At 38.6% G+C, this 72089-nt stretch overlaps 3 protein-coding genes across 6 annotated transcripts; 2 read left to right on the top strand and 1 right to left on the bottom strand.

The window, feature by feature from the left end:
• The first annotated feature begins 2889 nt into the window (after positions 1-2889).
• tgm8 (transglutaminase 8) lies at positions 2890-20275 on the top strand. Its single transcript, XM_042407532.1, has 15 exons — positions 2890-2966; positions 8638-8808; positions 9531-9785; positions 9864-9982; positions 10697-10825; positions 11444-11621; positions 12036-12171; positions 14037-14146; positions 15051-15166; positions 15283-15409; positions 15486-15757; positions 17432-17606; positions 17803-17966; positions 18398-18531; positions 19395-20275. The coding sequence occupies exons 1-15, from the start codon at positions 2942-2944 to the stop codon at positions 19540-19542; spliced, it is 2259 nt and encodes a 752-aa protein (XP_042263466.1). The 5' UTR covers positions 2890-2941; the 3' UTR covers positions 19543-20275.
• Positions 20276-23524: 3249 nt separating this feature from the next.
• tomm34 (translocase of outer mitochondrial membrane 34) lies at positions 23525-32841 on the top strand. 4 transcript variants are annotated; one of them, XM_042407381.1, is made up of 9 exons: positions 23525-23789; positions 25557-25706; positions 25969-26068; positions 26213-26365; positions 26667-26848; positions 27162-27309; positions 28535-28661; positions 30345-30475; positions 30965-32841. In XM_042407381.1, exons 2-8 carry the CDS (start codon positions 25577-25579, stop codon positions 30444-30446), a joined length of 942 nt encoding a protein of 313 aa, XP_042263315.1. In that variant the 5' UTR covers positions 23525-23789; positions 25557-25576; the 3' UTR covers positions 30447-30475; positions 30965-32841. The 4 variants fall into 4 exon arrangements, with proteins under 4 accessions (XP_042263315.1, XP_042263316.1, XP_042263314.1 ...); XM_042407382.1 differs by having other exon boundaries at positions 32646-32841; XM_042407380.1 differs by having other exon boundaries at positions 30345-32841.
• A 5216-nt stretch (positions 32842-38057) lies between these two features.
• On the bottom strand, positions 38058-56151 carry ywhaba (tyrosine 3-monooxygenase/tryptophan 5-monooxygenase activation protein, beta polypeptide a). Its single transcript, XM_042406151.1, has 7 exons — positions 56044-56151; positions 48915-49074; positions 47139-47279; positions 42151-42274; positions 41007-41170; positions 40465-40560; positions 38058-38817 (listed from the first exon to the last, which is right to left on the bottom strand). The coding sequence occupies exons 2-7, from the start codon at positions 49065-49067 to the stop codon at positions 38761-38763; spliced, it is 735 nt and encodes a 244-aa protein (XP_042262085.1). The 5' UTR covers positions 49068-49074; positions 56044-56151; the 3' UTR covers positions 38058-38760.
• Between the last annotated feature and the right edge of the window lie 15938 nt (positions 56152-72089).

The following is a 72089-nucleotide window of genomic DNA, read 5'->3' on the forward strand; positions in this document are numbered from 1 at the left end:
CAGACAAAACATACTTGCTGTTGTGAATAAGTTGTATATAGATGTAATTTCTAGGAGTCAGGGTTGCTCACACACCTTAACATGGACCTCGAGCAACTATGTGAACACTTTTAATGTGATCTTAACATCTTCTAAATTATCCTGATGTCTTACGTGTTCATTTGCGGCAAAATGAGACGATCCTGATGAAAACGACCCGTTCATCTCAGTTACTGCAGGTCGGACCTCTGTGATGGGAGGCAGCATCGTACATTACTGTCTGCCACTGTGAACTTTTTTTTTAAACTACCGCTAGGAAGCACCACAGTTGGAAATGTATAAATCATACACATAGTGGCTTAATATTGATATTAACATTAACAGTGTTGGGGAAGCTACTCTGAAAGCATCGCTTCAGATGAACTACAGCAAAGTTACACACAAGAGAAACATAACTAAAGTTACTTGGAAAAAAGTAGTTCAAACTTCTTCATAAAAAATGTAAAAACACCTGCAATGTAATACAACATTATAACATACAGGCCAACACAAAACGAAGAGAAATGATTGCAAAAAATACCACTCAACTAACAGTACATCTGAATCACATACCTCTACTTTTTACTGCAGCCGCAATTACGAGGTATGTGCTGTTGCATGCAGTATGTATTCAACAGTACATACTTTGTATGCATACAATTGGGACATACTATTTCATCTGTCATCACATACTAAATCATTCTCTGGCATACTATAATTACTATAAGAACGCACCATACATTCAGAGTGTAAGCTACTTCTCACTTACACAATAACAGAGAAAACTGCAAAAATGTAAACTTGTAAAACTGCATTGTTATGCAGATGTTAATTTAAAACTTGTTTATCTTGAACTAGCTCCTTATAGACCATTTCCTAACTTTACCATGACAACGGTCACCTGTCAGCTCAGTCATCAGCGCAGAGAGAGGAGGGTTGGTCAAAGGGGTTTCACTCAAGAGAGGAGAGAATAAATAATGTAATTCCTTTCTTTTCTCTTAGTCTGCAGCCAAAATTGTAGTTCCAGTGATTAACTCCACTTCAAAATGTCAAAAAAAGTAATTAACTGCTAAAATCACTCTGCCAATTAGAATTTAGTTGAACTACAAGCTACTGCAAAATGTAGTTAAACTACTAGTTTAGTTACATGTAGTGAAATGACTCCCTGTCACTGAAAATTAGTATAATTCTGTGAAACATCAGTCTTCCTGATTCCTTCCTGATTTGCTGATTTGTTGATATAATTGTATATTTACTGTAATTTTGGATTGTAAATCACTTTGGCCATCAAGCCTGCTAAAATGATTTATGTTACGTTTGTCTATTGTTTCTAGAGTACAAACGAAAAATGAGCGACAAAAAAAGGTTCTGTAATGCATAAAAATGAGCAAAGCTTCTTTTACAGTTTGTAACATTTATTGTAATATGACGATACCACAAAATCACCTTTCTGTAGAGAGAAAGGGAGGAACTTGAACTGTAAACCAGATATGTTGAACATGAAGGGATGTGATCATAGTTTCATCTCTTTTTTTTTTCCACAGCACATAAAGAAAGTGGGAGGTGACACAGCTTTTGATTGAAAGCAATTACACAGAATTTACGTAACCGAGTCCTGATATTTCCTCACTTTTAAAAGGAATTTTTGACTCACACTTTGTTTTGTCATTTTTGAAAATCCCTCCCCTGCAACTGTCACTCTCTCTCTCTCTCTCTCTCTCTCTCTGTCACACACACACACACACACACACACACACACCTGTACATTTACCAGTAACTGTCAGTTTTAAAGTCATTAAGCATGACTAAATGAATGAATGATATTACATCACATCATGACATTACCCAATATCATTACATAATGACAGATATTACACTATTCAGTACTGACTGTACCAAGCATAGGCTTGGCAGAATAAGTTTCTTGTTAAACATTATTATTATTTCATCTCATTACATATCTTATGAAGTCATAATCACCAACTAGAAAAGACATGTTGCCCATGCTGATGACTTTCGACACGAGTAAGCAGTTTCGAGGGTGTTCAAGGTTTTCTTTGTTTATTTATTTAGTTCCTCATCACCTGGACTCTTCCTGGTGTCCACATTAATGAACCTAAACATCTATACTCATCATAAAACTCAACACCAAGACAGACAAAAACATAATTCGGAGGCTTGTCTTGTACAATAGACAGCTCTATATAATATTATCACCTCTTATAATAATATATAATAATAACAGCTATAGCTGTTTCTATCAATATCGCCTTTTAAGGTGACTGATTGGTGTCGATTTGTTGATATGATTGTATATTTACTGTTCTAAAAAACAGCGTACACAAATATATTTACCTTGTTGAAACTGACAAGAAGTGCAGATGATACAAATATATATCCCAACAGTTTGAGGAAAAGTCTTTCAAGAACATTCAATGTTTCGCACAAAGCATGAACTCTTTCATAAAGAAAACTCTGCACATATTGTTGCTGAAACAGGAAACTGGGAAAAGCTTTTTAGTAGTTTTTGGTCTGTAGTTAATCTACACACGTTAGAAAAGCTGACGTTCATAACTTAAAGTGCCTTCCAGTTCACCAGAAACTGATTTACATTGCATCGTAAATCACTTTGGATGTCAAGACTGCTAAAAAATGATTTATGTTCTGAGAAATCTTCTCGCTTAACACCCCAGACACAGTGGCGGCCTGAGCTACAGGCTGCTTCTAAACGACCAGGAAACAGATAAAAAAAAATCCAGGTTGAAAGACGTGTTTCATGTGTGTCATTTGAAGTGGGAGGAGCTCGACAGGTGCTTTAAATTCCATCAGCGCAAACTCACCTGTCAGTGTGCTGCTGACTGGCTGCCAGAGCGCAGTTTACAATCTTCACATCTACTACTGTAAGAGAGAAAGTTCTGGCAAGATGACAGCGGAATTCAGAAGATCGAGTAAGTACTTAAAGTTTTTTATAAAGTTAATCCATTTTTACCTGCGTCATCATACTTTATCCTGTGTAAGTCTCAGTGAGACAGCCCACGCTGAATGGTGCATGAATGAAGGGTTTAATGTGATGTTTTCTTGCACATGTTTTGACAAGCAAACACTGTTGCATAGCTGATATTTCAAATGTGGGGGATGATGCATTCAATCCAGTATGAACTTCATATTGTGCAATAAATAGAAAAATAATAATACTGTTAGATCACAGCGTCAGTGTCGATCTGTTTTCCAGAAAATAATCATAGCAGTTAATAATTAAACAAAGATACAAGATGCTCTGCAGGAAAAACAGAAAAACAAAACTCAGACAGTGCTGATGTTCATTACAGAAAATCTGGTAATTTTCACCTTCTGAACTCTTCCATAATTGCTGGAATGTTTGCTGGAATCTGGGCCAAACATCACTGTGTTGCACTCTGTGAAATTACATCTGCTTAAGAGAAACATTGAGATGCTGAGACAAGACTAAGAAGAGCATCCCTGCATTTTTACCAAACAGTCGTTCATAAACACGTCTCCGCTTTAGATCACTAAAGTGTTTTGTGATATCAGACTTCTCTAGAGCTGCTGGAAATATGATGTTGTTTATGTTTGGCCAGTTGTTGAGCAGATGTGCAGGAAATACAAGAACAGAAGAAGAGTGAAAAATTTGTTCTTTTCTGCTTATGATGTGACAGATATGATGTTGTCTGACTAATGTTGTGCAGACCTATTTTTTTTAACTCAGTGTAGCAATTCATGAAATGTTAAATGTCAATTATTGCTTTCACACACACACACACACACACACACACACTTTATTTATAGCGCACATCATAAAAGAAAATGTAATGCATTGTACTTCACAAAATATGAAAAAAATACACCTGAAAAGATAGATGTAAAAAAGTAGGAGCACGAAAGGTTTTAAAGAGAATTAATAATGTAAGTCAGGTAAAATTTATTAAAAGTTTCTAGGTAAAAGTCATGAAGTGATTTGAAAACAAAAAGCACTTTAAAAACAATTCAATAAGACTATATCCATCACCAAGTGCTGAAATTGACATGTGACAGCAGCACAAGAGATAAAGTAATAGATAATAAATAGATAAGGAACTATTTTAATTAAATAAATGAAATAAGATATTAAAGAAATTAGCAATTTAAATTCTACATGTAAAAATTTACACTTGATGGATATTTTATAGGCAGATTCTAGTATTTTTAGACTCAGTATATCTTAATTTGAATATTTTTAGGTCAACAATAAATACATTGATTCAGCATTTCCCCAACAGCATTTTATTCCAGGCAGTGTGGAGAAGGTTTTGAAACTAAATCTAGGTTTTATTTAGATTTTGTTGTTACTAGTCGCAAAATATACAACATGCACTGTGCCGACCCAATCGCCAGAACAAAACGTTGGCATTATATGTTTCTGCAAACCACGGATACGTTTCAATGTTAGCCGTTATCAGTGGAATAATGATGTTTTATGATGTGACAACTCTGTAGTTAAGGTCTGGTTAGGTTCAGGCACAAAAACCACTTGGTTAGGATGCTCTCTGCTGATTTCCAACTTTCTTCCAACTTTCTTCCAACAAACTTCCTTCCTAACCATCCACCGACCCCTCCTCCTCCTCCTCCTCCTCCTAATGAGAAAGTCAGCTCATACAGATCTCATGTGAACTACGTCACTTTAGAAATGTTGACAGGATACATATTGTTGAAAGGTTAATATGCTCTTTATTACACGTGTTGAAACGTAGATATTCAACATATCTGTGGTTTGCAGAAATGTACAATGTCATCGTTTTACACATCTGGCGACCAGGCTGACTGTGCATTTCAAATATTTTACATACTTCATTGTCAGGTGTCGTTTGTCAAACGCACATAGAAACCTTAAAACAAGAAGTAATGGAAGGAAAAGAATATTTAGTTTAAATACTTTACAAAATAATATATAAAATATATTTAAAAAACATACTTTGGCTGCTAAATGTAACCTGAAAGACTCTGTGTGTTTGTTCATGTCAGACACACCCTGCAATTAAAGATGAGCTCCAAATGACATTATCTGATGTGATCTGTGTTCTGTGTGTCGTAACAGAAGGTCGCAGAGTTGTTTCTCACCTCAGGGTGATGAAACGCCTGCTTTCTGCTGCATACAGGAATATCAACATATTTTATGCACAAGACAGTTAGTCTAATTCTTCATCTATCATATTACGTTCGACAAAGTTCTTGCACACAATAAAACTTTGCTGACAGGATGAAAAACTCTCGACTGTGAAGAAACCAAAGTATCTGCACACTGTTGACCACTTGTACTCACGTCTCAGTCTTCAGACCTTCATCGTGCAGGATATGAATCTGGGATTGTGGGATTCTTTGGTTTCTTCACATGATCTACTGTAACATTTAAAGCTTGATTTTATTTTTCAAGTTTGTCCTCATGAGAAAAATGACAGCATTGGTTATTTGTTGAAACCCACAAAACAACCTTTACCTGACAAGAACCTCTAAGTGGCCGTATGGATCATGACTCTGTCTGTTCTGAGCAAAGGTGGAGGTAGCATGATGTTGTTGTTATGCTGCAAAACTTCCTTGACAGTCAACATTGGTTTCTTTTAACCTGATCAATCTTTACATTATCTTAACCAAGTAGTTTTTTACTTAAACCCAACCATGGAGATGGTTGAGTGGTTCTGGAGCTTTAGATCCTACTGTATCACATGATCAGGAGATGGAGTTTGCTCAGATATTGTTGAAACATAGTGCAGATGTTCAAATTCCTCATTTTTTCTGAGCACTTTGAGGATGACTTGTCCATGATTAAAAGCTTAAAAGTTGAGTCTCAAAAATATGAAAAATAAACATGTCCAAGAAGTCCTTAAAGTGCTCTACAGTTGCCTCATAACTAAGCAAACTGCATCTGCTGATGATGGTCATGTAATTTGATAGAAAGCTTTGAGGTGAGATTGTTTTGTTGATATATTTTGTTGTTTGCTTTGGAAGATTTGTTGCATTGCAAAGTCTGATTTTGAGTGAAGAAACAGTATTGTCAACATTCATGGCACCAGTTTATTATTTGAGTGCCTTCACTTTTTTCTAATCTTTGTTAATGTTCATAAAGTTTACATCAAGTTAGTTAAAGGAAGGAACAACAGAAAATGAATTAAGTTGTGACAATATTGATACAAGTCAGGAATCAACTGCTGGTCCTTTGAGGTAAAGCTAAACTAATCTCCTCGCTATTTCAGACTTCCTGTGTCAAGTTGTCCTCTCATGTTGTCAACTTGTTTCTGCCACTTATAACGCACAGACTTCTCTTTGTATTTCCTGAATAAATAAAGCTTAATAATAATAATAATAAAATCTTTAAGCCTTTGAGGGCAGGTTTCCATCATGCAGTTTAAACAGCTTTTATAAACTCCAGGATTGTGTTGGTGTCGGACCGTGACGTTCTAGCAAGCCGTCGAGAGTTGACACACGTCTTTCTTACATCGTCCTGTCATGTCTTGCCCCATTCATGCACATGTTTCCTCACTGGAATTCCACATCAGTGACATTTTACGCTCTGCAAAACAAATTCAAACAAAGTGACTTACTATAACATGCTGAGCTTGTTTGCTCCAGGTGTCTCCGCACTCTCAGCTGAACTCACCTTTCATGAATCACACCTGTCTCAGCATGTCAGTATGTCTTCCCTGGAGCTGATCGTTTTTCCGTTTTATGATTAAACAGGCATTACGTGATCTGTGACGTTGTAGAACATATTGCATAATAACATAATGCATAATGTACCCAATAAGCTTTTTTTTTTGCCATTTTACAGGTCAAAAAACATCGAGGCAGCCAGGTAGAAAGAGGTCTAAATTGGTTTAAAACTTAACTTTTTTTAAAATTGTCTACACAGCATTTCAATTACTGTATTCCAGTGTGTATTTAACTTGATTCACATTGAAATATTGTCATTTAAATGCTGAAACAATGGTTATACAGTGTGTATGTAACCTGGATGACTAGACGTCCTTTGACCTACAAAGCACCATATCAGTGCTTACAGCTTCAGAGAGAGCTCAATAGACTGCAGCTTAAGAAACACAAGCAATACAATGGTTCAAATAAATCACAAGCAACTTCACCTTTTCATCTACACGTCACTGATGTTGGGAAATGAGCTAACAATGTTTATTTTAGTTTTAACAGTGTCGGCTCCTAGGCCATGACAAATGGCCACAACGGTTGGCAGTACATTAAAGATATTGAGTATAGTTAAGTAGGTGTCAGTCAGTAACATCAGTAATGTAGGTGTGAATGTGTGAACAGTGAGGTGTAAGGTGTTGTGGAATGTATACAAAAGTAATGTTAAATGCAAAACAAAAGGCTGCAGTTTCTGGCTGAGATGAGTCAAGGTGAGAGATACTGGGAGTTGGTCTTTTATCCTTTGGGAGCATTAGGCTCTGAATCTGGCTGTCTGCCTCACCCACATTCTCCTGGATCACACCAGTATCATTATATTTAAGGTAGGTTAGGCAGGGCCAGTCACACCTTTCTGATTGTGTGGTTCTAATGTTACTGCAGGCATTTGTACAGGTATTTTACTAATTATCTGTTGGGTTGATCCATTTTTAATGTCCGCTGGCTGCAAATTTGTTGCGATCATTTATGACTTGCAGCGTTTCTTTATTTGCTCATGTTTTCTGTATTTGCGGTGCGTTCATGTCATGTATGTGTATATATGTGTTGTCAGATTGGTGAATGTGTTTCTTAAAGAGTAACTTAACGCCAGGCTGAAAAGTGAAGTTTAAATGCTTTGTGGGGTTGGAAAGTTTCAAATCTCTAACCGCACCCTGTCACACCTGTATCTACACCCAACAGTGATGTCACTGTGTACTGATGCACCCTGAAGGAAACCTTTGTATCAGTGCAGCAGCATCAAGGTGTGATGTTAAACCATAAAGTCAGCAACAAGATGAAATAAATACAAGATTTGGACACTTTAACTTGCCTGTGTTTTATTCATTTATTCATTTGTAAGCAGCGTTTTGTTTTTGTTTCTTTATTGCGTTGTGTTTTGTCTATTTGCTCGTGTTTTTTTTTAAATTACCATGCACTGAGCTCTGTCAGCCACTGTATTACTGTGTAATAACTGTAATTTTTTTTTTTAAAAAGTCATAAAAAATCATCATGTGTTAACCTGTCTCAATGCAAAATAAGAGGTGTGAGAATGTAATATATAATAACCTATAAAACTGTGTAATAACAAGCAAAACTGTAATTTAAGGACATTTTAAGTTTGTTATGATCTCAATGTGCAACCAGAAAAACTACACTGATCTGATCTGAAACTTGTAGACAAGTTTTGGACATGAAATAAATGATTAATGTTGATTATAATTATAAGATAAGATAATTATGATTATATGATACATATATTGCTTTTTCTACTTGGAGATTTGCTCTTCTTAAATAGTGGATAGTAATGAAATTAAATATTAGCAGCATCAAATAAATCACATAACTCATCTGTTAGAGTTGATTAACTTTCCAAAGCTTAATGTCTCTTTTAATAAGTAAGTAAACACAGATTTTATCAACTTGTTCATATTTGTATGTTTTTGTTTCTTTCAGTCTTTAACGGAGTCGACCTCCACAGTAAGACCAACAACACTGAACACCACACCAGTGAGATCTCAGTGGATCAGCTGATCGTGAGGCGAGGCCAACCCTTCACCTTGACCCTTAAACTGACGCAATCTTTCAACCCTGACCTTCACCCGCTCGTCATCACTGCAGTGACCGGTTAGTCCCTCGTTAAATTATTTGTTTTTAAGAGTAGTTTTTGGACAGTAACGGGCGTCTGTAGCAAACACTGTCACTCCTGTTAGGAACTAGGAGGCTCATTGGCTCATTAACTTAAGTTAATTCACTATTTTGTAATTGGTTAATTCATCCATCAATTTTTTGCCACTTATCTGGGTCCAAGTTATGTTAATTGATTAATTATAATGCTAGGAATTATTGTTATGTACAGCTGTACTGACAAAATTGTGATATAAATGCCAATAAATGTATGTCCTCACTAAATAATTATAGGCCTTATTCCCCCGTCTGGTTTTCCATCATTCAACCAGTTTTATTGAGTATAAAAAAAGGTGTATAATAGATATTAAATTACATTGTATGTGGCATTGAAAAGGTCTTAAAAACATATATTTTAATTTGGTGAACACTGAAGAAACCCTGATTAATAGTACACAGACATATCTAACAAAACAGAAATGTCTGACCTGATGTAAATGTCCAATTTACCATTTTTCTTCAATTTCACTGCTTTTATAGGCTAGTTACTGCTTTATTCCACAGTAGAGGGAAATAACCCGTATCAGGCTTTGGCTACACTGACAATACTTTTAGAGTGATATTATTGTTTTGACTGGAAGGTTCAGTCAGTGAAAACCAATGGATGGATGAATATAGAGTACTGTTACAGCAGTAAATATCTGAATGGCTCCCCTCTACAGGAAAACACCCTTCAGAGGACCAGGGTACTCTGTCATACTTGAGTATCCCAGACGGTGTGCAGCGTTCACCATCAGCAAAGGCGGTGTGGAAGATAGAGCTTCACAAGAGCTCCTCACCGCTAACAGGCAACTTAACCCTGACCATCACCCCCCCTGCTGACGCCCCAGTAGGGGAGTACCAGCTGTCTGTGAAGCACAGGGATGAGGAGACACTGCTGGCAACACCTGCAGTGCTCTTCAACCCCTGGTGTCCTGGTAGGTTGGAATACTGTCTGTCTATATATGTATTCGTCTGTCTGTCTGTCTGTCTACATTAATTCACTCTCTCTGTAGATGACTGGGTGTTTCTGCCTGATGAGGTGGAGAGACAGGAGTATGTGATGAATGAACAAGGAATCATCTACAAAGGAAGTGGAAACTACATCATATCTATGAACTGGGACTTTGCACAGGTACACACACAGTGAGATTATAAAAGAAACCTACTCCTATACCCTTTAAATGCAGGGATTTCCCTGACATGACAAACTGACAGTTTTAATGTCCAACTGACATTAAATTGCATGACATGTTGGAAATCTGATGGTCACCATTTGTTCTTTTATTTGGCAAATTGGCATCAGAATTACTGTTTATGCAACAATAACTACAGACAAACTGGAAATGAAACAGTTGCCTGTATATCTAAACTGGCAGTATACTTACAGTATATTGTAATGATCCCCTTTATCCTCCACAAATAAATTAGGATTTAACAAAAAAAGTGACCCCTTACATTAATCCCATTACATAGAAAATACATACAAAATTTTATATAAATTAATCAAACCAATGTTCAAATCAATGAACTATGTTATTCATTACATAAGATGAAAATTCACATGTGCAAAATGAAGACTTCAATAACTATTTTTTTTTCAGTTTTTAATTACAATATAATTGGAATCATTAATTTTGACAACTGAATTATGTAAAAGAACATCACCATCACCACAAACTGCTTCCACTGAAAGTAAAATGTTATATAATTATAATGGTTGGATAATTGTCCATCTCGACAGGTGGAATCTTTATTATTTTAATTGTGTGTAATTTGTGTAATTGTGCTGGTAAACCACCAGTAAACTGTAATAAACTTCTCCTTTCCCGTCTGCCTTCCTGCCCAGTTTGAGGAGGACATGGTGAAGATTTGTGTGAAGATATTGGACAAGAACCGCAAACACCTGAGTGACCCGGGTGACGACGTCTCCGCTCGCTGTAACCCCATCTACGTCGGCCGCGTGGTCAGCGCCATGGTAGGACGTGCTCTGTGTGGTTTTTTTTTACATTTATGAGCTTAATTTGATGATTGTTGAAATGCCCTTTTTAGTTTGAGGAGAGAATTTGCAACATATTAAAACTTTCAACTGATAAATGACAGTGAAAGGAGGATTTTCAGCCTGGGTGTCGTGACTGTTTGAGCTACTGTATGTGCTCTTGCTATAGATGAAGATGCTATAGATTTCAAAACTATTTAAATGCCCCTTGTCATTGTTTTCTTTAAAGGACAAGTTCGCAATTTTTCAAGTCTGTCTTAAAACAACAGTCAGAAGCCCAGATGATCACTGAAACATGTTTTTCTCACTGTAATTATTGCCCCTGTACATACTGACCATTAAAGATCCCATCCTAATGCACTTGCACAGTGTAAGTGATGGACAATTGGTGGTGGTAATGTTCTATAAATGTTTGCAATGTGGCACTAAAGCAGAGAAGAAGAAGATAGCTGATGTCAATGATGCAGTTTTCAAAATATAAATGGGACTGTGTAAGGGAGGGAAAAATCTGGAAGGGAGTCCAAATCTGAGAGAATAAAGTTGTGAATTTTTGTAAAAAAAAAAAATTTTCCATCTCTGTTTGTTCTTCTCTTTTAGATTAATAGTCAAGATGACGGTGGCGTCCTGGTTGGACGCTGGGGAAATTCGTTTTGGGGCGGGTTCGCTCCCTCTCACTGGAGCAACAGCCACACCATCCTTCAGAAGTGGTTCAACAGCGGCTGCCAGTCGGTCAAGTACGGACAGTGCTGGGTGTTCGCCGGCGTCATGTGCTCAGGTAACATCTGACTCTGCTGCGTCTCACACCTGGAACAACATCTGTAAAGAAACATAGCACTGAAGCACTGTTGCTACAAAAAAGGAGTCTTATTGTTTCTATTCTCATTTCCTGCTATATGTATAATACTGTGCAAAGGTTTTAGGCACTAGAAGGGAAGTGAGGAAGCTTTCAAAAATAATCTAGAGTCTAGATGTCTATGATACCTGATGCCTCCCTGATGGTACTGCGTGATGGATAAGAATCTAAACATCTAAAGTGCCTAAAACTTTTGCATAGTACTGTATAAAATAAGTAAATATTAAGCAGCTGTTCTGGGCATTAATTGTTGCCTAACGGAGCTGCAACAGGTGAGGAAGCAGTGCACTGATATGGATTTATTTGAATGATTCACATCTTTGTGTTTGGTTGCAGTGATGCGTCTGCTGGGCATCCCCTGCCGCGTCGTCACCAACTACCAGTCAGCCCACGACAACAACAAGAACCTGACTATCGACGTTTACCACGCCGACTACGGGGTCAGAGTGGCACCAGCGAAGGACAGCATCTGGTGAGTTTCAGAGGGTGAACAGGACACCGTGCGCACCTGATATTACTGATTTTAACATTTTCATACTTGATTGTTTTATGGTCTCTTCTAAGTGTTCCACCTTTAAACACACCTGAATCAAAGAAAACTGAAACAAAACACAGATAATATAATAACAATAATAAATATATGTCTTAAATTCTCCAGCGTATAATTAGGTAATGTATTCTAGTTGGCAAGAAGATGTTATTTGATAGAAAATGATGGCCTTACTATATTTATCTTTCAATCTTCAGACACAGTTTGAAGTCATACCTGCTTTGGTGTTTACTGAGTCTATGTCTTTATCTTTAATCAGAGATCAATTAATCCAATGCAGACAGTTTCCACTGATCAACAGAGCAGAACTAAATGAACCAGAGTTTGGCTACAAGGCTGATTTTCCACTGTTATTCCTGGCCAAACAACAAATCCTCTAAACAACACAATAGGTTGTATTAGTTGCTTCCAAAAATGACTCAAATTAGCATTTTCTGATCCGCCGCTCCTGTGATTAAAGTCTAAAACTGCTTAGTTAACAACTGGCAACTGGCTTCTGCAGTCGATATGTAAGGATTTTTGTCTTCAAACTAGCAATAAGTATTTTTTCTGCCACCTTGAGGAAGTGGAAATAAGCTGTGAACACAACACTGACATTTTATTTTCTATTACGGTGATATGACATGTGTTAGCTAAGTGATGCATGTTTACACATCCAACAGACACAGAGCAACATTAAGTTCAATATTCACTCTCCTTTTAACTCTGTTTTGCTTTCCACCAACTTATTTGGCTCTTTTGCTGCTAAATGCTCCACTTTCTTCACCATGTGGTCGCTTACTTTGTGTGGCTGCCTGTCGATGCTGAGCAGGTAGAGCACACTGGGTTTATCAGAGCTTTAACAGCTGCCTGCTGCTGCTGGAAATGACGCTTAGCAAAAAGTAGAGTTGAAAAATCAAAACAATGACCCTGAAAGACACTAAAACGCTCTGTAGAGCTGAGGGGAAACGCACAGTTGAGTTATAATTCTGGGGGTTTTCTCCAGGAGCTACATCTTTCACATGACAGTGATCCATTCTTAATATAACAATATTGATTAGAGCCCTAAAGTTGTGCAAAGAACTAATAGATTTTGTGAACTCTCTATGTCAAGGAGTAATCAGGTCGGTGGTGTCAAGGCTCCAGCTGGTTTACAGTTTAATTCCTCTGTTTGACACGCAGCGTTATAAATGATCTTGGGTGTGTAGAGTACCGTTCCAGACAGCGCCACTCCTTTTTTTTTTTAGAGGTAATTAAATAAATGTAATTTGCCTGTTAAAAATAATTAAATAAACTTGACAGCTTTTATAGGTCAGAACAGAGTAAACAATACAAGACCATGAAACATGTCGACATGTCAGTACTTGTTTACTTTTACAACTGCATGAACAAGCTTCTGATCCGCCAATAAATAATGTCATTATTGTCTATTCCAGTGTTGAGTTTAAGTGTCCTGTAATTCTTTAAAGGTCGTTTCTGAGCCTTTTCCAGCACATCAAGTGTGCAGAGCAGTGTGATATTTCAAAGTATTCATTACATCAGGGTTCTAAATGATTCTAACTTGTACTGTTGGGCCTGTTGGGCTGCAGTTTCTGTGGATTATGTTGTGCTTTATACCAGTTTTGAATTATAGAATCTTATTTTCACTCATATTTGTTTGTGACTTAACATTTTTCACAAAATCAACATTGTAAGATTTTGTGTTTGTCCTCTTTATTTCAAAACCAACTTTGTTTGGATGGATTTCACTGTGCTCGAATGTTCTGGTCCTTTTGTTTCAGTCTACTGAATGCTGTGCTGTGTTTTAGGAACTATCACGTGTGGGTGGAGGCGTGGATGAGGCGGCCAGACCTGGCAAACGACGGCAAATATGACGGCTGGCAAGTTCTGGATCCAACACCGCAGGAGAAGAGCGATGGTACAGACTTTCCTGTTTTTTTTTCTGTTTTTTTTTCTCTGCTCTGATGACTTTGTTTCTTGTCCAAATTGAACATGCTGACTGCTTTCTACACTGAGATTTTACTGCCAGTGTTACTCAAATAATTCTAAAGCCATCTAAAACAGGGATTTAGGAAAATATACTTTTGCACTAAACATAACTCATCAGAATCATCCTCTTTGAAGTCTTTTGTAGATTATTTGAAATATAATATTGAAATGTGTTTCCATATGTTGTCCATATCATGTCCAAATGTTACCAATTAACCACCTCCTGAATATGAACGTATAGATAACAATTTATAGATAGTAAATTCTGAGTTTTGAATAATAACTTAAAATATAAAAAGACTGAAATACTTGATTTTGTTATTCTTAGAGCCAAATCAGTAGTGAGGCATAAATAAATGTTATAAAATGTTAATGTGTTGTTAAGTTTGTCCTGAGGTTACGGGGTCAAAGAGTTTGTCCCGGGGGGTTCATCCTCTGGCGAGCGTAAATGTGCTCAGGTGTTTTCATCACAATCTACTTGACAGATTTTCATATTTCTTGTGTTCAAGAGGAAGTTTTGACCTGATGGTGTTGCTAGCAAGGTCAGAGATAATCACAAAGACAGAGATTCATCCTCTGGGGAGGAAGGTGGAGCTGAATGCTGAGTTGCTTATTCTAGAAGGCTTCTCCTTGAGCTACTGTGGTGTGAATTTTACCTCATTAGTACGTCGCTTCTGAATAATGTACAGTGAGAGATTTTGGAATCCGCCGCATAATGGCTTTAAGTCACATTTCACAGTGAATTAGAATGAAAACTATACTGTGGAAAACACTCTGTTGTCATCTCGTATTTCATGTCTGTGTGTTGATTTTAATGGTTTCTCCTCTTGTAGGTGTGTACTGTTGCGGTCCATCTCCGGTCAAAGCCATCCTGAACGGAGAAACTGACCTGAAGTACGACATCCCGTTTGTCTTCGCCGAGGTCAACGCCGACTGCATCGACTGGCTGGTCAGTCTTATAACCTCATCAACGACACGTTTAGTGAAAAAAATAAATACAAATGAGTTTTCAAGAAATTTGTTTATGTGATGTTTCTGTTGTCTGTGTTTGTTGTTTCCTGTCAGGTCAAAGCCGACGGTTCCAAAGTGAAAATCTTCTCTGACACAAAGAGAGTCGGTCAGAACATCTCCACCAAGTCTGTCACCTCCAACAGGAGGATGAACATCACTGACTCCTACAAACACAGAGAGGGTGGGTTTACCACACAAACAAATCACAAATCAAACAATCAGTGGCAAATTACTGACTTGAATTACTACCCTTACAGGAACGAAGAAGGAGAGGGCTGTATTTAAATACGCCATCACCAGAGACTATTCCCGAGATGAGACTGAAGAGACGGAGGAGGCAGAGGAGCCAGAGGAGGATGGAGGGACGGAGGAGCCAGAGGAGAACGGAGGGACGGAGGAGGAAGAGCAGAGTGGAGGGACGGAGGAGGAAGAGCAGAGTGGAGGGACGGCACAGAACGGGGTGGTGAACGGGAATGAAACCCCGACTAGCATCCTTCCACTGCCAGAAGTGTCCATGCGATTTGAAGAGGTACGTCAGAGAAACTTCAGTCCCTGACGTTATTGAAAAGGATGGATCTTGTTTTTAGTCTCATTAGTGTGAGGTTTTTCTATCTGGCTATTATAAAGTTGTTCAGTAGTAGTTAGTTAGTAGTTTTAAAAAGAAGCTCTTGGGCATCCTGGTGGACTGTGGAGCTTTGACGCATTTAATTTCCAATCTCTTAAAGATATAATATAGATATGATATTAAAATACCTAAATACAATTTAATGGCTAAAGTACAAATATGATTGAAGATTCATTATAGATCTGTGTTCTTATTCCATAAATAAGTCCTAACCTGACTTTCATATTTAACAACTGGATGTCCACAACATGGCACCAGTGTAAAAAAAAGGAACATTTGGCTTCATTATTTACTCGGGGGACTTTAAATGAACACACACTGGCCCTGGTATTATGGTTATGTTAAGAATGGACCATTGTTCTCTGTGAACACAAGTATTGAGAAGCACACCCAGTGGTAATGTTGTTCAGTACATATCCTCATTTCCAGCCACGTCTGTACTGTCTCCTATCTAAGAAAAGCAAAAACCAAAATGAAACATGGAAAAATTTACTTTTTAAGCATGAAACCTGCCACATTTTAAAAAATTGACTGTCAAAGACACATTTAAACAGAGCAATTGAAAGTCTTAAAATATACAGTCATGTTTTTTGTCTTGTGTGCATAAGATTAAACAGTGATCTGTCAGGACTTCAGGATCTCTGTGCATTTGTAACAGTTTTAAGAAAAATCTTGCCTGTAATTATGGATACTGTGGTGGTGCTTGTTTGTGAGTGCAAAACACACCCTAACAAGGAATGCTACTTTGGCTGTGAATGCAGCACTCTGGTGGCCGCAGGCTTAAGCAGTTACACTATCTGACAGTGCAGCGTAACCTTGAGTATATGACTGCTTCAATATAACATTTCATTCTGCATTTTGCACCAATCACATCATAGATAGCAACTTTGAACTTGTTTCGATAAGTGCATCCTCTCCTGCATCAAGACATCAACAAAAACAAAGGTTCTGGTTAATCAAACTACTCCTGTAGTCGACCCAAATGGCACTCTGCTTCACCCCCTCCCCTTTAAGACAGTTGGTGCACACATCACTGGTTAGTTGTTTAAAAGTAAACAAAATAGACAGATTTTACCCACTTTGGTAGCACTTTACTTTAAGTCCTTATAAGCAGTATACATACATTTTATAGATGGTTTATAACACATTATAATGTAGTTATAAGCAGATATATGGAATTTTTTAAGTGTGTATTGGCTTCCAAACTAGTTGTGATGTCACGGATTATGCTAGCTTTTAAGTAGGCCCACTTAAAATCTGATTTTCATTGAGCTCAGAGAAACTTTCCACTTTCAGCAGATAAATGAAAACAGCCTTGTTGTTTCAAACTCTGCACATACGTCATTCTGCACAGTGAAGCTCATTCAACTGTAGGAACAAGAAGAAAAACTTGAATGGAGGGAGACTTTAAGTGTTACCCCTACTGTGCGTCAGTCCTGTATTTCTCTACTAAAGAAATGTCACAAGATGTGGTTTAAAGTAAATATTGTTATCATGCTGGATGACACTATATGTTGGATACGTCCATATATGACTTATATATATATATCTCATTCTTCCCATTGTGTGGTTCTGTAGGTGTCCAAGCCGGTGAACGGTGAGGATGTGCGTCTGAATCTGGTGCTGCACAGTGAGAGCAGTGTTGCCAGGCCGCTGTCCATCATCATCAGCGTCTGGGGCATGAGGTACAACGGCTCACCTGTTGCGAGCATCCAGACTGACGTGAAGCAGGAGACACTGCTGCCTGGGAAAGGTAACTCTTGTTTTTTAGATTCCATTCAGCTTTATTGTCTTTGGCTGGAGGCATAAATCTCAGAGACAGATATCTCTACACCTGGACAAATAAACCCCAAATATCCCCGAGGTTTATGTGAGAAAATACTATATGTTTTCCAGGAATTTTGGTGCACCAACTTTAAATCTGTCTCCCCATCTGCTGTGTCTTGCAGATCTGTCCATCCCTATCCTGGTCCCGTTCTCGGCCTACCATAAACACATGCAGGAATGTGACAGTATGAGGGTTTCTGCCATTGTGACAGACAAAAAGAAGTCAGACGAGACATACCTGGCTGAAAATGACATCGTGCTGCTGGACCCTCCCGTCTCCATCAATGTAAGTAGATAGTTCACTTCAACCTCTGTCCATCTGTTTCTAAAATCAACTGTCATCCAGCTTTATTCACCATCACAAAGAATATTTGTCACTTTAGCTGACAGCTAACTCAAAATTAACAAAATACAGCCATGCAAGCTGCTCTGTGAGACTGTGCTTATGCACAGCAGTGCTTTGAGCTAAACTTCAAGCTTTATCTGCAAAAACAGGAAGCAGAGTATTGTGAAGGTGATGTATGCAGTTTGGTTTGTTGTTTTCTGGAAGATATAACCTTTAATACCAACATTATATTTCTCCTTGGCGTAATAACACAACTTTTCCACTCTGTTTTTTCTCTCTCGTCTTGTCGTCTGATGGGTAACTGCAAGCGATTGTTGTTTTGCTGCCTCACTGAGCAATATTCAATTAAAGCGTTAAAATGTTTGTTCCAGGTTGTCGGTCAGACCAGACTGAACCATGAGGCGAGTGCGGAGGTGATCTTTACGAATACGGTCAAGGAGACGCTGAAGGAGTGCACTCTGACTGTTTCTGGAAGTGGCTTATTGAGAAGGGAATTTGAATGCAGGTCAGTGTGTGTGTGTGTGTGTGTGTGTGTGTGTGTGTGTGTGTGTGTGTATGACCTCATGGGGATGTTGGATGCTGTTCAAGGTTGGTTACAGTAAACATGCAAAAACAACTAATTTTTTTTTTTTTTTTTTTTTTTTTTTTTACAATTGATTAATCTGTAGGTTAATTCTAGAGGGTCATCATTTAATGTTATAGTCTATAAAATGTCATAATTGTCTTTTACAGCTTATTAGAGCACAAATTGATGTTTCATCTTAGTCTGTTCAAAATTTCTTGAGTATTCTTAATTATATGAAAATAAATAAAAGCTGTTATCAGTAAATGTTTTCAGTTATTTTTAATTTGTAAATGACTAAAACTACTGAAATAAAAATATATTAATTTAATTTTCTGTCAGTTAGGGTTTCAGGCTATCATTTCAAATGTGTCAATACTGTGATAATCTGATATATGACTTTTGGTACAGATGCTCCAAAAATCCTTTTTTTGATACCTTACTGTGAGAAATGTAAACACATTTTTCTACAAACCACTTTTTTTCCCTTTCAACAAAAACTAGAAGATGTTCTCAGATTTTCTAAACAAAAACTTTACCTGCATAAAATAGTCTAAAATTAGCAATTTTCTATTTAAATCAGGAACTTTTTGGTCAAAGAATAAGCAAACAACAGACATTTAATGCTAGCCTTTGATACTTATCCAGTTCTGGTTGAAAAATTGGGAAGTTTTGCACAGCATAAATTAAAAGTAAACTGTCCAAAATCTGGGCAACATCAGGCAATGTAAATGTACAAATTTTACCAACAAACTGAGCCATTCTGAGTTTTGTTCTTCCTAACAGTTTCTTTGTGTCATCCACAGACTTCCAGATCTGCGTCCAAATACCAGAATACGTATCAAGTTCTTCTTTGTTCCCTACAAGATCGGACAGAAGACTCTTGTGGCCGACTTCGACTGCTCCACCTTCAGAAATGCTAAGGGCAGCTCCACTGTCTACGTCCGACCGTAAATCTGAGTATTTCAGAATAAGAGTCGAATACTTTTACTCAGGAACAAAATGTCAGAAATGTCAACTCTTTGTGACAAAACTTCATGGCTGTTTATATAATCTTTACAGGATATCATATATATATATATATGTATCATAGTCTTTATTGTGCAATACACTCAGTATATTCCAGGAATTATTCACTTACTGTTTCTAATACTACAAATACATATTTAATTCATTGTTTTAGGGAAACTCGTCTTGTTTACATTCAGTCATTTGAAAAATAAAGAGCATACCTACAACAAACAGCTGTGAAAATCAGTAAAAACAACACATTTTGTTGCATTATGGTCTGTTTTCTGAAATTGATCTGCACTTCTTCTTCTGTGCTTCTTTTAGGATTTTTCTTTGTATAGTGTTAAATATTTGGGCAAATCGGAGCTCTAGAGAGAAGACATAGGCACAGACACAGGTTGAACTATTGAATAAAATATTATCCATAATACCTGGCAGCGATGAAAAACAAATGGCCAAACTTAAAGGATGCCTTGCAGAGCAGGACAAACAGAGACGTCTCACTCCTACTGTCTCTTGGGTTTGTTTGGCTCTGGAAAGTTTATATATTGCTCCTTTGCAGAGGACGACAGCTGCAGTCAGCTTCCCTTCACAGTTACAATGGATTCAAATGGCGATCCATAACTGGGGTTTAAGTGCCTCCCTGTGGCTAAAAAAAAAATAAACCAAACGCTGTATAAACTGCACTGTATCTTTCCATTTGTACTGTTTTAATGAATGTGTGAAATACACAAATAAAATGTTTTTTGAAAGCCCTGTGGTCTTTGTGTCTTTATAACGCCATAGATATTTCTGTCGTCACACTACTGTGATAATCGGTGGCTCTCAACCAAGTTGTCTCAACATAAATCCGAAGGGTCACCAAATGATTAAAGGGATGAGAAAGGCGAGAAATATTTCTGTCACACAAAATTATGTCTATTATTTACTGACTTTTCTCAAAATTTTGCATTTATCTTTTAAATAGTGGATACTTTTACTTTATTATTATTCTGGCCTCTGTAAATCCTCCATATGAAACAATCCCAGAAGGAGAAATGACTGCTAAAAAACTTATATCCACACTAAAAGCTATGACCTGTGATGAGGCGTCACAAGTGGACATTTTAAGGGGTCAAATGCCAGAAAAGGTTGGGATCCTGTAATGATGGTCCTCTTCATTACTGGTATTTTGTAGCACAATTTGTAAACAGTACTGGTAAAAGAAATAAGGCACAAACTTGAAGGGTTGAATGTTTTTTTTGTATTAAATTGAAATTGTTGCATGTATTAATGATGTGTGTTTTGTAGATACTGTAGCTGCCTCTCAGCTGGAAGTAATTGGCGGTCAACCCTATAAAGACAAACATATATACTCAGTTTGGTTACCTCAACATAATGAGCTCATAACCTTCCCCAAAATGATGATGGACTGAATGTAACGTTAACTGTTGCTTGATTGTGCAGAAATATAATGTGTAACATTTGTGTTCATGTCTCCAGGGGTGTTCAGGCTAAAAGAGTCCGCAGGTTATCGGAGCACCGATTTAAAGGTTCCAGGAGATGCCATGTGGTAATTAGTGTAGGGGTATTAGTGTACTTTAATCTGCCGTTTCAGGTTTTCTATGATTCTATTGTAATATGTAACATAAATTAAGATCATGCAGTCTATTTGATGTTAGTGTAGTGTAAATGTGTTTTAATGTATTTGTTGTGTTTTGTATAGTTTGATGTCGGGTGAGGGACAGATTTCACCTATACTGAGGTAGGGGTCGAGGTCGTCGCCAGCGGCAGGCTATATAAGGCTGCCGGTTTCCATCAAGCACTGCTGCTGCTGCTGTCAGGACCACATGCTGCCTGTGATCCACAGTGTTTTATCTGGAGAATTATGACAGAACCACTGTTTTACACAATATCAAATGTATCCTGGCACCGTTATATAATCTGACATATAGTTATATTAGTTGTTTTACTGCGTATATGAAATATACATCAAATATGAAAATGTGTCGCCACACAGTTGGTTGAAATAAGAACTTTTCACTTTAAATATGTTTCAAAAATGACATATTCACCTAAGAAGAGGTGTTTTTTATGCAAATTTAACAAAATGACTGACAGTGAAAAAAATTGTGATGTTATTTGATAAAACCTGACACAAAACTGTTCCCCTGATAGACAAAATATCCCCTTTGCATCCTGGATTCATGTTTCATGGAAACATAGATGTAATGGTACTTCAATGTAACATGACAACTAATCATGCAAGTTTATTTGAATAGCACCTTTAAAACACAGAGGCAATTCAAAGAGCTTTACATGAGGCCAATAAGTGCATTAGAACATTTAAAAACAAAATGAAAGAGGAAAATAAAATCATTTAAAAACAAAATGAAAGAGGAAATACAGGAAATAGTTTCAGTGCAGTAATAAATTGCCCCAAATGTAATAAAAGAAAGCGAAGTGTAGAGGTGAAATGAGTCACATGAAGGCAGATGAAACAGCAGTTTTCACTTTTGATTTGAAAGAACAAACTGTGACAACGCGAGATTTGCTGTTTGTTATCGACTCCCTGAAATAGAAACCGAACAACTGCTGCGCTCTTTCTAATGATGCGTTCATGAATATTGGAAAAGATGGGAGAAATGAGGCAGACAACCCTTTACTGCAGTTTTAGATGGTAAATTCTTTAAAGATGAACTTCTCTGTTCATTTGTAAATACTGTTTGATGGTGGATCCGTTTAGTCCTCCACTTCAATGAATTTCAAAGAACACAGTTGTTGCAGAGTTAGTACATAACTGTGTATTTGACTGTGTTTGTGGGAAATTGTATTTGTGTGTGTCCTGTAAAGCAAAGACTGTACGTTAATGATTACAGTGACACCTGCTCCACATAGGCAGACGAGTATTTTTTTTTCAAAACAGTCATAAATTTAATTCTTTATTATTAGCTCTTGCCTTATCTTGTGGATTGTAGCAAAGTACATTTACTTAAGCAATGTAGTTAAACGGGCACTTTATTTAATTTTCATTTCATGCTACTTTATATTTCTACTCCACCATATTTCAGTGGGAAATATTGTACTTGATCTACACTTGATCTGACAGCTATTACTCATCATTTCTTGACTATTTTTACTGACAAAACATTTGATCAGTTTACAAAATAAGATGCATTGTTGTAGGTTAAACTAGGACGCAGTATAAAATCATGCTTCTCTTGACCAGTGACATTATTAAAATGCTGCTTAAATTTTAACAGACAAGTAATTATTCCACTAAAATAATAAATAATAATATAATATTAACAGAAGCGATTCTGCTAGGTAGCTTACTTTTAGTTTTGATACTATAAGTAGACTACATTTAGCTGATAATACATTCCACCTTTAGTTTTGATATAAGTACATTTTGCTGATAATACTTTGATGTACTTGTGCCATTTTGTATGCAGGTCTTTCACTTGTCATGGACATTTTTATTTATATTGTATTACTGCAACTTTTACATAAGTAAAGGATCACTGAATTTTGATCTTTCCTCTCACCAGATGGATCATCCATCCAATGTCCTACAATTTCCACAGGACCTGAACGCAGCGTGTAAACTGAAGCGAAAGCGACACTGAAATATAATAACCGTCCTGTAGGGACTTTTTTTTACTAGGATGGCGAAGTCATGACCCACCCTACTCAGCCTCTGATTGGCTCTGCCCCTGATATTTTTACCCTAATCCAGAGCCTAAAACTAACCAATCTAACCAACGAAGGCAACCAGAACTAGCCAATCAGAGGCAGAGTAGGGCGGGTCTTCGCGGAATGCGGTTCTGAAAAAAAAAAATAGCCTGTCTAAACCTAACCAACCCAACCAAAGAAGGCAACGAGTACTAGCCAATCAGAGGCAGAGTAGGGCGGGTCATGACTTCGCCATCCTAGGGAAAAAAAATTAAGGTTCTGTAGCCCGAGAAGTGACCGGAGTCAGCCGGCAGCCCATATCCACCTCCCCACAAACCCCCCTACACACCGGCCACAGGAGAACCGCGTGGGTCTGAACGACCAGGAATAGAGAGTACTCAGAGTAATGTCAGTATTACCGTCGAACACACAAGTTACAGACTACTTTAGGTGCTGATAGTCGTTGAGACGTTTCGACCGAGTCCTCTGCGTAGTGCGGAAGAGGAGGACTGCCTCAGACTCAGACCCTGCAGCCGGTAAGAAGTGTGAGCCTCCTGACATTAGCACAGCTAGCAGCGGCTGTGTGGTTAGCCTGCTAACTTAGCTTACTTCAAAAGCGCCTATTTTGGTGCCACTTGAGTTAGCATAACTTAGCCACCGAGCTAACTTAGCTAGTGACCGACAAAAAAGAGTGGAAGTGACGCTGATAAAAACAAAAGACAGCTGACAACAAACGAAACATAATCTAAGTATGCCTCCTTGTCATCGTAAACTTTTATTGTCAGTTTCAGCAAATTGTCTAAAAAGTATTCTGGTTGAACTATTAGCAGCTAGTACGAGACTACTAGCTGCACAACTAGGTTAGCTAACATATAATTTAGATAATATAAATAAATGTGTGTGTAGTTATGGATTATAATCTGGGTTTAAATTGATTCAAGAAAAGTTAGTAAGGGTTGGCTCAGATAGTGGCAGCGGCAGATAGCAGTTTCACTTCCGTCACTGACTTGTTTACGGCACCGGTGCCCCCGATGGCCCACCCGCCTCTGCTCACAACTACATTTACACTAACTCAGTTGTCGACCTTGTGTACTAAATAAAACAAGACACATTCTGTATCTGCGTTTTTCGGAGCTGATAGTAAATTCTCCGGTGTAACGTTAATGCGTCAGCTCGGCAGCAACAACACACAACACTCTCCAGCAGTTACCGTCACCATGACAACGACATCGACATATGACTGGGCACAGGATCGCTGTGAATGATCTCCAGCTACACTGTAACTGTTATATTCAACGTCACTAACAATTTATTGATCGATAGAAAATTCCAAAATAAAAAACGTTACACATCACAACATATTATAGTCATAACAGGAGGCATGGGCTGGGTCCGGATTGACTGGACGTTCACAAGAAGCCCTGGCTCCTATATGTAAACCTGTCTGTCCCCTCTGTCTCAACAGCACACTTGTTTGGGAGAGGCAGTATTAAGAAGAACCTGATCATGTAAAGATTGATCTTTAACATTCCAGCTGTCTATCACGGATATTAATCACAGATATAGACCCCAAACCCCAAACATGTATATACAGTCTACTAGTCTTGGAGACTAGTAGCTGCCAGGGGTGACTGTCATGGCAGCTGCCAACAAACTGCCTTTGGCCGGCTTGTTGGCAGCTTATTGGCAGGTGCCTTTGGCCGGTCGCACCTGCCAGTGAGCTGCCACTGCCTAAATATATATCAAGAGAGAGAGAGTTGAATTGTCAAAAAGTTATTTTTGAGTACAGAAAGCATGAAGCAGAAGCAGTCATGGCTGAATATTTACCTGATTTCGACAACTAAACTCTCACGAGATCTTAGAACAAGACTTCTTGAGTGAGACTTGGTTAGAAACAATAAAAACAGACCAGATCAAGTGAAAAGTAAAGACATGTTTTATTTCTCTGTATGGTCCATAATGTTGTCAGACACTTATAATAACATTCTGAGCCTGTCAGCGGCGCTTTTAGCGGACGCACATTAACAATGTGGTATTACTCCATCGGATTACATTGCAGCCTGTTTAGTGGCTGCTGGCTGAAGCTGTCTCACTCAATACTGGACTCGTTTCAAAAACTGTTCTCCCCATTAGTCACTGAGACACAAAAAGATGGGAAAATAGGATCCAGGTTGGAAAAATTTGACACAATTTGACTACAGTTCAGATGTTTTCTCTGGTATATTTCTGAATCCATTCGACACGGTGATCGGTTCAGACATTTTCATGCACAGATGGTAACCGGTGTTGTTTCATCTTTTCAGATTAGACAGAAATAGACGCGATGCCTCAGAAACAGAAGTCTCGGTCCTGGACGGAGTTGAAACAAGCTGGAAATGAATGTTTCAAGACAGGCCAGTACGGAGAGGCCACCACTCTCTACAGCCAGGCTATCAAAGAGCTGGAGAGGCACAGTAAGTATGACTTCACTATTAGCTGAGGATATGGATTTCAAACCATAAATTCAACATATAAACAATATTTTGATCCCAGTCAGAAAATGTTTTAAAGATTATTACCTCCTAATGTATACCAATAAGTCTCTCTCTTTTCTTGTTATACTGAGTGTCTGTTGCCTGTCTGTTAGTTTCTCTCTTTCTGCATCTTTATACAGTTTGTCTGGTTACCAGTTTGGTGAAATTTGGTTTCTCTTAAAGAGTCTTATTTGCTGTTTAGGTAAAAAGAACCCAGAGGATTTGGGCATTTTGTACTCAAATCGTGCAGCCAGCTACCTGAAGGACGGCAACTGTAGCGAATGTGTGAAAGACTGCAATATGTAAGTGTTTTTATTTGATTTATTTCACTTCACACTGTGTTTTTGCTATTTGTCAGTCATACTATATAGTGTCTTATTTTTTGAGGGGTAAGCTTGAAAGCATCGATACGTAACTTGTAAACTCTACGTGTTCGTACATCGCAGGTCTCTGGAGTTGTTCCCGTTCAATGTTAAGTCTCTTCTCCGTCGCGCCGCCGCTTTAGAAGCTCTGGAGCGTTACAGGCACGCTTACGTAGACTACAAGACCGCTCTGCAGATCGACTACAACATCGCAGCGGCGCATGACGGCACCAACAGGTACCTGATCTGTAGGCTGGCGACTCTGTGTTCATGTGAGATATCAGAGGTGGACAAAAGAAGCAACGCAACCCAGTGTTTTCAGATTTATCCACTCTGACGTTATGTAGGTTTTTGCATAACTGTATCAGGTATTTTTCACCTCTTCTTCTCCAGAATAATTAGTTGAGATTTAAGGTGCCATATGTACTTTCCGTTGATGAAAGCACACAGGATGTAGTATCTCTACATCCTGTATTAAAGTATTAAAGTTTTTTTCCTTTTTAACATTCGCTCCATTGTGTCTTCTACTGTTTCTCAGGATGACGAAGGCGCTGACAGAGGCAGATGGTCCATCATGGAGAGAAAAGCTTCCTCCCATCCCCACCGTTCCTCTGTCAGTCAGAGAGAAACTGTCCCAAAAATCTACTGCCAGCGCTGCACAACCAAACCAACCCAAACCTGCACCGCAGCAGAACGGCACCAGACAAACAAACAAACCCGGTAAGACGAAGAATTATGTTTTCTACTCAGATTAGAGCTTAGAGAGGTCATGTAATTTGAATTATTACCAGCTGGTTTTGTGATTTTTATTCAGCTAAAATGATGACATCTCTTTAGCTTTATTTAGGTACAATTGTATAGTTTTTGTAGTTAATCTGATTTCTCGTGCATCATGAGAAACTGAAGGATTTTAAAGGGTGACTCAGATGTGAATCCATCTTTTTTTTTGCCTCTATGACCTTTTATTTTTCTTTGACTGTTTGTCTTCCACATCACATCCCTCTCTCCTCCTCTCTGCTTCTCCTCCTGTCAGCTCCCAGTGAAAAAGAAATCAAGAAAGCCCAGGCTCTGAAAGACGAAGGCAACGCCCTGGTGAAGAAAGGAGAGCATAAAAAAGCCATCGAGAAGTACAGCCAGAGCCTCAAACACAACCCCGCTGAGATCACAACCTACACCAACCGGTGGGTCCCATCATCACTAGTACATCCATAGTTTTATCTCTATTTAATCAGATTTTTCTATGTATCTGCTCATCAACCACCTATAAAACGTTAATTAATGTATTAATCTTTTGGTTCAGCTGCCACTATGTAAGCAGTAATACACAGTGAGGTATCCTGACTCACAGTCATAACAAACAAAACCCCCGGAGACGTCAAGAGGAGCTGAGTTCAGATCATCATCGATGCTTTTAAAGCGTGTGTGTGTGTGTGTGTAGACGGGTTAACTCACAGATATGTTAGTTTCACAAGCGGTTGAACTGTTAAAGCAGGAATTACTGTTGCTATGGTTACCTGCCGTTTACACACACATACTTGAACACTGATTTAAGGGGTCTGGTCACGCCAGAAAGAGGCAAAGAGAAATTCATCAATGCGTCTAAGCAAAATATTTATATTGGAGTCTCGGTGATGTTGAGACTACTCACAGTTGTAGATAGAGAGCGAGTTAACTGATTCCACTCTTTAGTGGAGCAGTGAATACTGCAACAGAGGAGGTTAAATAAAAGTTTATAGTGTTAAAGAGCTGTGATAGCTTCCTCCGTTTTGGGTGATCCAGCTCTTCTTTCTCTCAAAAGGTCGGCACTGATGAGACGGTTTGCTGTTTGTCGGCTAAACTGTTTGGTAGAAATATGTTTGAGGTTTCTTATTTATAATAGTTTAATAGACACACTCTGCACACATGCTCTAATTTTGTGTTATTAGCCAATACCAATTTTTGTAATTGAACTGGCAGTTTTTTTATTACATTTTTAAAGTATCTTTTTAATATTTTTAAGCTCATGAAGGCCCAGAAAATGAAAAATTCAGTATTTCGACCATTGTGGCGTTTTAAAACTTTCCACTATAAACCAGCAACCATAAACAGAAAGTGTTTAAGGATGAATATAAAATTTATCTGTATGAGTATAATCTGATGAAAATGTAATATGTGTCTGTAATGAATCAGTTCATATCATAACAACACTACTGACAGCCAGCGGGGTGCTTCATAATAAATATTTACATATTGTTACAGCTGTAATAATGACCTGCATTCATTATCATGTTGTGTATTAAATTAGTCCCTTTGGTTCGAGGTAAAAACAGGTTAGACATTCTTTAATATAAGCTGTCTGATGTTTTGATTGTGTTTTGACTGTGTGTGTGTGTGTGTGTGTGTGTGTGTGTGTGTGTGACACATCAGGGCGCTGTGCTACCTGTCAGTGAAGCAGTACAGAGACGCCATCAGAGACTGCGGCGAGGCTCTGATGATCGACAGCAGCAACGTCAAGGCTCTCTACAGGAGGGCTCAGGCTCACAAGGAGCTCAAGGTGAGAGAGAGCCCGAACCTTCATCACCGCTCTTCGGTTTCCCACACAGAGCAATCACACGTCAGTTTCAAAAGCGTCTGGAGGTTTTCGGGGCGGTTGACGATTTCCTGCCTCGATAATCGGCAGCTCGTCCTCATCAGTATTCCACACACACACACACAGAGAGAGAGAGAGAGGACGCAGTTAGCTCCGTACAGCACGACTCTGAACTCTGGAAAATAGCCCCGACTCGCTCACAACCGTGCTGCCTTACAGTAGAGCAGTCAACAGACACAGATCGCTAATCACTGCTTAACATGCAATCTTATCTGGATGTCTAATCTGGAAAAAAGCATTTTAATGCAGGTGGAAATGTGATTTGCCAAGTCGGGCCACGTTCATAAGAACAAAATCTGCCCAACAAGTTCAAATATTTACTAACTTTGCAACTTCCTGTCATCTAAAGCTGCCTGTCAAAAAGCTCTAAAAATACACTTAGTTTATTAGGGACAATCTCTAAAATCAATACAGTATAATATAACAGCTGTGCAACAGTTTCAAGTATTGATTGAAGTTTATGGTCGTTTATTATGCTGAGAGGTGTTTCTGATGTTTATATCAGTGAGGACAGACGAAATGTTCTGAGTAGAGGCTGTACAGCAACATCATTTCCCATGACCTCCTCAGACATGCCATGTTTGTTAACTGACTGCATATTTAATTAGCATATTGAGTAGAGATGCCACTGATTGAAACCGGCTAATTATACGCCTGATCAGCTCAGACTCTACTCTGACTATAAAGCCGATGTGACCGTCAACATGCAGACAAGAAACCTGATTATTGAGAGTAACCAGGTTATGTTGCCTTACGCTGATTTCATATACATACATACTTCTCCATAGTCGGGTGTCACTGCGCTGCAGCCGGCGTACCCGTCTGCCAGAGAGAAGAGGTCAGTCGGCCTCGTTACATAATCTAAAACGAAAATGGGAATTTCCCCGAGAGCTTCGCCAAACTCTTGGAAATCTGTTTTCATCGGAGATCGTTTTAACATATAATTAAGCGTTCTTCAACCAGCATGTGGAACAGAAAGTTTTTTTACTCTCTGCAGCGTTTCACGGGTCGGGTTGTATTTATCAGATCAGTTTCCTTCTTATTGGCTCTGATCAGAAATATATTGTCTGCTGTGTGGGGAAAAAGTTCTGTAACCTGCTGCACTTTATTTGGTTTTCATTCTGAGAAGTTGTTTCATGTGTTTAGTGTTTTATATGCAAGAACAGGTACATTATTTAATGAAGTCAGACATGCAAATCAGAGTGTAGCAACCGTTCAGGGAGGCTTCAGCTGTTGGTTTGTAACATCAGGAGATTTTGTGCAGATGAACCTCCTCAACTTCCTCATCATCTTACAAATTTAAACACTGAAGTCCAGCCATGATAATTCTTTTTGACACGTAAAATGTATTTCAGGAAAAGAAGTGACCTTCAGGGATGAATAAACTGAAAGAGGAGGAACCTGTCATTTCTAAATCAGGTCAAACATCTGTTCTCTAATATACACGGTCTGTTCCTTTAAGCTTTTGTAGCCATCAGGCCGGTACACAGAGATTCAGGTTCCTTTTTAAAGCTGTGAAATGTGTCGCATGTAATGACAAACCCACAGAAAGTAACAACTCTTAAAATCTCCTCGTCATTCCCGCAGGACACAAAAGCCTGTGTGGACGACCTCAACAGTCTGCTCAAAGTGGAACCAAAGAACACGGCCGCCCTGAAGCTGCTGCAGGAGGTGCAGAAGAAGAAGTGACGAAACAACCGAGGACTCCGGAGACAGCGGTAAGGATCTGTCACCGCCCCGCCCCCCCCCCCCCTACCCCCCACAGAGAGAGGAGAGAGAGAGGAACACCAATCTGATGTTTTTTAATAAGAGTCAGACGGCGGAAAACAGCCGAGCGGTGGCACGATCCAACTGCTCCGAGACTGTGTTTCCCAAAAGCTCCCTTCCACTGAACACGTATTTGATCCGTTGACTCTCACCGGAACAAACATGAGCTCGGTCTCGAGACGCTTCTGGGAAAACGCAGTTCCGGGTTGGCGGGAACCACCGAGGGGTTGTATCGGGAATGAAGAGGCGCCACCACTTTCAGCCCTGAGATTGTTTGAATTTTACCAGTTTTACTGTTTTCACTGTCAGTTTCAAGTCACTGAGTATTTATGGTTATTTATAAGAGCTGAAATGATTGACACATCATAATCCTAACTGATAATAAGCCTTTACCACCATCATTTGTTCATGACCTCCACTTATATGCAAGTGTTTAGCAGGTGACCAACCAACATGCGGAGCTCCAGCTGGACGTCAGAGCAAGAGTTCATTCTCGACCTTGAGATCAGCGTTTGACAAAATAATCTCAGCTCAAGATGCATTTATTAGGTTTTTCTGAGTCATTAAAATAAGGGCTGCAACTAGCAATAACTTTGATTATTATTATTATTATTAAACTGCTGATTATTTTCCAGAAGATGTCAGAAAATAGTAAAATAAACACCCATCACGATGTCCCGGAAACCCCAATGTGACATTTTCATATTGCTAGTTTTATTCGACAAACAGCTGAAAACCCTTTAAGTCAAAGAAAAGCAGCAAATCATCATATTTGAGAAGCTGCAACCAGAGAATGATGGGTTAGGTTCACGTTTTCTTCAAGTTTATCTTAATACAGAGCACATATATAAATCTGCGACCGCTGTGATCCTTCCTTAAAGCAATCTCAGTCTAAGTGACGGTGAAATTCACAGTAAAAATACTTAAAGTTTAGATGATCTTAATGATATATATTCCTTCTTTTTGGTACCAAATTCACATTTTGTGTCACTTATCTCTCTGCTACAAAGAAATACTGTCTGTGGAAGCACAAAGACAGAGTTTCATACTAAAAATAAAGCTCATAGAAGAAGAAGATGATTTGTTTGTCCATCACCTGCATTGAAAGGCATCTTCAATTACAGTGATCAATAACCCAGTATGAGTCAGTGTCATCTTAAGATAACCTTGAAAAAATGTGAACCTATCCTTCCCCTTTTACTAATTTATTTTGTTGACTGTTTATAAGTTAATTATGCTTTAACTTTTATCCATATTGAAGCCCACATTAATCATGCAACCCACTCATCCAAACACCGGTGATCGTAAAGGTTTAAATTACAAATATAAATAAATAAATAACCATTTTATTTTCACATAGTATTCTCCACTCAGGTAGTTTACTTATGTATGTGTGAATATCATGCTGTGTTCACGTCATATAGGATATAGGATAGATGGTAGAGATGTTACCTTACATATGAAAATTTAGGTTTAATGACCTCGATCAACAGCTGACGTGAGGCGTCCATATTTGTCTTTTGGATTATTAAGCAGCAAGTCATAGCTTCATTATAATTTCTCTGTTCATCAAACTCCAATATGACATGAACGCAGCATTAATCTCAAGTTATTTGCCTTTGTTTTATTTTGTAAATCTGTTTGGAAACTTTACCCACTAAATATGTTTATTCGTGTGGTTTTGTTAACGACATCGCCGTCCTCAAACCCAGAGCCTGTTAGATACAACAAGTGTTCTTACCTTGACGTCTGAAATAACCCTCATCTTCATCTTCATCTTCATGTTCATTCACTACTTTTTAGGATCAGAGGAAATAATTCTCAAACGGGTCTGTACATACAAACTTCTGTCTCATCCTGTGTTTTTTCCTGTCACTCTATACATCATATTGAAACAAGTTCATTCTCATCGTGGATCAAGCTGTAGTTCGGCAATCTCCATCTTTTCTGAAGTGCCTGTCGTCATCTTCCCATCTGCTGCTCTGGAATAGTTTCTGCTGAACAGATATGAAAAAAAAAAAAAAGAAAGAAAGAAAAAAAAAAAAGTTGCGCCTCCAGATTTGTGTATCAACTTTTTCATGCAGGGAAGTTTTTCTGAAACGCTTCTTCATGTTTGCACAGAGTCGAGCCAAGAAGCCGCACGGTGCGACCGCAGCCTGACACTGTCGGCAACACAGATCCTTTTTTTTTTGTTTGTTTTGTTTTATCTCACTTTTAATCACATTTCTGCCAGGTTTTTTTTTTTTTTTTTGTAATTTGTTATATTGGTTTATGTCAACCTGCTTCTGTTTCAACTGCAAATAAATAAATACTCAGATTTACTGTCTTCTTTCTTTACAGTTTGTTGGGGAGTTAAATGGTCGACAGCAGGAAGGGAAGAATGTACATAAATATGCCAAAAACACTTTTTAGAATTATAATTAAGGAAACGTTCCCCATATTTTTACTTTCAACTAAAAGCAGAACATTATTTACACAGCGTAGAGATAACACAGCACACAGATAATCTGAACTTCTTCCTCTTCAGCTGCACACGGAATGACCTCAAATCGAAAGTGAAAGAAAGAAATCGAGATAAGAAATGTTTTTTGTTTGTGTTGGCTGTACACTCAGACATTACTCTTCCCCCCCCGCCCCGCCAGATACAATCCAATTCAAACAGAGAGAAGGAAGTTAAACAACAAAGCACTTATAAAAGCAGACAGTTGATTCTCTTTAATCAGAGCTGGAGTGGAAAAGTTGTGTCTGGTTAATTTAGTTCAGTATTCCAGTCTTTTCTCTCTCTGGTATGTTTCCCATGTTCAGCTCGGTTATTACATGTAATACTGAAGGTTCGGATTCAGGAATGACAAGAATTTGATCGGATTAAAATGCTGACATGAATCAAAATTTAACTGAATTTCTTAAACTGACATGAGGTGATCAGTTTGGTTATTTATCTAGAGAAAACACTGCTGTCGGTCCCTTAAACTACAGTCCAACAGTGGTGTCAGAGTGATATCTTTTCATTCTCAAACAACCTTTGAATACAGACAGCTAAACCTTTTATTTTCATCATTGCAGAGTTAATATTGATTAGCTATTGGAACCAGAGACAGCAGCAATGTTTTGGCTTTAAAATGAGTCTGCTATCTATACGTTATCTATTCTTTGTTCATTAAAGAAAGTGAGGAAAGCTAAAACAGACGCTTCCACCAACTGGTCAAGTAGCAGTTTACATCCATGTCTCTCCAGACTCACATAATGTTTGTAGTGAAGACTTAAAAGAAATTTAATAAAAAGGTATTAAGTGTATTTTCCTTGTATGTGTTCAAATGTTCGGCTGATTCTGATAGAACATAAAGTTGTAGCCGTGACAGCAGTCGAAGCTTCATGTATGGACGTTGCTGCAAAGAAGCTACAAACACATCAAGGCTTCACACACACGTCTTCAACCCAGCAGCAGGAAGGAACTAAGATTAGAGTCACCAGTTCAGTATATGACCAAATATGAAATATGGTCACAATCTCCTCCTTCTGTTCCTGAGTTACGGCGTTGAATAAAGGCTAGAAAAGTGTTATTGCAGAACATTATGTCATAGTGAAGTTGACCTTTGACCCTTTGTATAAAAAAAAGTCATTACTTCATCATTTTATTCTATTAAGACATTTGTTCAGAAACTGTATGAATTCTTGAGTTATAGCCAAAAAATGTGTTTTGTGAGGTCACAGTGACCTTTGACCACCAATTTCTGATCATTTCATCCTCAACTGTGCCAAATGTCATGAAATTCCCTCCTGGCGTTTCTGAGATATCACATTCACGAGAACGGACGGACAACCCGAAAACATAAAGCCTCCAACTTCAGCTGTCGCCGGCACGGAGGCATAAAAAGGTCAAATACCTGATGAAGGTCGTACAGACTGAGATGTTTTAAGCGAGACAAGTGTGATAGAAGATTTGTTGGCATCAGAGTTTTAATGAATTTTAATGTCTAGTTGGCCTATAAACTTAAAGGGGGGGGGGAATCTGCTGTCATAGAGAGAGGCAACATGCTATAATCATTCAAATGGGGACGAGGGTAAACACTTACAAACTACTCTCTCTTCTCAATGACAATCATGATGTCGTCCATAGAAGTAGTTGTGTGAAGACCGCATATTTTCTCACCTCCACACACCTGGCTAATCAACTGTGTGAAGTTGTAAGAAAAGTTCTGGTGTCAGGAGGGGGATTTCAGATGCTGTTGACCCTCTGACAAGCTCTCCTGTTGACCATAACTGACTCTCTGTACACCGATTTTTCCCAAAATTAGGATTCAATCCAATCTTTACCGAATAAAAGTGAAGTTTAACCTCTTCTGTCAACATGTACGCTCTCTCACTTTGGGGTGTTCTGTGGGTTAAATGAAGTTTAAACGGCACTAAACTGATTTCTATTCCTGAAAAAACAGGAAACAGCAGTACACCAACGCCAGGCAGCGTCCGGTCGTGAAGGAGGGGAGGGGGGGGTCGGGTCGGCCGACGTCTAAATGTGATTTTAAAAAGGTTCTGCTCTGCTCAGTCGGTGCCACTCTGCTGGTTTTGTCATCTGTGAAAACCAAATGAGAATAAAAAAAAATTTGCATCCATCAGTGTTGAGCCCAGACGTTATCCAGGAGGTTACCGCGGTAACGTCGACACAATGAGCCTTTTGTGTTATATCCCGTTTGGGTTATTTGCATTTTCTGTCCCAAACGTCATCAGATCAAAAAAAAAAAAAAAAAACTCACTGCACACGTCCACAGACTCACCGAGTTTTCATACATACTGGAATTTCTACACATTTCTCAAAACATGTTATGCTTTTTACGTTTCTTTTAGACTTTTTTTTTTTTTTTTTTTTTTTAAAAGAAGAATTGTAGCATCACTGACATCCTGCATGCCATGCATCTTCAACCAGGAAACTCAATGTGAAGTCAGAATAACATGCGGCATTAACAGGCTAGTAGTGGTGATAATAAACAGAACAGGGATGATTCGGAACTGATAAAACCTTTATTTCACTTTAAATTGTCTTTTACATTTTGTCCTGTTTATAACATGTAAGGTGAAACTAGAGTTTTTTTTTTGTTTTTTTTTTAAAAGACATACACAAATCTAGTATTACGTCAATAACCAGGGTGTGTGGGGGGGGGGAAGGTGTTGAAGGGTTTTCCTTTTTTTGTCTTTTTTTAAATTTTTTTTTTTTATTGGTGTCCTTAAGCTAAGTCTAAATTTTCACAACCACGTGCGCGCTAAGCAATAAAACCGTCACAGAAGCAAACTTTTTGTTGTTTTTTTTTTTTTTTTTTTTGGGTAAATTTTTTTTTTTTTCCTTTTTATTTTAAGCAGAATACTGGTCAGTAAAAACAAAATGATTTGAGATACCAGATATACAGACAGGCTCGGTGCCACATTCACTACTGCATGGGATCATTTTTTTCCTTTATAAAGCGTAGAATAACTGCCTTTTTTTTTGTTCAGCTAACGAGAAAAGAGCGGCAGGGAGGAATCTTTTTTTTTTTTTTTTACCTTTTAAACTTCAGTGCATGAAAACATTTTTTTTGTCCCCAGCAAAAGAAAAAAAAAAACAAAAACAAAAAAAAAACAAAACATTGAGACACATGACTTTTCTACATCTACAGAGTGGAATGTCGAGATGGTTAATGACAAGGTTATTGTGACACTGAGTGGTGAAATCCACTTTTTTACTCGACTATTTCTACTTGGGAAGGAAAAATGGGGGGGGGCTTGACAGGTCATGTCAATTTGGGGGTCCCAGTTTGGGACTAGAGACTAGTCCGGTTTGGGATTTGCGTTACTTTTGCGCAGTATCTTACTACTGGCAGGGTATCGTCATTTAATGCACATCATATTGTAAAAGATCAGATTTAAAAAAAATAATGAGCTGGAAAATGTACCGTTTACTGCTGATTCATTGTTCTCTCTTTTTTCTAAAAGCAGCTGAAAGATAATTGGAATATTCGCCTCGATACGTGTATGTTTCCGAAGTCCAGCCTGAATATATGAACCCTGATCCAAACTACAGGTTCTCACTTCCACAAACAGATGATTGGCTGATCGGCTGCCGGGAGATTTATTTGGCTCCTTCAACGCACGTACCTGTTGTGTGGACTCAAAAAAAATGCGCCAAAAAACAAACAAACAAACAAACAAAAAACAAAACACTGCTTACTGATTACAGTTACGCAAGTCAGCTGGTTTTTAGCCTAAAAATCAACGTGATCTGCGCTAAAGCAAAACTTTTTTTGATAAAAATCTGAGCTCAAGGTTGCTTTTTCTGCATTTTTTCAGCCAATTAATGAATGAACTTTCAAAATCTCAACTTTGGCATTTTTTTTTTTTTTTAAAGAAAAAAGGCAGTTAGCTGATAACTCTAATCCCGATCATTTCAGATGGAACCATCAGATCAATACCTTGGGCCTCACTGTCACTACTGCCTTTTTCATATTTTGGAAATGAGAGAGCAGCAAAGTTCAAAGTGTCAATCCACGGAGTGTACGATTCCCCCGCTTCGATGCTTGCAGTAGATTCACATGGTGATAAATGAAGGCATGCATTCTTGTTGGCAGATCACACCATTCAGCAGTGAGTGGAAACTTAGGACTTTTGTAGACTTGTCAGTACAAGCAGTACGGGGGCATAAAGAGGAAGGAGGCGGAAGAACAGGGGCGGGCGGAGGGGGGGGGGGGAGAAAAAAAATAAAGTACCAAAAAAAATGATCTGGTCAAAAAAAAAAAAAAATGCAAAAGCATACACAGCAGCTGACTGTAACGGCTTCTTTGCAAGCAGGTGTTAACGAACAACATCGACAAACCGTTTTGTTTTTTTTTTCTTCCAAAAGACAGATTTACAGTTAAGCTCTAAAAATGTTTACAATTTTACAGTTTTCAAAAACCGGGAAAAAAAGGTGCGAGTTTGATTTGTTATACACACACACACACACACACACACAGAACAAGGAAAAGAAAAGCAATCGCAAAAAAAAAAGGGGGGAGAATGAACATGTGGTTAAGGAATTAACTTCAGGGACAGCAGTACTGATGTTCAACAGCACCTTGACAGGAAGTGGGATTATACAAGGAAGCAGGCGGGTCCCGTTTGTTGTGGAAAAGGTCTAAAATCCTCTCAAACATTAAGATGGAATGTATGCTTTTCAATTTTCCTCAGTTTTTTTTTTAGCTCCCAATTGGAAATATGCAGAATTAAATAAACCAGGGGGTCCCTTTTGGATCTGACTTGCATGTTAGAAAGGAAAAATAAAAAACGGTGAGTGTTTGATTACGCAGCAGGTAAAATGCTTTTGTTTTTTTTTGTTTTTTTTTAGATTTGTCAGTGTCACAATACAGCCTTGTAGGAGGACCCTTCTGTATAAACCTCAGCAGAATTTCACTGCTGTTCAAAAACACAACCCCCTCCCCCAGCTTGAATATTCTTGTTTGCCATCAAAAAAAAACAAAAAAACAAGGATTCTGTTGGCGGAGGTGGAGGAAAAACTAAGCAATCACAGTGTTTGTTGAAAATAAACGGACAGTTTAATAACCTTTTTGTTGTTTTGTTTAAAGTGGAATAAAACCAGCCATTTGCCAGTACACTAAGAAAAGCCAAAAAGAGAAGGGATGGACAACTATATAAATGCATTAACTCGCTAGAGAGAGGAGGGGAGGAAGGTGAGAGAACGTACTGAAATGTTAGGGGGGAAAAAAAAGGAGGGAAGAGGAGCGAGGGAAGAACGGAACAGATGGAGGAGAATGATTAAACGAGGAGGGTAAAAACAGGGATGTGGGCTCCAAAAGACATTTAATTTAATTTTGTGGTTTTGGATAAAAACCCTCCCTGCGTGCTGTAAGACTAGACCGGCCAGGGGTTTTAGTTTGCTTGGCCTGTCTTGGAGTGCCATGAACAAGGGAGGGGGGAGGGGGGAGGAGGAAGGGAGGGAGGAGGGATCGTAGGGGTGATGGAGTAGTTTCTCTTTTTATTTCCCCTCCTTTTTTTTTTTTCTTTAATATTTGTTTGTGAAGGTCAGGTACTATTCATGCTGTTGGTTATACAGAAGGGAGGTCGGGAGGCTGGGCTTGAAAAAGTGGGACAAGGGAATGAACGGGCTGTTTATGTGTACGAAGAGAGGAAGAAGAGAAGAAAGAGGAAGAGATAGAAGGAGGAGGAGGAGGAGGAAGAGGAAGAGAGTGGGGATGGGTTAACAGTGAAGTGCGCTCTAGTTCTCTCCCTCGCCGGCTTCGCCCTCGTCTCCCTGGTTTTCTGATGTCCACAGCTGCGGAGAGAGAGAAAATATCTTTTAGTCTTCATATCAGTGAAAAAAACGTGACAATTTCATTTTAAATACAGCAGAAACAGGAAGCTCCTGAGAATTTATACCTGATAATATTCTATAAATTATTAACAAATCCCAGGAAAAGACCAATTTATTTATCTTATATCAAATATTGTCAGTTTTTCTGCGTCATAGAGCTCCGTTATCGTACAAAAACTATTAAAAACACATCAATGATCGACATGTTTAACAGACAAACATTACTTTACATACACCCTCTTGCTGCCGGAAATACCCACTAGAGCACCGGATATGTATTAATCCGCCGCTGACAATAGTCCCTGACAAATGCGCTGCTTCCTCCTGTTTGAGTAACGTTTGCAAACAACTACAGTGACCGGCTGTTTGAGGGAGATTATTGAGCCTTTTTAAAAATGAAATGATGTATTTTTTGAGGTGTTTTTTTAAAGATTTACATCCTCAGTAGGAACCAATGGGGCCTCGGCGCTGAGAAAACTCAAGAGTATTGAGAGATGGACTCATGTATTGTTGGTTTTGGCCTTTTTATGGTGTTTGTCGACTATAAAAATATGAAATATTACCAGCCTCATCCTAATCTTGATATATTTGAAGTGATAAAGATGTGCTTGTTTTTTTTAGCTTCTGCAGTGTAACATAAAACACAGACGTGCTGCGCTCCACAGTGAAGCTGCAGCGCTGCACCGTGCAAAATGTTGGGATTAGTTTCAGTTTTGCACATATATTAAAAAAATCAAGATCATTACATAGAAAGACTTGATGCAAAATATCTTCCAGACTTGACAGTAAAAATCCACCCACAACCTCACACGCTGCACCGTATCATCATCATCATCATCATCATCTCTGAGGCAGGTACTTTTCAGATAATCTAGCGTATTTCTGGTGCAGCCACTTTATCTTCATGTGCCTCCTCGTCTGCAGCGTTCTACATTTACCGTAATGCTTCTCAACAACCGATAGTGATTAGATACACTAAAATAAAAATAAAAATGCAGGCACAGTAGCTGACTAGCAGGCAGATATTAGAGCCGATGGAAGATGGCAGCTTAGATCCTTATCAGTCTAACTTCTCTTGTCTGGTCTGGTGGCTGCAATGCATTCTGGTCTATTTTTCTGCTACTATGGCAGTAGAGATTGGCTTTTTAACTTCCCTGTATGTCTTGGTGACTTGGTTTAACGTTATCTCACCATCATTAGGAAAACAAAATAGTTTAACTCTGTTCTCTGCTCTGCAGCGTGCGGTTTGATATGTAAATACGGCAGAGTTACTCCGGCTTGTGACGTTTGTAAAAAGAAAACATGAATACGCTGGGTACACTGGGTGTACTGGGTGTGGATCCTTCTGGTTCATTTCTGTCAACACAACCAGTGGACATAAGATAACGTCGACAAATATTTACTACTTCATTTGTTTTGTGGCCGTTGTTAAAGCTGATAAACGCTGAAGAAAAATGAAGTAGTTCCTGCATTAAAAACAATCCAATGCCGGAAGGGTTTATTAAATTCATACAGTACTGTTGTTGTTCAGTATCTGATGTGGGCGCAACTTTAAGATAGAAGACAGCAAATACAGATGGTATTTTTTTTTTGGTGCGTCATACTCACAGTGAGGTTGTCCCTTAGTAGCTGCATGATCAGCGTGCTGTCTTTGTAAGAGTCCTCGTTCAAGGTGTCGAGCTCGGCGATCGCCTCATCGAAAGCCTGCGGGGAGAAACAGAGACGTTAGTCAGAGTGAATCTTTCTGTAAATACACACAGATCAGGTTTGCTTCAGTTAATGAGTCCACTTCTATGACGTTTACATCAGAGTGACGCATGTGATCCGTAACATGTAGTTGCCTTTTTGTTCGATTAACTGGTTGTCAGGTAGTGCAATAATCCACTTTTACATTAAGAGACATATGAGCTATTTCAAATTAACCATAAGCCTTGCAGTGTTGATGTCTGACAATCATGTCCAGTTAGCAGCCGTCACATGTCTGCAAGTCTGCCAGGAGCAGGAGCTCAGCGTCTGGCGAGACTCTGCTCCATCTTTACTGTCTGACTGCAGAGAGGCGGGGCCACCTGTCTGTAACCTGTATTACCGTAAAACATCCAAAATTCAGAGCTCTTACATGAATAAAACAAAGTGTTTGCGTGTGCACCCACCTGCTTGGCCAGAGAGCAGGCCTGCTCGGGCGAGTTGAGGATTTCGTAGTAGAAGACGGAGAAGTTGAGGGCCAGGCCCAGCCGGATGGGGTGTGTTGGCTGCATGTCCTTCTTGCTGATGTCGAAGGCCTGCTGGTAGGCCTGCTGAGAGTTCTCCACCGTGTCTGCGCAGCAAAAAACACAACCGCAACGGTCACACTGTGATCCTCTGTGACACATCGTACACCAACAAACTGTGCACGGAGACCGTCGCCGTTTACTGTAACCTGCAGCGGACGCTGGTCTCTGACAGCAGGAACCAACAACTTACAGCTGAGCTTGGAGCTATGTGAGGCTACTTGGGCGCAGCAGTGCTTTGGGCTAAATGCTAACAACAGCATGCTAACACTTTCAAATGTTTTTATTTTGCAGTAGAGCTGCAACGATGAGTCGATTATCAAAAATTGAATCAGCAATTATTTGGATAATCAAATAATTCTTTGATTTATTTTTTAAAGCAAAAATGCCAAATATTTGTTGGTTTCAGCTTCTCAAGTGTGAGGATATGAAACTTTTCTCCATTACACATGACAGAAAACTGAATATCTGGACTTTGGACATTTGACGTCATCTCTGGTCACCTGATGCTTCATGTGTCCTCTAACCCTCCTCTTTCACTCTCTGACATCACTCTGATTCTCATGGTATTTTTGAGTATTGTCTACCGCTGGTGACGGTTGGTTCAGGCTGTGATATCAGTGGATCACTAATTAACAGGAGCTTCTAGCTCTTCTTACAGCAATAAAACAGACTCTTTACTGCGAGCAATAAAAAAGCAAGTTCTGTTTAATACAAAAGGAATATTTACTCTGAGCAACACAAAGTGACTTTTGTTTGAGCAATAAAAAGACACTCTGGTTGGGCTTTGATAAGCCGAGTGGCACACTGAGTGGTCTACCTTTTAACTGGGTTCAAGCCCCCGTCTGAGTCAATAAACATCACCCTGTTCTGTCCTCTAGCAGTAATTCAACTCAACTTGAACACATCAATATACTGATAAATACTGTATCTATATCTACCTGCTCCTCCTTTAAAAAAACACCTTGCTTCTGTACCCGATCACAACGATTAGACGTTTTGGAGTGACTCAAACTCAGACACTCACCCTTCTTTGAGTCCCCAGAAGCCACCTCTGACAGGTATCTGAAGTAGTCTCCTTTCATTTTGAGGTAGAACACCTTGCTCTCCGCCTGAGATGCATTGGGAATGAGGAATTTGTCGAGCAGATTCTGAAACAGACAGAAGACCAGAAGAGGGTTTATAAACAGAAAACGTGAAACAGGGACAGCAGATTCTGTATTTATACCAGAGGACCACACAAAGAAACCTGTCAGCGGACGAGTACATTCACAACTCCACTACAGATGGTTACTGTAAGCGGGCCTGTGTTAAACAATGCGGGGTGGGGGGGGGTGGGGGGGGGCTGCGCTGGCGGAGACGTGTTGCTTCATGTAGCGGCGAGACGTGAAATACGATCCAGGAAATTCAGTGTGAGTAACAGATCGGTGAATCTGAAGGCTTGTTAGACACCAAAACGCTGCACAATGAACCTGAGATCAACCTTCATACCTGTACTGTACACTGTAAGTCCACTTATACATGAGCAGTATATAAACTAATAAATGCTTTATCACACACTATAATATAAGCAGATAAGGACGTTTTGAAGTCGTGTTTGTCGGCAATTCTAAATGCTTTGAAGACACATTTTATATTCCTACAACTGTGTCATGCATTGTCTGTTTATACGCCAGCCTTCACTGATGAGTGATGTATTTAGATTGTAATTTAGAAAAAGAAAAAAAACCAATCTATAATATTTTGCCTCCTTTTTGTCTATGAAAATAGAGAGATTTAGGTAATTTTTTTTATTTTTAAACCAAACTTGTGTCCAACACATTGCCAAACCTCACCGGCTAAAGAGCAACAACCAAAACCTAAAGAGGTTATTCTTGTTTGAGTACATGCTTTCTTAGATCCCTCCCTTCCAGCCAATTTTAAAAATGCAACAGAAGAGTGGAGAGCAGGAAGAGGAAGAGGCGTGGCACCGAGGCCTCCTTGTGAGTGACGACCTGGAGGGCGTGGCTACACGGACGGACTGTAATCACTCAGTGTAACTAGCATAGTCAGTGCTACGTACGCGTGCGACACTGGGAGCCGAGCAGTCATGAGTAGCTAACGATGAGCTGTCAGATTCATAGTCATGCAGTTCAGAGAAGTTAGCGGAGGAGTTCAGGGTGTATCATAGTGATCGGCGTCTCTTGTAACAGTCACTAGCTGAGCTGATTTAGCTTCAAACCGGAGGCCTCCGACCACAGTTCAGCAGTTCAAACGAGGCAACAAAAAGCCTCATGATGAAAGGAAAACAGCTGTAACTCGATGATCAAAATCTGATCTGGCTCAGTGTGAAATTTTAGATCATGATCTTATGAAGTCGCCAGCCTGGCTTTCATCATTCTGCTTTTATACTGGGACTAAAACACTGTCACATCCTTTCAATTAGACCCAAACTGTTAAATTACTGCTAATTGCTCATGAGTAGTATCATCTTTCACCGTTGTGTCAGCGCATGAATAAAATAAAATAAATGCTGATTTATGACAGTTTGCCGCCGTGTGCTGTATAAATAGAGCCGACAGAAATAAAGAGTTCTTACAGTTAACATACCCTCGCTGCCCTCACCCAGCTGATTAACGTGTGTTCTTCATGAAAAGTAAAAACGAGTCGAGTTTGCCGGTGGGGTGTCACTAACTCACAGCGTGTGTGTGTCATTCTTGTTCCTACCGCCGCCGCCGCTGTCCTCATCTGATCGCTTTTACCCAGATCATGTGATCAGGGCTGATTTACCCCCGGAGCATCTCCTCACTGAGACCGGCTTTGTTTCAGTGATTACATTTAGACCTTTTAACCACTGAGAAGTCTGTTTTTAATCTGGTGACTCCAGTAACCTGGCCTGGGAATATGTCATGTAGACACACTGGGCCAGGCTGGAATCACCGGATTAAGATTAAGTGCAAATTCATCAACTGTAAATGAACTCTTACAGTGTGGCTGACCAACAGAGCAGCAGATTATTGGTGAAAAAAAGCTGCTTATGTGCTTGTTTCACCTTGTGTCACTAGACAGCTGGAGAAATGATTGTTTTAAAACACTGCGGGAAAAAGGAAAAGTGATCTCCCCTAAAAGAAAACAACTACAATAAACTGTTTCTACAACCTATTACTATTTGTTATTAAGATTAAATACAAGACTGTGAAAACCTGTGATTGGTGTTTTTATTATGTTAATCAAACTGATAATATACTCAATCTTACCTGAAGGTAAAGGTAAAAAGTAAAAAATTAGGGAAAAGGCAGAAAAATAATCACAATTTTATGTTAAAAAAATGTTTTTCCCTCCTTGCTTTGTTATTTTGTGCCCCCCCCCCCCAGATTTAATTTGGGACCCTTACAAGGGTCACGACCCCCAGGTTAGAAACCACTGTATTAGATAGATCACTGTAGATGTTATAAATCAATGTGCAAGACTGACTTGTGCCAATATTGGAATTTTATGATTTTTGCATTGATGCAATGAAATAATTTGTGTTTAATTTACAGGATTAGACAAAAAAAATCCATTTTCAGTTAGCAGTTTTTCCATTGAATTTCCATTAAATGTACCATATTAGGATATACGTCACAAGATAAAATTATAAACACTTCTTGAGAATTTGAAGAATCATCCGCTCCTATTTGCCACCCACACCCGACCAAATTTATCTTGTGACTAACAAGGAAATAACTAAAATTGTCAAACTGATTCAGTGTCTCTATTTCTTCTACTTTTATAGTGTCCACATAGCCGGCAGTCAGAAGTCTGCAGTGGCTAACAACCGCTCTCGCTGCTGCTCCTCACTGCCAGGTTGTGGCATGTTCTAGCAGTTTCGCACCCATCCTGGTTGCCATAATATCCAGTTTGTAGTAGACCTAATCCAGCCAATGGCAGGTCAGTTAACTATGACAGGCATTATGAAATCAGACTACTTTCTATGACAGCACCTCAATTTGACTGCTGTAATTTTCAGCTGTATGATGAAACTCTTTGTGCATAACAGAGAAAAACATCTATAAATGGTTTCTCCCTCATTGTAATGCAGAACAAATATAACACATATTGGGGGGGGAAAACCCAGTCTGATCAATTGGTAAGCTCTTCTAGGTCAAGGTCGCTGACATTTTTTTGTGCCGTGGATGCATCGGAGCTTTTTCCCTCTCCGAGCTTCCTGCTGCTTTAAGGACAGCATGTCTCCACCCGTCCGTCCTTCCCTCCCTTCATTCCTACAGCACCACATCACTGCAGAGGCTTCCAGTTTGACCTTGAAGATATTATTAGAAGTCTGCTCAGGCGCTACAAATTTGAGTCTGGTCTGACCTTGAGGAATTTCTGATCTAACCTAGTCAGGACCTGGCAGTGTTTGGGGGGGGGGGGGGGGCTGTTTGAGGCTGAAATCATATTCAAGGCCTGAAATGTTTATTATGTTTGTTTTTTTCTAAAGCATCTTTGAGCAGCTGAGTGAAACTGGTTCTAGCTCGAGTCTTTGAGGTCTCACTAGGTTCAGGCACAATTACTGAGCTTTACTTAAGCTGCATCCATTGTTCGGCTGACCATAACTAACAGGTGAGGGTTCGGTATTTTTGGATTGCTTAAGATTGAACTTACATCACAGAACAATCAAACTGACCACCATCTCTTTCCTGCTTCTCAACAACAAGTCACTGCATTTGTCCTCATTGTACTTCCCTTTCTACCAGAAGCTACAGCTGTAACAGCACGTCTGCAGTGTTAAAGCAGCACATGAAAGACCATCAATGTCCACACTGGACACCAGACACACACCCTAACACACAACCTTATCCTAGGCTTTGTAAATCATCATCATCATTTCATCCTTTGTTGTGACATTTACGAAACTGTCAAATTATCTTGTTTATATCAAAAAAGTAACCTACCTAGAACAGACACTTGCTTGGATGTAATTGGCCGATGCAGTGTGGTGCCGGATGACATCACGCTGACTCTCATACACCAAAACTAACAGAAAGAGACCGTATGACAGCAGCGCCGTATCAAAAAAATCACAGCTTCCTCTTTTCAATGTGATTCTCCAGCAGAATGTTTGAACCGAGCTCGACATCATCTGGCAACACGGTTCGTCGACCAATCAAATGCAGGCACATTCCAGGTACTTTGGCGATATCAGTGTTTACATCAAAAACCGGCGCGACGCAAAACTAATATTTTGTTTCTGTAATAACTTTGCACAGCTGTAACATCCTGTCTCATGTTGTTATATACACCGCCGCTCGGCAGTGTTTTGTCATCTAATTAGCCTTCAAACTCACAGATGTTTTACTCAAACATGAAATCCTGGATCATATTTCATCATCTCGCCCGTACCTGTATCAACACACCCGCACCGATGCGACTCTGTGTGTGTGTGTTTTTTTTTTAATGCGTCGCTGTTTTCGGTTTGCACACCTGCTCAGGCCCCAGCTGACAGAGACCGCTTCAAAAACAAGAATAAGAAACGTCGGGTTTGTAAAATATAAACATTTACAAACACCTCATGTCTTCAATACATTTCTGAATCTACAACCACACAGTTCACCTCCCCCCCCACCTCTCCACACAGTATCACATGACTTGCGTCGCCTTTCCAGTCGAGCGGAGAGTAAATACAAAAGAATAAAGCAAAGACGTGGTAGCGAGGAGGAAAACCGAGAGGAAAATTAAAGCTTTGTTTGATGAATCTTTCAACAGCTTCTAGTGTCGCTGCTAGCGACATTATTACCGTCTCCACGAGTAACACCATGTGACTGTTATTCTTTCCTCAGCCAGGAGGGATCGGCTCCACTGTGCTTTCTTCCATCTTTTTCTCCGCTGCCCACCCCCACCCCCTTATACCTTCTGTCCCCTTCCTCCCGCTCAACATCACAACCCATCTTGTGCTTTCTCTCTCTCTCCCTCCCTCCTCCCTCTCTCTCCATCTTCACACCCCCACTCATCTGCGCCTGCCCTTTCCCCATCTCCCCTCTCTCTCTCTCTCCGTACCAGCACGTCGTGGCAGATTTCTTGGAGTTCGGACTCGATCTTCACACGGTAATCGCGAGCCATCTGCTGTTTCTTCTCGTTCCCCTCCGTCTTCTGCTCGATGCTGGAGATGACGCGCCAGGATGAACGACGGGCCCCCACCTAAAGGCGACAACAACAACAACCAAAAAACTGACATTAAAAAAAAACAATATGACATGACTAAATAAACACAGCTGAATTGATAAACACTTAGTGATAAGAGTAAACATGAGTTTGGACAATGTTATTTTACTGCATATGTTTTAAATGAGCAACAGGATGATTTTCAGACAGTTTAACAAAACTAATTAAGTATTTGAAGGAAATATGGCCGCTTCCTTGTCTTTATAATAGCATAAAAAACCTGATATTGCTAAAATGTTAACAATTAAATAATGAAAAGCTAATATTTAAATATAAAACAAAAAATATATGAGATACAGTAAGTGTAGCTTATGGAGTTCCCTATTTCCTAACTAAACATACCCACAGAGTGATGATACTATTCTCCTGGATGCAGCTGGTATTGAAAGATGAAACAAAAAAAAAAAAGTACTGAGTGGTACTCAAAGCTGGCAAGCTTTATAAAAAAAAAAAAAAAATCAACTAAACCTCAATAATAAACAGAGCAGCAGTGCTGAGAACCTGAGGCTGTTCTTACATAATTTGTGCTTCAAAGTTAAGAGTATAAAATCTTCATGAAAAACAAAAAGCACAGCAAATCACGGCAGCCAGTCACAGGCTACGTATTATATAAGGCAGCTTTTCCCTCGGACCGAATGCAAACATTTTAACGTTGACTGTAAACGCTATAAATATACAACAGCAGGGGTAAGCAGATTGTTATCTGTGCATCCTGTAATAGCGCTAATACTGAGGAGTACGGTACAACTCCTGCCTATATAAATGGCATTTTAGTAAGTGATGAGCCGAGATAGGATAAGCTACACAGTGTGCAGTCCGGTGCTGCAGCCTGCACATGATGTCCTGCCCCCCCCCCCTCCTCCCCCTGCCCCCCCAAGTCCCTACAGTACAGGTTTCCTTAGAAAAAATTTGGCAGTCATTCGAGAAAGCACAGAGGCCATAACTTGGGAGACATATTCCTTGCTACCATGGGAGTAAAATCATCTTGAAATGCGCCACAGCCGTTTATTATGTGAATAACATTTGGCGATACCAGGCTGTGATAATACTTATAGTAGGAGCTGAAAAATGGATCACCATATCAGTTTAATTCTATGGAGCACCACAGAATGAACATTTCACATGACTCTGACCACCGGAGGGCTTTTTTTCTGTCTGTTTTTTAGGTCAATAGTTAATTTCCCAGAAAGACGTTTGTTTTGACAACAAGCAGCTCAGACAGAGAGATCTCCCAACGTACCTAGAACTTCAGTTTCTCTGAATTTCCTACAGAAATTAGGGAAAAGGCGAACTGCCCTTTGCTCCAGTGTTTGGTCATTAAGTCGTGGTAAAGGATTGTAAAGCATGAAGGAGTTCCTGTGAATCTGCTTCTGTTTGTTTTAGTTTGTGTTTCAATAGACCTCGTTTGCATTCATGCTGCCTCTTTTGTTTACCTGTAAAACAGAGTAATTCAACCATTGATTTAAAAAGTCTAACTTCAAAAGTCATTGTCTATTTTCAGTCAAACTATCAAGAGTTCTACGTTGTGACTCGAACCAAATCTGTGGCGTTCTGCCCTGATCCGTCCCTGTAGGAGGGGGAAATATTTGAGCCGTTAGACGGATGCCATACCACGTTCTTGTAGGCGACAGAGAGCAGGTTGCGCTCCTCGTTGCTGAGCTCCAGGCCCTGCTCTGTCACGGCCTTCATGGCAGCCGCCATGTCGTCGTAGCGCTCGGCCTGCTCTGCCAGCTTGGCTTTCTGCACCAGATCGTTCTTATCCATCTTAAGGCTGCAGGGAGGAGAACAGAAAAAAAAACAAGAGTTGAGTGTTTGGACTTGAGCACAGACGGGTAATATTGGTGTGCGAGATATTATGTAAAGCATGGTGGAGAGCGGGACAGAGTGACAAATATTGAGGGGAGGGTGTCTCATTAAGATAATAAAATTAAACCTCGTTTATGTAACCTTCTCAGATAAGTCATTGCCTTTAATTAAATCCTTAAAAATATCACAACGCATCATCCGCACTCAAGTTGTGTTTGGTATCAATTCAACATTGTGACCTTTTATTCCATCTGCTGGGCTTCTGAGTGACTTTTTAAAAAGGTGAAACATATAATCAAACCACGGGCACTGGTTTGGAAAAGAAAAAGCAAAGAGGTATTGATCGAATCCCAATATCACAATAAATTATAACAGCAAAGAAATAACAGCACTTTACAAAAAGGTCAAAAACCCTTTCGATTCCAATAAAATGGCTGCTTGCAGTTATTTCAGCCCCGAGGGCTTTCTGCTCTCCAGATGAATCTGTAGGTCTAAGTAGGCCACAGCCTCGCCTCCATCTCCTCTATATCCTCTATATCTACATCACACTAGAAACTCTCCACCGTGCACTTTAACCATGTCCGCATTTGCATGTTTAATTCATTTGAACATGTAAATCTCTACATTTAAGTAAGTTGATACGTCTGAAACCGTCTTCAGCTTCACATCTGCATACTAACGACTTTGACAACTTTCCAGTTTGGATACTGGTGACCACCGTTAACCCATCAGAGGGAAATTCAACCACCACCTTGTTGTATTCAAGTATCTTTGAGGCCTACCTAACCTCTGATCTCCTCGCAGAAGGAGGTGATGAGGATGGGGTTTCCTTACAGCGGCAAAATAGTTTTATGATACACAGCACGACAAGGAAGGATTACGATTTTATGGATTCAAGTTCCAGCTTTCTTTTTCATGTATCAATTACATCTGGGTTTCCAACCAAAGGTTTTTATGTATTTGAATTTTCAGGGTTTTTTAGTAACTGAGTTTAGATTTAAATAGAAATGTTCCAATGAATTGTGTCTCCAATCTGATCAGAATAATTTACTGGAAAGTCTTGATCTAATGAATAAATGTCACGGTTACTTTAAACTTCATGGTTTTACAATTAAATCATTGCAGATGTGATTAGATTTCATATTTTTATTGATTCCATAAGTATTCAACGCCTTCAAATTAACATTTAGTAATAGCACCTTTAGCAGTTAGTACAGTATCTGAGGCTGCAACTAATGATTATTTTCATTATATCGTTTCATCTCCTGATTATTTTCTTGATTTATTGATTGTTTTGTCTATAAAATAGAGAAAAACGTTATAATAAACATTGTAATTTCCAAGAGTCCAAGTTTATGTCTGTAAACATCTTATTTTGTTTGAACAGTAGTCCAAAACCCAACAATACTCAATTTACTATCATGTATGACACTGAAAAGTAAAAAAAAAATCACCACATTTTAGAGGCTTGATTAATTGATTTTCTGTTGATTGACCAACTGATTAATCGACTAATCGTTGCAGCTCTATTGGACACTGCAATTCTTTCCATTATTCTTCTTTGCAACACTGCTGTAAGCTCTGCCATGTTTCATGTGGACTTTGGGTGAACAGCAATTGTCAAGTCCTGCCATAAATTCTTGACTGGACTGAGGTATAACACAACCACTCCAGGACATTCATATTTGGTTTAAACCATTACTGTGTGGATTTGGCTTTTTGAGTTGTTCCCTCGCTGGAAAATAAATACCCTAACTCACAGTTCTCTAAACGATTGTAGGTTTTATTCCAGGAATTCTGAGTTACTGAATTCATTGTTATGCAGCATTCCCACTTCATGCCACAACCAGGCTTCATGATGATGAGCGATGTGTGGCATTTTATCGTCAGTCCATAGACTCTTCCTTCATCTCTATCTGAGCTGCCGTAGTTCCCTGGTGGCCTCCTTCACTAGTGCTCTGCTCACATGGACGGTGAGAAGCATTCTGAGGGCAGCTGTGCTATATGTTTTCCAACTGTTTTTTGTAATAATTGATCTAATTGATATTTGGGGCCTTGGAGAATTTTATGCATCTATCCCTTGATTAATTCTTCAAATAACTCGTTTCTTTGTGTTCATGATGTAGGCTGGGGTTGGATACAGGTTTATTTGACATAAAAGTAGGACTGGTATTATGTATATTTAATTCAATTTGCCATTTTCAGACAGTTATAGGTTTTTTTTAAAACTTATATTCTATAAGACCACTAGATGGCACTGAGGCATCCGTAGTAACTAACACGCCTACCCGCTGAGTGGTGGTGTGTTACACATTACTAAGTACTTATGACGTTGAGAAATGGTTGTTCCAATGTTGCTTTGATGTTATCTTCCATTCAATTCATAGCGTCAGATCAGCGTGCAGAATTATATTCATCGCTTTGTAAATTTCATTGTTGTGAGCTACTGGTTATTATTGATAGATCAATCATTGGCCTTAGGTTTAACTAAACTCACACTAGGGTTGGAGAATATGACAATATGTACTGAGACTATAGAAATTTGTCAGCCACGTGAATTTGCGATACTGTTTATTAGGGGTGTGGAACAGTTCTGAAACTGAGACCGAAACCATTACACAAACATCCACCGTATCGAAACGCGTTTCCGTCTTCTATTTCAAGCCAAGCAACTCATAACCCCTGCTAGTGCAATATGCAATATGCACTAGCAGAATTTTATCTATTCGATCTGATAACATTTGGAAAGTCTAGAAGAGCGGCACGCTTAAATGATTTTATCCTCATTCAGGTTTCCAGAGGGCTAACTGGAAGTTAGCTGCCTCGGCCAGCGGCAGTCTATGGTGCTGGTTATCGTAATCACCGCTAATGAAGTAACAAAAAATTAACAGAGCAAAAGGAAGCATATCAGAAAACAAGGAGGTTTCGTACTATAATATGAGCAAATATCATATCTTATTAAACAGAGGGAATTAGAAATAAAGGCCTCTGTGTAAGCCTGCTTCCAATAAAGGCCTGGTACCGTCTGCAGTTCATGTAAATAAAGGCCCCGGCCACTATTAAGAGGAAATACAGTAATTATCTTTACTTAGTTAATCAATGTGAAGTTAATTTATAAAGTTAATCTACATCCATAGTGTTCTTTGGTGTTCTTGATATTTCAAATTGCAGTTGATTTAATAAAACCCAGAATTTCCCATTTTTCCTTATTCACCCCTCCAAAAACCAAATGAACCGAACTGTGGCTCAAAATCGAGGTCTGAACCGAACTGTGGATTTGGAGAATTGTTTCACTACTACTGTTTATACCGTGGTAACACTTTAATATGCCTGATTGTATTGGGCCATCAGGTGCAGTACTGGAAATCAATGAGCAGGCCAATGTCACACCTTGAAATAATAAATAATCCCCATTATACTTTGACTTATACTTTAATTTGTACATAAATTAAGTACATTTGCCCCCATGATCAATGCTGGGAACGTTACATCAAGTATAATTCCATATTAGAAAATAAAACTTGAAAAAAAAAGCCCAAGGGTTTGAATACTTTTTATAGGCACCATATTAAAACGGCGCTAATGTATTTTGACCAAACAGTATCACTATACTCAAAATGGTATAGCTATAGGCCATCTATGCTCATAAAAATATTTAACTACAATTATATATTTTCATTTTGATACATTGTCCTTTATGTGTGTGACAAAAGATCTTGTCTTTCAGTATTATATCCATTATATATGGCATCTGTTCTTAAATTTTTTTTAACCACTGCCATTTGTATATTTCCTATAACCTCTGTAACCTTTTTATCTTAATCTTACTAACTTAATTGATTTCTCAGCTATTTTAAGTTGAACTGTCAGCTTTTCTTCTTTAAAATCTGACTGATAAGACTATTCAGATTGATCGATTACATAATATGAGGGTAGTGACATAAAATCTGTACTGTGAAAAATATACATTTTCTTTATGGGAGCTTGAGAAAAAGTTGTTAAAAAAAACATTAAGATTTCTTTAAAAAGGATTTCACCAAACAATACCATATGTATTTGATAATTAATCGTTTTGAGAATTTTCTAAAGAAAAAAAAATCTTTTCTGGTTTCTTTAGTCTTCAGTAACAGTAAACGCAATATCTTGTGGACTGCTGTGAACAACACAAGACATTTGAAGACGTCACCTTGGGGCTCTGGGAACCAGTGATCGACATTTTCCCCATTTTCTGACATTTTTGGACCAAACAACTAATTGATTAATCAAGAAAATCAATAGATTGATCAATACTGAAAATAATTGTTAGTCACAGCCCTAAACATTTCTCAATGCTTCAATAATAAAAAATGCTACAGATTATTACTTGTGTTAGTACTGAGTGTCGCCTACACTTCTCAATGTTAGTTATGCTAATTATTTTAATATTGGACTACTCTATGTTGGAATGTCAAGCAACAGCATGACCGCAGACGTAAATGAAAACATGATGATGAGCAATGCGGATTAGCTAAGTTGTGATGCTGCTGACACTCTTATGCACTTCCTATGGTCTGCAGAGTATTTAATAGCCTCTCAGCTGGGAGCGCACCAACAGCACATTTTCAGTGCTGATTCAAGGGATGGATCGAGAAATCAATTATCTGCTGATATTGAGTGCAGTTCCATTAGTTTACCAAAAAACAAAATGGTAAAACCATTAGCGTATAGGGTCATTATAAATTCACGTACCCATTTCCTCTGTTATCAGGACACTCATTGAGAAAAAAACCTGAGATTGATCTAAATTCACCAGTGTTGTGTTGTGGTTGACATGAGGGAAATGTGTTTGTTTCATATTGACCGAAAGCTCAACATTTACATCACTTGCTCAGCTTCAGTTCTTGATTTGAAGGAGCAACACCTTTTTAATCATATTACATTACTCACACACACCCATACTTAAATTAAAACTTGTGAAAATACAATTATAATGATGATTATGGGAAATGTGTTTTTTTTTCATGGGTTTTCAAACTGACAGACTATTTTATGCAAATTTAGAGACCAAACTATTTATAAAGTTAATCAATAATGAAAATAATCGTTAGTCTCAGCCCTAAAACACAGACGGTTTCTGTTCTTTTATCTGTGAGGGCTGAGGGGTTTTATCTGTCAGCGGCACCTTTCAAATCACACGTTTCATCATTTTAGGACATTGTAAAGTATAGGTATGACGGGATTAACACGCCCTTGCCGAAATGCACCTGATGTGTCTTACTTTTAAAAAAGGGTATTTACTACAGTCTTTCCAGAATGATAATCATACATGACAATAGACAAGATAGTGGAAACACATAGCCCATGAAAGGGCAGTTATACTTAATGATTCTGAAAACGGTGTCTTTAGCTTTATGGATTTTATTACTCCGATACAATAAAATTAAATGGGCTAAGCAGTATTTTTTACAATTAATTTGATAGGCCATTAAATACGCACAGATGGGAACATATGTACAGTGTAAATACCAGGTTAACAGTGAGGTTTACAGTTAACTCGAATAGAAAGTGAGTCCTTACATGTGGCATTCACACATTGCTGTCATTTCGACAATCGTGTTATGCCTTCCTAGGCTAACATGTTTCAATTTAGCATCCTCAAGCTACCATTTAGCATCGAGTAAAACGTCGCTTATCACGGTTGCAGGCGCATTAATGAAGCGTTGTTTAACGACCCACACATCGATTAAAATCTGTCCAACTTGGCCTCTTCGATCAGCTACAATCATTTGGCTCGCCACCAACACACTCAACAGTAGCAGAGCTATTACTCAACCACCTAGCTGACTATTAAGGTTAACAGGCTTATTATGCGCACCGAAAATGAGGAACACCGTGTTCAACGGCAGACCGAGAAACAACGAACAGCTTAAAAACTAAAAAATTCAAAAAGCAAACGATATAACGTTTAAAACAGCCCTCCAGGCCAAGACTATGAAACATAGGTTGCTTAGTCGGCCTGCTAGCAGCTACGCCCTCCTTGTCGCATCCCCCTGCGGAATTTTAAGATGGAGAGACAGATTACCGCCTAGCTAGCATGCTAACCTCACGTCACAGCACGGCCGTTGGCTGCAACCGTTAGCTTAGCTGCTAACGGGACCTGACCCAGTTCAATCTGGATTGGAGATACAATATAAGCCGACACCGACACACTGTACGCTGAAATAGCTATTACAAAGGGGGTTAAATATGGTGTCTGTTCCGTCTCCTAACAGTTATATGAAATCGAAAGAAAAAAAACCCTTTTTAAAAAGTGAAATCGCCTTTGAGGGGGAAACTCCCGGGAAACAGGGAGGGTGTGTTAGCTTCCATGTCGTCTCACTACGCCATGACGGAGCTCGGCTAAAGACATCACACTAAACACATAATCGAAAATCACGCTGCTTTGTCTGGTGTCTATTCTGCATCTAATGAAGCCAGATATGTCGGGTGTGTGGTTAATAGCTTTACGTTATCATCCGTGCCCGTGTAACGTACGCTAGCACTGAATGCTAAAATGTCTCGGGGCTGCTAAGCTGTCAAAATGGCCAAACTCGGGTACTGCTTCTCCCTCCCTCCCCTACACACACATACACACACACATACACACACACGGGCTCCGGCGCACCGCGCGTGGCATCGACCGAAATCTGGGCCTTCAAAAAAAAAGAGCGACCTGTAAAAAACTCGACAGCACAAAGAACACGGGCGACCTCACGCCAGGTGTTTTGTGGGGTATTTCTCGCTATTTTGGCCGCAAGTCCCGGCCTAAATCCTCGCACCGAGCCCCAAACCACAATAGGCACCTTCCGCCGCAGAGGCAGGGAATGGGGCCACTGCTGGGGCTGATCTTACCCCCGAAAGACTCTCCTTAACCTTTATATAAGACAATAATCGAGTGATATGCAGGTAAACTCACATTTAGAGCGTACTAGGAATCCCGATTTTATTCTCTGAACGATGGGAGTTTATCAAGCCGTCCTCCGCTCGCTGCTCAGGGTATTCAGGGCAGTACCACTTCCGCCTGCTCTGACACTTCCGCTTCCTCTAAACCCCACCCCTCCCCCCGCCAGTATCCATAGCGACTGCGCCAGGGGGTTTCCTAAGCATCTTGCGAGGGGCTTTGACGTCAGGAGGACCATGGCAACCGCTACAGGATGACGTGCGCTCGGTCTCCGTGGCAACTGTCTCCATGAGTCCGCTGCTGTCGTATCTGAGTTCACCATCGTGTCAGCTGACACAGCTTCGTGTGGGTTACACTGATTTTTTCTTTTTTTTTAATACTTTATATGAAGCAGGTTTCTCCCACGACACCACCTACACAACCACTGCAAACCCTGAAACTGCAATCCCATCAACAGGCCTCATCTGATCTATCATTATTTCATCTTCACCATACATTTTATTATTTTTCTAATTGAATTTGATTTTTCAAATCATTAAAAAAGACATGAGAAGATGTAAGCTATGTCTAAAATCTCCCTTTTGTTCAATCATTTGCTGTTCCTTATGTAATGAAAGGGTTAACTGCTAATTTGGAGCATAAAAAACAGCTTTTCACATTTAGGCTGCAGCTAACTGATCAACCTGTCAACATAAACATTTGGCCTATTTATTTATTTTTTTGATAACAGAGTGTTCAATAGGTCCCCTAAATCCCTACGATCGGCAGTGACCCCCACATAATCTGAGTTTGAGACCCTTTCTCTATAATAGGGCTGCAACTCACAATTATTTTCATTATCTGTTGATTAGTTTCTCGATTAATCAATTCGTTGTTTGGTCCAGAAAATGGGGAAAAATGTGGATCGCTGTTTTCCAAAAGGTGATGTCCTCCAATGTCTTGTTTTGTCCCAACTAATAGTCCACAACCCAAAGATATTCAGTTTACAGTCATCAAAGAAAATATTTACATTTGAGATGCTAGAATCAGAGAATTTGGACATTAAAAAAAAAAAACTCAAAACAATTAATCAATCAACAAAACAGTTGGTGATGAATTTAATAGTTCAGAACGAATCAATTAATCATGGAAGCTCTACTCTATAATGCACAATATATTGAGATTTTGAACACTTGTGAATCGTCGATATTTTACGTCATCACTGACAACTAGGCACAACAATCATTTTTGCATTAATCAAATTCAATGCTTTGCATGTTGGCTTGTTGGTAAAAGGTAGCGTACAGGATGTGGAAACAATTTCATGTAGGAGAGCCTACAGTGGCTTGCGAAAAACATGAAAAGCCCTCTCTAGAGACAGTATTTGATTTGTCCGGTCTGGGCTACTGTAGCAACATGGCAGTGTAAAATGGTGGGCTGGAAGAAGACCCGCTCCCTATGTAGCTTTAAAGGGCTCATTGTAAGGTAACGAAAACACAACGATTCTTATTTTCATGGGATTATACACTAATTAAAACATACTTATGAATATTATATTCCATTTCTGCCAAGATGCCGTTCCGCTAGATGCCACTAAATTCTACACACTGCGCCTTTAAATGCCTTGAATTAGGTGACTTTTTAAAAAAATACCAAAGAGTGGACATTAAACAGAAAGAGACAGAAAAATAGAATGCTTCTGAGTTTATAAATAATGAAAAAAGTGTGTTTGTGGAATATTGTATGTTTCCATCAACTGATTAAATGACTTGCATTTCCCATCTTGAACTGCAGAGTCCTCTATCCTTTCAGAAAAAGACACACTTTATCCAAACAAGAAGGCAAAAATGAATGACAAATCTGTTTTGTAATTTGGGTGAGGACTTTTTATGAATTTCTCATAGTGCCTGTCAAGCAACCGGTAGATTCATTAATTCATCAATTTGTAATCAATCAAAACATCCACAAACCAGTATTAATATTGTAAACAAATTTATTCATTAATGCTTCACCAAACATTGACTTAATCAAGAAAAGCAAGACACTCAACCAGTGTCAGGAGGTTGTGTGAGTAAAAGTCGGGTGCAACAACAGACCAGTGAGCAAGCAACCAGGAAATTATTAACCAATCAAATCACTCAGTGATGTCAGAGGTTACTGATTGAAAGCTGAATGTCTCAGTGTAATTTGAATGTAACTGAACTGTGACTGATCGATTTCCTGCTTAAAAGCTCTGTTTTTTTTGTTCTTGCTGTGCTCAGTGTGTGTGTGTGTGTGCGTGTGTGTGTGTGTGTGAGTGTGTGTGTGTGTGTATGTATATATATAGACTGTATATAGGCCACTGGATATGTGTGCTCACATTGTACATTTATATTTCTGTTTGTGTATGTGTGGCTGAAAATCTAATAAAACTAACACATGGCATCATAAATGAATAAAGGTGGAGATTTTAGACAAGAGGCATTCAAATTAATTCCCTAATGATCTCTCTGCAGATGTCCCTAGTAAAATATATTACTAAAGCTCCAGATAAATATATTTGACCAAAATCTTATACTGAGAGGTAGCAGGAATAGACTTGAGCCAAAAAATCATGCTAGTTTTAATCATGCAGTCCCTGAAAATACACAAAGAGATATGGAGTGATATCATTATATAGTAATTTGTCAGTAAAACTAAAATCCCATATTACCCTTCAAAGATCATCCATATCTCCAACTACTATCGCCAGATGTGACTCATGTCCTTCAGTCTGAATTCCAGCTTTTACCCACTGGTAGAAGTGTAAACTAAACCAGTATAAGCATTCATTTAGTCAGGCTATTAACACCAAAACATAATGTGTTACTGGTCACAGAGGTTGAGCAATACTCTATGTGTTCAATCGCACTTGTTAGCGTACATGTGTTTGGGAAGAGTGGATTATGAGATTGTTTGGGATTTTGTGTGGATATGCACGTAGGATTAAGTTCTCATTATTGTTTTTTTGTAATTTGCTTGTGCTATTTTTAAAAGGTTTTAAGCCTAAAACAACTTTGATGCACTGGGGCCACGCATGCAGAAAGTGTAAAACTCATGGTAGAAGTATGAGTGTTGTATATTAATTTAATTTGGAGTTGACTTTATTGTCATTTCAGAGTTAGTACCAGTACAATAACTACTAGTAGCAAAGTGCATAAAAATACATGTATTTATACAGTGGATGAATACAGAATAAACAATAAACCAATATTTAGAATTGGTATGAAAGATATAACTATGATATGTAAAATAAAAAATAAACAATAAACTAATATACAGTGTGTTCAGTATAAGTGAATGCAGCCATGATACATCAGCAATGTAGTTATGTATCATATGGACCATTTAAATATTATTTACAGTAGATAGATTTTCTCTAAGGGGAAATATGGGCATAGAACATACAATACAATACATTCATACAATACATGCTGTCACATAAAAGAGAAAAAAAGATTAATCATTACATACATACATACATACATACAGACAGACAAAAAGACTAAAATGCCTTTTTCTTTATGTTTGTGTAAACATGTAGATATGTGCCCATGTGTATGTGTATATACACATACATACACACATATACATATACATACATACATACATACATACATACATACATACATACATACATACATACATACATACATACATACATACATTAACACAGTATATGAGTACATTATATTATTTCTATATGTATGTAAAATAGTTATATTTATTGATTTATTCTGTCTTTTCTCTATGCATACTAACAATACTGACTCATATCTGTGGCATGTTAACAGTGGACTCAATGTTTGTTCCGCTTGTTTGTTTGTTCATGAGAAAACCAATAAGAGATCTGTAAAACAAACAAAACAACAACAACAAAAAGATTAAAACCTGCCCTTTCCTTGGCGTCTTGTATCTGTGACTGGATGGTAGTAGAGTGAAAAATTCTTCTTCTAAAGAATGAGTCCAGCTGGTTATGTACAGTATAAACAATAATAAAAATATGAGTTAAGGCAGTGCAGTGATAAATATCTATATGTAACACACAGAGGTAGAAGAAGATTCAGGGTTTCAACTGTTAGTGTTAATCAAGAAATAAACTCATTAAAAAGTAAACCAACTTATCTGCATGTATTTAAGTAGAGCAATTTCCTCCATTGTATCACCATTGTGAACCAAAGTAAGCAGGACTGTTGAGCTTCAGACGTCGGAAGTCAAACTCCGTCCATCACTTTCTTATGTGCAGTTCACAAGTCTGTTAACCTCTTAACATCCACCTGGTGACCCTGGTGACCTGCTTAAGCCAGTTGTAAGCGGTTTAGCATCACGGAGTAATGATTAAAAGCAGTTGGCACTATTTGGCCATTTGGAGACATTTTAGAGAGGTGTGTGGTGACACCAGTGACATCATAAACTAAAAACTCACTTCCCTAAGATTAGGCCTAGAGGTCTGGAATTATATACAAGCGTGGTTGACAAGATTTAGAAGGTTTGTGGTGATTGACATAGTTCTGGCATAAAGCATGTCCTAGTTATTGTTATTCAAATATGACTCATTATAGACGAGGACCAAAAACACTTTTTGGAGCCATATTTGAGCTGATGTCATTTTGTTTGTGTTTTAGCCACATGCAAAACACCATGTTTCCAGAAACTAGAAGATGTTACTTTTCAAATAAACCCTAAGACATGCATTTTGGCCTTACAGTTATCTGTTATAAGCTTTTTCATTTGGGTATACCAAATAGAGGAAAATTCCAAAGGGTGGATGTTAAGAGGCTATAGAAAGTTAAACACTTGTTAACACTGACATACCTTGTTGACCCTTGTTAATGTTCAATGTGCTTGTAATGTGCATAGTCGTATAATGAGTATTCTAACTGTTCTTCCTCATCTTCACGTCTGCATTTCTTTTAGTTTTTATGATATGCAAACTAAAAATCACTGTTAAAATTTCACCCAGTTTGGGTTAATATAGCATCAATACAACATTGGGTTAACTTTGCCCAGTAGCAATCTGTTCTTTTGACCTAGTGTTACATGCATCAAGCTTTACCTAAAAACTGTCAAAAATTTATTGTTTCATGTACAAAACAATGTGCATATGACATTCAAAAGATACACAAGTTATCAATCAACAAACCGTCACATGTAAGTTTAAAAAGAGTAGATTATAACAAGCTTTAGTTTGGGTAAAGAACCCAACAGTAAAATAAAAAATAATGCTGTAACTGGGTCAAGACAACCCCTTGTCCTATTTGGCTTTCAGGGTAACATTAACCCAGTATTTTGGTGCTATATTGACCCAAACCGGGTAGAATTTCAACCCAGTGGTTTTAATGTGTAGTATTTGCACTGTGGACATGTTGATTTTGTGGCTTCTGGTGATGTTTGGATGCACAACATAACCTGGTTGTTCAGTCGCAGTCGTTCATGTGTTTGTACGTTTCCACTGTTGCATAATATAATGTAATAAATAATATAATAAAACACATTTCTCACAACAAAGTAAAATGTTTTGCAGATGTGGGGGTAACATGGTGAGTTAATCCATTTCTATTAATCTAATATCTTATTGAGAAGGAAACATGTAATATAAGGGTTTATTTCTCTCTGCTCCTTTTTGATCATGGAATGTGCATTGCTTTGTTATAGATAAATGATTATATTTTGTATGGAAATTTGTGTACACTTAAGTTTTATTCCTGTAACATGTCCTTGATGTACCCCGCCTCTTGCCCAGTGCATACTGGGACAGTCTCCCACCCCCCAAGGCCCTGAACATTATAAGTAAGTAGTCGAGAAAAAGGATAAATGAAAGTCAGAGAACGACATAAACAAAATAAGAAAACTACAAACAAAACCGGAGAAAGACAATATAATTCTTAAAGAAGAGACTCTGATAAGTCTTGTAGCTGAAATGCTCAGATGTGCCGCTGCATCTCTGTGCTGTACCTCACTGCTGCAGCCACTAGATGGCAGTAAAGACTATTGGTAGTTTATATGTGGTTCAGCCTGATCTGTGGTGGCTCTTGCAGTTCTACACTCTTACATTGAATTAGTAACTCATTTTAAATAACATCATTCATTTTTAAAATTAAATTATATCTTAAATTATTTTTATTTATTTTATTGTTCATTTTCTTCCAGACCTATGGTGGCATAAATAGTAGATATATTCTGAATATAGAGTAGATATACAGTACCAGTCAAAAGTTTGGACACAGTTTCACTTGAATGAGAAAGTGTGTCCAAACTTTTAACTGTTACTGAATATAAATATTTACATATATGACCAATATTTTTTGGATTTTGCCTTTTATAAAAGACAAACAATAAGGAAAAACATTAAAGGAAAAGAAAAAGGGGAGTAAATGTACAGTACTGTGCAAAAGTTTTAGGCACTCTTATTCATTCTGCAATACCATCAGAGATTCTTTCATCAGTCCTAAATTTATTCTACAGCATGATAACGAGCCCAAACATCCAGCCACAGTCATAAATAACTATCTTCAGCGACAAGGAGAACAAGGAGTCCTGCAACAGATGGTTCGTCCCCACAGAGCCCTGATCTCAACATCATGGAGTCAGTCTGGGATTAACATGAAGAGACAGAAGAACTGTGGCAACTTGTCCAAGATGCAGAAACACCTGATCTGCCAAGTACCTGAAAAACTGTGCCGGTGTACCGAAGAAAACTGCTGCCATTTGAAAGGCAAAGCTGCTCACATCAAATATTGATTTCATTTAGGTTTCTCCTGTTTACCGAACTTTGTATGAAGTTAATTGATAAATAAAAACTATTCATGGCAGTATTTTTGAAAGAATCCTCACTTAACTTACACATATTGTGACACATATTTAAATATACTATTTTTAAAATTACTGTAATCATATCTTCTTCTTCTTCTTCTTCTTCTTCATGTCAAGTTTAGTTTTATGTTTACAGCCTAATTCAGGAAGAAGAAAAACTCCAGATACAGAACAGAAGATAACAGAACACAAATTTATTTTATTTTTATTATTACTATTATACTTCATTTTTTATATGACTCTATTCTATTTGTTTGATTGGTTTACATACGCTGCCACTGTGTACTGAGCCACTCGTCTTTGTGTAAACGCATGCAGACTTAAACTTGATAGTTTAGGCATCAGTTTCTTGGCACATATGCTATTTTCTTGTATGCTATTCGACACCACTGTGTACTCAGCAGCAGTAAACAAGTCAGTGTAATCAGCAAGCTAAAAACCTTAATACATGTTCTGGTTGTCGTTCCTGTGACAGCTTAACCAGTTTGCTGTGACCTAGAAGTGTATTAAATTTAGATCATCATCGTCCTCCACAGGAACTGTTTAATCTCAAGATGTTCTGTATCCATTTTGGAAAGGTTGGTTTGACTGAAATTCATTCATCAGTCGTCTATTTAAAAATAAAGTACTTCCTGCTCGTAAAGATGTTGCTATTTTGTCAGTGAAGGTTTGAGGATGATTCATAACTTCAACCAAGAACATCATTTTCATTTAAACTTTGGGGGAGACGTACTGGGGACTGTTGTGCTCTGACTGTAATTGGATACTATTCATGTGTGTAATATACTGTCTATGTAACACTGAACTTAACAACCTTATATTTGTTAACCTAATATGTTTATGCATGTTTTCTAAATAACCACACAGTTGGGCTGTTTAAAAACTGACAAATTGGTTGAAATATTTGTTAGTTTGTCCTCTAAAAGTTCTCTTTTTTAATGTATTGATTTATTTTATTATTTATTCTTATAAATTAATATATTCATCTTGCTCTGCCTTATAACTTTAATTCTAATTATTTATGAAAAGTAAAAATATTCTTCACAAAAATACTATATATAAAATATATTTAAATGGATAAACAAATGGATAAATACATAAATGTTTATAATGAATCTGGATATGAATGTGATGCCGAGCTGTTAAACACAGTGTTTTGTGTCTTGATTTGACTCTGATTCATAAAAATGTACATTTATATATATACAAAGTACAGTATACTGTCTGTATTTAGGGGATGGGAGAAAAAATTGATTCACATAAAATTTGCAAGTCTTTAAGCTCCAAACAAGATTTGGATCTCTGTTAACAAATTTGATTTTTAACTTGTGTTTAACAAGCTTCCTGAGCTACATAAGATCTCAAACAGGAAAAAAACGCATATGAAGTTACGATTTAAACATCAGTTGACTGTTTTTGACTGTGTTTGCTGTGTTTGACTGTGGACGGGTAAACTGAGCTTTTATAAATTGATGACATAAGCCTGACCAGAGGCAGTCGGGGTTGATAACACAGTCGAGGTGTTTCATTAGTCTTGATTTATGTTTATTTTGTCAGACAACTTTGCGATCGTAAAATAGTCATTTAATCAAAGTCTCAGTACAACAGTAAGGGAGTTACTGTTCAGCTGGTTAACAGGTTGCATTTATTAGACATGACCAAATCAGTATTTTATGCTCCTTTAGTTGTCTGATGATGGAAATAGAGATTGCGTGTTTGACTCCATCGAAACACAGTTTAAGTGACAGCCGAAACTCAGCAGACTGTCTGTTGCACTCCTGAACATGTTGGTTGTGCAATAAAGTGAACAATAAGAAAAACACATTTTCACGTGAACTCATATAAAACCTGTCAGATTTTGCTGGTTTAGTGTAGCCGTACTGTAGTCTCAGTCTTTTCTCACAGATTATTTTACAGATCTGCTGTTCACACTGTTTGTAAAAAGTGTGAATGAATGTGATGTGTGAACCATGGACTGTGAGTGTCTCTCTTTATGTCTCTGTTTCTTAGAGAAGGGGAGAGATTGTGCTTTTGTAGATACTGATAGAGTTCATTGAGGGGTCTTCTCGTGTACCCATAAAATTACACCTCTGTGACGTAGAGTTTCCTGCCACCAAGCATTTCATCATCAGAAGAAGTGCCAGGTTTAGTTTTAATTGACTCAAATTGCAGATATCTTATTCTGCAACGTCTCTGTTTTGTTTGTCTGACATTTACACAGCACAAAAACAGCAGGTGTGTGTTTGTGTTTATTTGTGTTACTGATGAAGAGCTGAAACACATCTCTTCAGGTAACCTTGGAGACATGACATGACATGACATAAAGGCGGCTTTGCTTAGCTTTCTTTCCTGGCACTTTTCATCACCAACAGAAGCACTTCAGTAACTGAACACAAAGAACGTATAATGAATGAGTGAGCGGAGTGGAGCGATATAATCAAAGTTTACAGTGTTAAGCTCATGACACAGAGATGGCAGGATATCACATGTGTTGTAAAGAGATAATGGAAGACAGAGAAAGTAGACTACACATTGTCAACAATGAAATACATGACAGTATTCTCATGTATTTTCAGTATTGTAGTGAAAAATGCCACATTTATGTTGTTTTTTTGTAAAGCTAGAGACCTGGATCCCACTGTTAGACTTCAAATCATTTACCCTCAAACAGCATTTCTCATGTGAATAAGTAAATGTGGTTTTTCAGAGGTTTCACATACCAGCATTCGGATACAAATGTGGTTTTTGGGCGTTTCACGTGTAACAGGTGTACATGAAAAAAAGCACATGTGGTTTTTGGGCGTTTCACATGAAAAGTTTCAGTTCACTTTTTTTCACGCTTTTTTTGGTAAGGGTTGTAGAAACTTGTGGTTTTGATTAGATGTCGATAAAGTAAACATGGCTCATGCTTTAAGTCACTGCAGACTTCACCATGAACAAGTTTAATAATGCTGTAGTTGCTACAAGCAGATACTGTATTGCAAGATCAAATATGTTGGAGAACAAATTAAATACATTGTCAGTCAACATTTTACTCACATGTTCAGTATCAACATTGTGCAACGTGCCATGTTTCCTCAGTCTGTTAATAGGAAACATGATATGGGCTGTATTATGTTTCCTTCGTAGTTGCTATAAATTTGTAGTATACACACGTAATTGCCAGGAGACGGGGCTGCGGTGGAACACATTTCATTGCGTTGAATGTCAATTTGATACGGTTATTTTATATGTAAGTATGCATACATTTTCAACACCATGGAAAATACTCTTTGTGATGTTGATTTCAGTCATATTGCCCAGGCTTACATGTGCATCATTTTATATTCATTTCCCTTTATTTTTTTGCACCCGTTTAATCTTAAAATAAAGCTCTTTGGTTAGTGGTTGATCACATTGCTTGTGTAATAATGGACCCGCAGGCACAAGGGGATCTTCCAGTGTTAAAGAGGTTACACTAAAATGGTAAATAGCACAGAAACACCTGATCATCTTGAGGTTTATTTGGTCAAGCTGCAAGCTGACTCTGAATTGGTCGTCATCCAGAGGAGTGACTGAGAGCTGCTTCGCCATGATGCAGGAGTCCGGTCTCTGCAATCCTCAATCAGTCTGACAGTGTTTTAATCAATATGTTATGAAGTCCTATAACTCAGGTCTTGCTGTGGGGCTCCAAGCAGAAGAAAGATCTACTGAAAATCAATGGAGTCACCGTCTCCCAACACAGCCATTTGGTCTGAATGTGACAGCTTTGGAAAATAAAAGGAACCAAAACTAGAGAAAGGAGATACAGGAGGAGAGAGACAGGCAGAGAGAAAGACGAGTGGACAGGGTGAAGAGAAAAGAGATAAGACAGGAAGACATGAAGACAGGCTGACGCAGAGAACAAGACTGCTATTCATTCATTCAACCTTTATGTATACAGGGTGGTCAACTGACTGATACCTGCAGGGACAGGTATAGTCAGTGTTGGCCATGTAAACTTTTAAAATCAGCTAAAGGAATCTAGGTGATCAAATCCTGCTCTAGTTTATCTGAATGCAACAAAACCTTAGAGAATAGTTAGACATTTTGGGAAATGAGCATATCCACTTTCTATCTGAGAATGAGATGAGAGGCTGTATATTAAGTAAAGAGCTGGAGTCAGCTGTACAGAGACCAAAACCAAACCTGTGCTAATCCTGGAGAGGCTGGGCAGGTGGATCAACATTAAGAAAAAAGTCCACAAAATGTTGTTTTTTTGATTTTTGTTTGTGTACAGGTTGAACAAATGAGATAAAAAAAAATGTTAATTTGTGAGCTCCGGAGGTATAGGTAGGCATATTTTTGAACAGAGGGATAAGTTCCAGTCCTAAGGCTATCACCTGTTTTGTCAGATGATGGAGGGACTAGCAGAAACACAGGGGTGGAGAAGAAAACAAGGAGGCAGATAAACATCAGTGGTGGACAGACAGCAGAGACGATTAAGAAAACAGAGACAGATAGGAACATAGAGAAAGAAAGACCCAAGGCTGGCACTGATGAAAGAAGACATGCGCTTCGGTCAAGATCAATACGGCCCTGTATTGAGGTTTCGCCTGTGTGTGTGTGTGTTTATCTGTGTAACTGCAGATTGAATCTCGATCATATGTTGGGAAAATCCCAGGAGAGCGCAGGTTCGATTCCTCATTCCAGTCTTTTGTCATTCATCTTTCACTCAGATAAAGACACACACACACACACACACACACACACACACACACACACACACACACACACACACACACACACACAGTCGTGTTTCCATCACTTCAGAGGATATTACATTAACTTATATTCATTTTGTGGAGACTTAACCTAACCCTAACTTTACTTTAACTTTAAGCCAAGTCTTCACCTGAAAATGTTATGATTTACTTTATGGGGACTTGCTTTTCATCCCAAAAAGGGAAGCGAGTCCCCACATGTGACTGTAAACAGATTTATGTCCCCATGCACCTCACAATGCATTTTGGATTCCCTCAGATCCACAGAGGAAGACTGAGCTCTGACAGTAGCATACACTCAATCAATCACACTGTATATTAATGACCACACGATGATGAGGTTGCTGTAATTTGCTCAATTCAACAGTGTCAGCAACATCAAACACAGGCAGATATTAATATCATATTAGACAATATTAACAAATTACAAGACAAAAATCACAGACAATATTTACAATACAGTGGGGCTACACGACCGATGTATTATAAGTTACCACCACTGTTGTGTCTTTTCTTTTAATTGTTACTAGGCAACCACCCAATCACCTGTCCTTAGCCTAATGGTTATTTCGCTGTGAAGTAAACTCACTCCAGGCCTGCTGTTTTCTGTTAAGTTCCTTCATTCATTCAGTTTCATTCACAAAAATGTCACCAAGGTCCTAAAAATAAGAATTTCATATGGCAAAGCTTCAAGTCCTGCTGGCAGAAATCATTAGATGAAACTATAACAAATTTAGCAACGTCAGGAGTGGTATTAATGGACCCGAAGCAATTAGAAAATATTAAGAGTGCAGCTGCCAAAGACATGTCAGAGCAGCAGCATATGTTACATGTTCATTTCAACGTGTAGATCATCAGTATATTGTTCATCGTCATGTTTGTTGTTTGGCTGGGTTACTACTGCATAACTTGAACTAAGGATGCTTCTGTCAACATGGCAGACAGTGATCAGAAACCAGGACCAGGTGTTTACATGCCACAGTATGTTGATTTCTATCACAGTACTCCAGCTAGCATGTTTAGGTTTCTCAAAACCAGGATTAAGGGCTTATCCAGGTTCCTGAAACAAGTATATATAACGTTCACATGTGCAAACACATAGCTGGGACACTCCAAAAACATGAACATAATCAGGAAACTATATAGTGTGCATGTGAACACACTCACTGATGTAAAACATTTAAGGAATGCAGGAAATGAGCAGAAATTCCAATGAAGCAGGAACTGTCCTTTGAGCAGACTGTCTCTGTTTTTTACAGCTCCCACTTGCTTCCTCAGATTAACCAGAACAGAACAGTTATTTATAGAGCATGGAGAACAGGGGATTAGAGCTATTCCTGTTGTGTTTTGGATGCTCATTGCTTCTTTGATGACTCAAGGTGGGGAAGTGTGTACTTGTGCGTATAGCAAATGTCTATGAGCGTAATAAACTCTCTCTTCTTCTAACACTACTCCCCACGTGACCATGGCAAAACGTGCATTTGTTTGTTTACAAGAGCATTTATGTGACGTGAATGTGCATTTCTGTTCATATGTATGAGCTTAAGTTATGTGTAAGTGTATAGGCTGTATGTTTTTGCATTGTGCAATCTGTGTTCGAAGTGGCCCACAGTTTGCTGTCACCATGAAGCTTTTTTTTTCAGTCGGATGAGTCAAACAAGCAGCAGGTTCCTGTTTATTTTGGACAGGATATTAAAGAACCCACAGGAGGGTGGTTCTGGTGGTGGCATGTGTTTGTGTGTATCTGTGTGTGGATGTATTTTTTCTCAAAATAACATTGATGTAATGACACAGACTGAGCGAAATTCACAATGATCCATGTGTAGCGAAACTTTTTTTTTAGTGTTGACAAACAGGTTATAAAAATACAAAGATGACGTTACTTTAAAAGGAAAGCAATTTCCAGTTTTTAATAGAAAATGAAACAGAACCACAGACCAGCTGGGTTGTAAAACAAATAAATGAATTGCATGCAGTTGGCTAATGTCAAAACAGTCTTAAATGGCACTGACATCCTTGAAATTCAAATTGTTACCTCCTGATGTCATTTGTAGATACTAATGTGTAAAGTTGCCTGAAACATAAACGCTTGAATTCACCAGATATCATCCCATTTACAGAATGTCCATGTTACTACACAAATTTGCAGCATCAATTATGCTAATAATGTAATACATTTTGAGAGAAATGTAATGCCACCTCCAATACCTTTTGTATCAACATAACGAGGAAACATTTTTATATATATTTTATATATATTTTATAATGAGAGTGAGCACTCATCGTTGCTGCTGCTCTGCTAAACATGCTAACAGACACACAGCCCTCCCGCTCGTCCGCTCCATCCGGTGCTTTTATAAACATCTCACACACTCAGACTCGGTGTTGCGACATCGCTTATAGCTCTAAGATACAGTGAACAACTTTGTCACTGCTGGCTGAGTGGGCGTTTCCATTTGAACAACTCAGAAAAAAACATATATGAAGTTGTCCTTTAATGTATTTGGCAAGTTGCAAAATTTTTATTACTTTTACTATTGCAAAATTATTAAACAGTTTATGTGTAACAGAGTCAATTATACAGCAGTAATATGTAGTATTATAATTACACAAAATCTGTAAATAGTTATAACCTGACGTGCTACTCCTCCAGGGTCAATATGCGGAACAATTGAGTCTCAGTTTCTGTTCCCCCTTGTTCACTTCAGTGGGCCCCCGCCCCATAAATGATGTCTCTCGCCTTTAACTCTCCCCTTTTTTATTGTACTCCATGGGAGAGGTAAGCAGCAATGTGGTCTTCCTGTTAAATTACAGTTGTAAGTTTATTTGTTAGCTTAAACTTATTGTGTTGTGTGCTAACACATTATTTCTGTGTCATTTAATTTGTGCAGGAGCTCAAATTAGATCATAGTCACAATTGACAGGAGGATTTTGTTATTTACTTTTGTCGTCAGAGTAAACGGAGATCACCTCCAAAGATATCTTGGTCTGAACCTCTTCATCAAAACACAACACACACAACACTAGAAACCACTGGTTACATATGGTTGTGTTTAAACTCTGGCAGCACTTGGTTAATGTTAGAAAAAGATCAATTTTTGGTTTAATACCAAAAAAAAAAAGAAAAAGAAAAACAATTACTTGAGGCAAAACGTGATTATTAACATTTAAGTATCATGATCTACCACTAATCTTAACCATCCTCCCTCATCTCCTCCCTCTGACTTCCAGTGCCATATATACATGTAGGGCTTAATTCATTTAAAAAAAAGTTGCCTGTGAACATGATCCAGACAGTGATTATGTTTGCCAAAGCAGCATAATTGAGAAAACAATTAAGTCTTATATAAACATAATTTCTAGGAGACAAGGTTGCCTTAGGGAAAGATTGTGATAAGCTGGAGCATGTGACAGTTTGTGTTTACATAAAGGGTCATGCCAACAATTTTACACATAAAGATCAGCTCAGGAAGATTAATATTCAGCCTGTGGGGGAAAAAAAATATGTGCAGGAACCCCCATCTATAGTTTCTAATTCTTGGGCTTTGTCTACCTGCTGGCTTGTGTGCAGTACAAGAACATAGCACTTCCTGGATGGGAAATAACATTGTCAGTGAACATAGAAATTAAAGAGACTATCCTCCCAAGAAAAACGACACAACATGCCATCTAGTGGCCATAGTAATTATGACGTGGAGAGGTGGTGCAGTTCCGAGATACAGTGCAGCGAGCATTGTTATTGTTTTGGACTGTTGGTGGTGGGTGTTTTCACTTTTTGCTGACATTTTATAGACTTAGGAATTAAGCAAACAAAAAAAGATCAATGCATGAATCAATAATGACAATAATAATTTGCCATCAAATATAGAGACAAAAGGGAAGGAGGAAGAAGATAACATGAGATAAAAGTATTGAAATGGAAAATTCCCTGATTGAAGATTCATTTGTGGCCCTTGTGTTTAACCTTTCTTCTTCAGAGTGTAGAATTTTTCTCAGCATCTTCAAAAAGAGGAAGAGGAAACAAAGCAATAAGCGCTGTGGTTGTGTACATGTCACCACTTCTCCTTCAAGACAGCTGTGTCCCACGAGAGAGCTTCTTAATCTCAGGACGGTGTCAGTGGCCTTCTGGGAAATCTGCGGGGACCAGCTATGACAGAATACAAAGCTGATGCCCTGTTGACTCAGCAGAAAACATAATGAACTCCTGGAGAGGAGGAGCAGATGGAGGAGTGATACAATCATCTGAAGACTCTGTGTGTGTTTGTGTGTGTGTTTGTGTGTTTGTGTGTGTTTGTGTGTGTGTGTGCATGTAAGTGACCACACTGTTAACTGCTGCTTTCCAAGAAAAAAACATCATGGCCTGCTACATCAAGAATCAGTAATAACACAGAGATGGACTTAAGATGCACTACAAGTACAAGCTATGTAACATGCATACCAATAAAGTAAAAATGAAAGACAGACATATGATGTGAATTTAAGAAGTATCAAAAAATGGAGGAAATCCAA

This window comes from Thunnus maccoyii, chromosome 3 (assembly GCF_910596095.1).
Source record: "Thunnus maccoyii chromosome 3, fThuMac1.1, whole genome shotgun sequence".
Classification (NCBI taxonomy): Eukaryota; Metazoa; Chordata; class Actinopteri; order Scombriformes; family Scombridae; genus Thunnus; species Thunnus maccoyii.

What these genes read in the sequence shown, in the direction of transcription:
- tgm8 (XM_042407532.1), top strand. Translation starts at nt 2,942, where the DNA reads ATGACAGCGGAATTCAGAAGATCGA. An exon ending in AGCGGAATTCAGAAGATCGA is followed by an intron (nt 2,967 to 8,637) that starts GTAAGTACTTAA and finishes TGTTTCTTTCAG; the next exon opens with TCTTTAACGGAGTCGACCTC. An exon ending in CTTCAACCCCTGGTGTCCTG is followed by an intron (nt 9,786 to 9,863) that starts GTAGGTTGGAAT and finishes CTCTCTCTGTAG; the next exon opens with ATGACTGGGTGTTTCTGCCT.
- tomm34 (XM_042407380.1), top strand. Translation starts at nt 25,577, where the DNA reads ATGCCTCAGAAACAGAAGTCTCGGTCCTGGACGGAGTTGAAACAAGCT. An exon ending in CAAAGAGCTGGAGAGGCACA is followed by an intron (nt 25,707 to 25,968) that starts GTAAGTATGACT and finishes TTTGCTGTTTAG; the next exon opens with GTAAAAAGAACCCAGAGGAT. An exon ending in ATCACAACCTACACCAACCG is followed by an intron (nt 27,310 to 28,534) that starts GTGGGTCCCATC and finishes GTGACACATCAG; the next exon opens with GGCGCTGTGCTACCTGTCAG.
- ywhaba (XM_042406151.1), bottom strand. Translation starts at nt 49,067, where the DNA reads ATGGATAAGAACGATCTGGTGCAGAAAGCCAAGCTGGCAGAGCAGGCC. An exon ending in TTCTGGGGACTCAAAGAAGG is followed by an intron (nt 41,171 to 42,150) that starts GTGAGTGTCTGA and finishes TTTGCTGCGCAG; the next exon opens with ACACGGTGGAGAACTCTCAG. An exon ending in CCTGCTCTCTGGCCAAGCAG is followed by an intron (nt 40,561 to 41,006) that starts GTGGGTGCACAC and finishes TTCTCCCCGCAG; the next exon opens with GCTTTCGATGAGGCGATCGC.